General features: G+C 46.9%; 1 protein-coding gene across 1 annotated transcript; it reads left to right on the forward strand.

Moving 5' to 3' along the window:
- The first annotated feature begins 16,982 nt into the window (after positions 1-16,982).
- plppr4b (phospholipid phosphatase related 4b) lies at positions 16,983-52,459 on the forward strand. The gene is made up of 7 exons (XM_080515451.1): positions 16,983-17,103; positions 36,367-36,552; positions 43,335-43,464; positions 43,725-43,920; positions 45,616-45,673; positions 48,403-48,576; positions 50,683-52,459. The coding sequence occupies exons 1-7, from the start codon at positions 17,002-17,004 to the stop codon at positions 52,357-52,359; spliced, it is 2,523 nt and encodes an 840-aa protein (XP_080371577.1). The 5' UTR covers positions 16,983-17,001; the 3' UTR covers positions 52,360-52,459.
- The last annotated feature ends 19,630 nt before the right edge of the window (positions 52,460-72,089 follow it).

A 72,089-nucleotide genomic window follows, 5' to 3' on the forward strand; every position in this document is an offset into this window, starting at 1 on the left:
AATTCAAATTCCTGATGAACTGTTTAGTATATCTTATGAGACTGATAGAACTGAATTGTCTATCATTTCCTGTTCAGACAGGTGGAGCTCCGAGGTTCTGATACACATCAGATTACATTTCAACATTATTAATAACTATCTTTGATAATTATTAATCATTATCGACAGCCAACCAAAACATAAATAGTGATCCATATGACGTAGTAAATCCCTACATAATGGCCCCAACATCATGGTGCCACGTGTCCGGGCTACATAATGGTCCCAACAAGGTTATATTACCAGCGTGGAGAGAAAAGATAACAATTATTTAATCCATAAAACAATCAGCATGTGAATGAGGTAAGCTCAATCATTTTTAAGCTGTGTACAAACTTAATATATTTTTCAGATTTTCATTAAATAGACGTATTTTTCATGATTACACATTTTTAACATTTGATGGGTTAATTTTAATCTCCATTCATTAGTAGGCGCACAGAGGTTTTTTCTTTCTTGAATCTCTTGAATCTTACCCCCTGTCCACACCAGGGTTTGATTCCTTCCCCAATGTGTCATTCTGCCGTATCCTTTTCTCTGCTCTATCCTCTCACCCCAACCAGATCAACCGGAAGCCAGGACCTCTGAGTCCGGTTCTGCAAAGGTTTCTTCCTGTTAGAAACAGTTCTTCTACATTGGTCTGCTTGCTCATGTGGATTTGTTCGGTTTCTCTCTGTTAAAAGCATCTAGAAATGACTGTGTTGTATGTTATTCAATATGAATAAACTTGAACCGAATTAAATTAAACCTTTCTTGAATGAATTATATAAAAATATTACAATCCAAGCTGGTTTCAGCTCGGGCAGACAGGAGGGACTCCTACCTTGGACAGCTGAGATGCGTTCAGGGTCCTCCTCTGTTAGACTCTGAGGTGCGTTCAGGGTCCTCCTCTGTTAGACCCTCTGAGGTGTGTTCAGGGTCCTCCTCTGTTAGACCCTCTAAAGTGTGTTCAGGGTCCTCCTCTGTTAGACCCTCTGAGGTGCGTTCAGGGTCCTCCTCTGTTAGACTCTGAGGTGTGTTCAGGGTCCTCCTCTGTTAGACCCTCTCAGGTGTGTTCAGGGTCCTCCTCTGTTAGACCCTCTGAGGTGCGTTCAGGGTCCTCCTCTGTTAGACCCTCTGAGGTGCGTTCAGGGTCCTCCTCTGTTAGACCTCTGAGGTGCGTTCAGGGTCCTCCTCTGTTAGACCCTCTGAGGTGCGTTCAGGGTCCTCCTCTGTTAGACCCTCTGAGGTGCGTTCAGGGTCCTCCTCTGTTAGACCTCTGAGGTGTGTTCAGGGTCCTCTGTTAGACCCTCTGAGGTGCGTTCAGGGTCCTCCTCTGTTAGACCCTCTGAGGTGCGTTCAGGGTCCTCCTCTGTTAGACCTCTGAGGTGTGTTCAGGGTCCTCCTCTGTTAGACCCTCTGAGGTGCGTTCAGGGTCCTCCTCTGTTAGACCTCTGAGGTGCGTTCAGGATCCTCCTCTGTTAGACCTCTGAGGTGTGTTCAGGGTCCTCTGTTAGACCCTCTGAGGTGCGTTCAGGGTCCTCCTCTGTTAGACCCTCTGAGGTGTGTTCAGGGTCCTCCTCTGTTAGACCCTCTGAGGTGCGTTCAGGGTCCTCCTCTGTTAGACCCTCTGAGGTGCGTTCAGGGTCCTGCTCTGTTAGACCTCTGAGGTGTGTTCAGGGTCCTCTGTTAGACCCTCTGAGGTGCGTTCAGGGTCCTCCTCTGTTAGACCCTCTGAGGTGCGTTCAGGGTCCTCCTCTGTTAGACCTCTGAGGTGTGTTCAGGGTCCTCCTCTGTTAGACCCTCTGAGGTGCGTTCAGGGTCCTCCTCTGTTAGACCTCTGAGGTGCGTTCAGGATCCTCCTCTGTTAGACCTCTGAGGTGTGTTCAGGGTCCTCTGTTAGACCCTCTGAGGTGCGTTCAGGGTCCTCCTCTGTTAGACCCTCTGAGGTGTGTTCAGGGTCCTCCTCTGTTAGACCCTCTGAGGTGCGTTCAGGGTCCTCCTCTGTTAGACCCTCTGAGGTGCGTTCAGGGTCCTCCTCTGTTAGACCTCTGAGGTGTGTTCAGGGTCCTCTGTTAGACCCTCTGAGGTGCGTTCAGGGTCCTCCTCTGTTAGACCCTCTGAGGTGCGTTCAGGGTCCTCCTCTGTTAGACCTCTGAGGTGTGTTCAGGGTCCTCCTCTGTTAGACCCTCTGAGGTGTGTTCAGGGTCCTCCTCTGTTAGACCCTCTGAGGTGCGTTCAGGGTCCTCCTCTGTTAGACCTCTGAGGTGTGTTCAGGTCCTCCTCTGTTAGACCTCTGAGGTGCGTTCAGGGTCCTCCTCTGTTAGACCTCTGAGGTGCGTTCAGGGTCCTCCTCTGTTAGACCTCTGAGGTGTGTTCAGGGTCCTCTGTTAGACCTCTGAGGTGTGTTCAGGGTCCTCTGTTAGACCCTCTGAGGTGCGTTCAGGGTCCTCCTCTGTTAGACCTCTGAGGTGTGTTCATGCACTCCTTCTGTCTTTGCTGAGCAGTGAAGAGGAATGCTGCCTTCAAATGCCGTCAGAAATATCAAACTCCGAGGAGGTCCTACAGTAAGTGAACTAAACCACACTTTAATGAAACATGCAGGGCATTATTATCTCAGGCATATAACATTGTCCAAGTATAAAAAAAAAAAAAAAAGCTAAAACAGAAGAATGTCTTACTGAATAGATAGAATTCTGATTTTCTCTCAAACATCTGAAATACAAAAATCTGAAATAATATAAAAAGTATGTTTTGTGGTTTTTTAATTTAAAAAGAAACTGCTAAACTGTGTGTCATCGACGAGTCATCATTGTGTGTCAGTGAAGACATGGAACCAGAAACATTTTCATGCTCAACCAGAGAGAATTCAGCTGTCCCGATGGACCCTGAAGGCAGCATTTCCTCTGCCTACTCTATCACCAGTAACTAGAGTACCTGCACACACACACACACACACACACACAGTGTTTGTTTACCCGAGTGAGCAGATAAAGTGTCACTCTGTAAAATAAGACTGACACACTGGAATGTAGAGACCAAAACTCATAAATACATGAATGTATACCAGAATGGAAAGTTTCTTCTCAATGTGTATTTGTTATTTTTTTTATTGTGAAGCATTTTACCAGGAAAACGCATTTGTGTGTGTAGAAATTGAGTGTGTTATAAAGATTGACCATAAACAGGTATACATCTATTTGACATGAGCCTCGTGCCGTTTGCCCTCAGCGGTTTGCTTCTGCTTCATCTCTGGGTGTCTGAGTGAGAGATCTGGGAGAGAGTGGGCTAATGACCCCACTATTCCACAAGAGTGTGAGAAACCACATGTTTGATGCGGCTCACAAGGGAGTGACTGTAAAAAGCCAGCAGGACAGATATGAGAGCAGGGCTCTGCAACTTCTATAAGCCAAACAGCCTTTTCCTGTTTTGTCCTAAATACAATTTGTCTGGAGCCACAAAACATGTTAGTGAGCTACAATGAAGCGAAAGACTAATGTCTAAAAGCGTGAGATTAAAAGATGGCTGACACTGAGCTTTCAGGTGTTACTTGTGCAGCTCATCTGAGCTGTTTGAACTAAAATTTAACTAAAACTTGGAGATCAAGAATTTCCTTGTGAAGAGAGTTTGTCCAAAAAGGCAAAAGCGGAGATGGATGAATTAAAGCAATTACTGTGCACTATTCAACAAGAGCTCGGCTAAATTGCCACGCAGCAAGTACAGATAATCACTCTGGTCCAACAGGTGGAACGCCGGCAGAAGCAAGTGGACAGGCTGGACAACAGAACCAGAGAAGGATCCTTGACCTGCCTTACCGCCCGCAGGGTGTCTCACCGTTGAGGCTGAAGACTGTACAGTTTCTTGTCCACGTGGCCTTGATCGTATTTTCTTTCTTGAGTTTGCGAGCTTCTCTAGCGATATCAGCGTTCTTTTTAGTGAGGCACTCATTCAGGAAGACACTGCTTCCCTCCAGCTGTCGTCCGGGCTTCAGTGTGTTTCCTAGTTACAAAGCGCATTGTGATCGGTGGTGGCTGCTGCATGTTGGTTGGTTTTCGAGGTAGAACATGACAAGCCACAACGTTTTGGCCCTGGAAGGGCGAGTTCCTGCTACCGAGGAATTCTACGACCTGGTTCTTCAGTGTTTCCAACTCTTCCGGTGGGGAATCCCCATGCAGAGGGAGTCCTGTCACGTTTGCATAGGAGCAGTGATCTGGTGATTATCACTTCGTCCATTTGTGAGTTTCATTCCATTTGATCGATTCTTCCTTTCAAGTTGGATTGGGGGGATACCAGTTCAAAGATAAGGACAGTTCATAGGATATTTATGGGGCTGTGTATTTACCCTACATTTATTTTCTGCGTTTTGAAAAAGACACTGTGAATGGGGAAAAAGAGGAACAATTTTAAAAAGGTCTTTTTAAGAATTCTTCTCTCCGATGCTGTAATCGCCGAGATTATAAAGGTGTATTGGTCAACTGATTAACTGTAACTATTGTTCCGTATTTATATTTTAACTTCAACTTTTGATAACTTTAGAGTCAAGGAGTGGATGTGGATGTTGCTGGCTTGATGTTCACGGTGCGGGGTGCTGGAAGGAGCAGCTTCATCTCTTGGAAATGTTCACAACCAACAGAATGTTCAGTAGAAGAGACACTGATTATTGCATTAGTTTCCACCTCAGTGATGCCATGCAGTGGTAGTGTGTTGGCTTACAACTGTCATCAGAACAAGTATCGTGTGCTCATATTTATGGATGCAACAATTTATGCATCAATACATAACAGGTGTGGTTTTAACTAATAAATGGGTCGGATCTTTTTTCTTTAATGAAACTTTTCCAGGATTGAGTGGCTGTGGAGACCTGTGGACAGCTGTAACTTCCATCTTCCATGATGTCCTCCACTACCTTGAAGAGCAGGGCTTCCTGAGCGTCGCCAATGGTGCACCTCTTCTGCTGCCACTTCCTGTTCCTCCCACGCCTGCAGGATGACCTGGATACATCACCGCTGTTCACTTTCGTGAGCAATTCCATAATATCTGACAGAACTGGTCAGATCATTCGTTTTGAGTTTTGAGTTGTGTATATTTGAATGTCTTTGCACACTTTCATTCCCTTCCGTTTTATTAGTCAAAAAATTTAATCATTACAGTTGAGTTAACTTTAAACTCTGGCAGATTGTTTACATAGAACATGTTAACCCGCTGCTTGTACAAAAACCAGCATGTAACTTAAATTCAATAAAAACAGAGCTTGACAGATGTGTTGTAACAATGCAAAGTCTTTCAGATTTGTGATGTGAAAATAAAATCAGTGTCCACTTGAATATTTTGAACATGAGATGTGTCAAACGACAGTAAAGGAGTGCAAGTCATCTCCCAGTGGTGGTCAAGACAATCTGTAAGTTTCAATTCAACAAATGCAACAACCCAGCCAAGTGTTGGAAGTGGGACCCATGCAGTTGAATAAATTATACAATCAAAACATTTCCAGACATCTCGAGTGGTTTATCAGAAAACACCTCATTTTAGCTTGAAAACAAGAACGTTTTAACCATCCCCTAAATACAGTCTCAGATGTCACTCACACAACAACAAATTCTGTGCAGCGAGTGGAAATTCATGCCACGTTGTCGTGACGTGGAATCCTTGTAATGTCCAGGATGCACAAGGTCACAAAGCAGGTGGAGGCTGTGGGGTGTCGAACACTGATGCGTTCTATGGAGAGACTTGGAGTAGAACCTAAACAAGATTAATTGAAATGGATTATTATTAGTAATCAGAACAAATAGCCCAATATGACATCAACAGCCTACTTTCAATAGAAGATAGTCAAACCCTTGAACTAAGTGAAGAGAATCAGACCTATTTGATTTGACCAATGAGTTAAAAAGCGACATAACCAGTTTATTTTATTAAATATTATTGAATACTTTAACCTAATCCATTAAATTCATATTGAATATTTCCACAGCATTTTAACAAAAAGATCACCTGCTGCAGTGTCTTACTGCTGGTGTTCATGTTCATACAAAGAGTAATGTAACTTCATTAAGTGCTTCTTCTTAATTCAAACATAGAATCTGATCATAAACACAGGACCATCAGTTAATATTTGAACACTTTAAGGTGTCCCTGTAAACCTACCATTGGCTATGAACAGTGGTAGAAAGCTTGATATGCAGCATCTGGTTTCAACTGAAGTCATGATGGTCACTGTCATTGTGTTGAGGTCTTGTGATTCGCTGAAGAAGAACCTGCATTGAAAAAGTTGTGAGGATCCCCACCTGGCTCCAGCACCAGATCCTCCTCACTGACACTCCTGCAGGTAATCTACTAATCGATTGCTCCTCCTCTTCAGTAATCTACTAATCGATTGCTCCTCCTCTTCAGTAATCTACTAATCGATTGCTCCTCGTCTTCAGTAATCTACTAATCGATTGCTCCTCGTCTTCAGTAATCTACTAATCGATTGCTCCTCCTCTTCAGTAATCTACTAATCGATTGCTCCTCCTCTTCAGTAATCTACTAATCGATTGCTCCTCCTCTTCAGTAATCTACTAATCGATTGCTCCTCCTCTTCAGCCCTGCAGTGAGGAGGTCTGCTGCCAGAAGATTGTGTCTCTGTTCAGAGTCTCCAGCTCCTCTCATGAGCTCCACGACTCCCTGCTTCCAGTGTCCTCGGCCTCCCCGCCTCAGTTTCAGAAACTCCACGCACCGGCTCTCGGCCGTAACAAAAGTGACATAATAAAGACTTTGAACATTTCTAATTCTTGAACTCGTACTCTTTTCATATTTTGTGGTTGTTTGTTGGAAGACATAAAATACAAGAACAAGATTGAAAATTGAATTTAAAAATTTTGACTTCCACCACTTCCAGGGGTGCCATGTCTCGCAACAGCAGAATCAATCCCACAAATCTTAGGTCAAGACAGAATTCAGACAGACATGTGACCATTTTTTTAAAGCAGGGTGCCCAGATAAAAATACGTCTTTGTCCCGACTTTTTGCCGCTAGCTCGGGTGGCTAGTAGATGATCAAGTAATACCTGGACTCATCTTCAGTGATTCAGTCAGAAAAGCTCTTGGACGTGTTGGAACCACGAAGCCGGTCGTTCTGCCAAAAGTCAGGAGCCTCAAAGTCTCAAAGGTGAAAACTGGCGGCTGCTGAGGCGAGGAGACGAGGAGACGAGGACGAATGGAGGACGAAGCGTCTTCTGCTTCCTCAAACATGTTCCAGACGGGGTCACCGATGGCAGAACCACCTTCTGTGTCTTCTTCCTCAATCACTGGGTTTGAAATGATGATGATGATGAAATATGGTTAAATTCAGCCTCTTCGTCATCAAAACTCTGATCCTCCATAATGTAAACACAACTTGGGCGTGTGCACAACTCGTGATGTCACTCTATTATTGTCAGAAGCTCCGCCCAGCAGAGGAAATAGCGCCGTTTATCAGCTATTTTCTTGCAGATTGCATTTTTAACATTTTACCCTTGGACCAGTTGGCATAAAAAATGTCCATAGAAGTGACAGCCAGAGTGTTTTGGAGGACGAATTTTCATTTCACTAGGACTTTAAGGCCTCATACAGCGGATGCATGATGTGAGCTGCCTGGTGGATGAATCGGTGGTAGAATGTAACCATCCCGAGGAACTCCCGGAGCCCCTGAGCCAAGCATGGGTGGGGAAAAGCGGAACCAGCTTCCACCTTCGATAGGAGGGGGACGGCCCCATCACTGCTGATGAAATGTCCAAGCAACTGGATGGAGGGAGCTCCAAAGACACACTTCGCCGGGTTAATAATCAGGCCGTGCTGGTGGAGTCTTGTGAAGAGGGCCCGGAGGTGAGTCAGGTGCTCCTCCTCAGAACTGGTGACCAGGACATTGTCCAAGTAGACCAAGATGAAGGGCGTGTCCTTAAGTGTCCATCAGTCGCTTGAAAGACTGAGCTGCATTTTTCAGGCATCCTGAGGAATTCAAATAACCTGAAAGGAGTCACCACCGCCGTCTTCAGGATGTCTGCAGGGTGCACCCGGACCTGGTGGTAACCCCGCACCAGGTCGACTTTCGAAAACAGGCGCTTCCCCGTCAAATGCACAGAGAAGTTCTGAATGTGAGGGAGCAGGTCATGGTCCGGCGTGGTGGCATCATTAAGGCGGCGGTAGTCGCCACACGGATGCCAGTTGCCATCTGGCTTCGGAAACACACGGAGTGGCGAGGCCCATGGGCTGTCGGAACGACGAATGATGCCAAGGCGCTCCATGTTAGTGAATTCAGCCTGAGCAGTCGCCAGTCTCTCCGGGTTGAGCTGTCGGGCCCGAGCATGGATGGGGGGCCCGTGGTCTCGATGCGGTGCTCGACTCCATGCTTTGCTGTGAGAAGGTGGGCTGCATCAGGCAGGGAAACTCCCCGGGAAGCTGCTGGTACTTGTCACCCTCAGAGAGAGAGAGCTGGAGAGACCGTCGTATGTCCCCTCGTCGGTACTTGTCACCCTCAGAGAGACAGAGCTGGAGAGACCGTCGTATGTCCCCTCGTCGCGGACAAACGTGAATGAGGAGAAGGTCAGCGCGTCCACCAGTCGGCCATTCTTGACATCAACAAGCAGCCTGTGGGCGCACAAAAAAATCAGCGCTGAGGAGGGGAAAGGCGATGTTGGCTGTGACAAAGTCCCACTTAAACCGCTGACTTCTGAAACATAAGTCCACAGTCTTTGTGCTTTACGTCCGGACGGGAATGTCGTCAGCGGACATTAAGGGCAGGCCGTGCCACCCCCCAGCTAGTGGTGTGCGATACTCCAAGATTTGGTATCGATCCGATTGCAAGTAAATACAGAGCCAGTATCGTCGATACTGATCCGATACTTTTTAACATTCAAGGTTAATGCATCATCAAACTGATAAATCTGGATAGTTTAAATTTTTTTTAAAGATACTTCCTTTTCTTCATTGATTAGTTAAAACCTAGGACAGAGTTGGTGTTTATAGGTAAACAGAAAATACTTTATCATAATAAAAATATTTGTTCAAACAACAGTAAGAAATCAATTTTGTCCCATAAATTGTAATGTCGGGATTTTTTTATTCAATGAAGAAAGTGTAGAAAAAAAGCAGGTTCTCGCAATCATTTCTGCCACGCTATTTGTCATCACCTCTGCTCTTGGAGAATCAACACAGGAAAACAATAAAATAAACATTATAGTGAGTGTTTAGTAAATTGACTTGCATATTAAATATAGTAATCCTGCAGAATACTGTTTACAGTTTTGGGGATTTATGGTTGGTTATTAGCATTAAAATTACTGTAAATAATAGATTACTGAATGTAATAGATCACTGGAAGTCATTTATGAAAAATGTAATTTATTAATGGAAGTAAACTGTCATTCATTCATTAACAACTCCGAGAGTACTGTTTATTATCCAAAATAATTTATTAATGAAAAATTATTAATTTGAATAAATTGATTACTTATCAAATAATAAAGAAATTGGGGCACCACCAGCTAAACTGGAAATGCAAACGCAGATGTCATAAGTGGCAGAGGATAGTGGTTCTTAATAATTCTGGCATTGAGGGCTCGATAGTCGATACAAGGTCTGGAAGACCCATCCTTCCTCGAGACGAAGAAAAACCCGGCTCCTGTGGGTGAAGAAGATGGTCTGATAACACTGCTTCCAGGGAGGCCTTGATGTAGTCGTCCATCGCCTGCTGCTCTGGTTTGGACAGAGAGTAAAGACGGCCCCGAGGAATTGGGGCGCCAGGCTGTAGATCGATGGCACAGTCATAAGGCCTGTGTGGAGGCAGGGAGGTAGCCCGGCTCTTAGAAAACACCTCCAAGAGATCATGGTAGCAGGCCGGGATCTTCTCGAGGTCCGGGGAGGGCGTGACAGAGCTGGTTGCCGGGTAAACAGTGGTGAGCTGGGTGGAGTCCTTAGAGGACAGACAGTTATCTTTGCACTGGGGCCCCCAGCTCCTCACATGTCCCGTCACCCAATCGATACTGGGGTTGTGCTGCTGAAGCCAGGGGAGGCCCAGGACCACAGGGGGGACTTAAATAGGTGGAAGCTGGTGGACTCGGAATGACCATCGGGGAAGCTAACCTGTACTGGCTGAGAGGTCCGAGTAATCCGGGACAAGAGGCGTCCATCCAGGGCGTGAGCCTCAATGGGCGAGTCGAGGGGGAATGTCTTCAATTGGAGTCTCAGCCAGCTGTGAGTGCATGAGGTTAGCGTCGGCCCCGGAGTCCACCAGTACTTCCACCTGTAGGGAGACACCAAGAGTCCAGAGAGTGACAGAGAACACAGGACACTGGGAGTCTTTAACACCTGAGATTGAGTACAGTGACCGACGGACACCATCTGAAGACTTGCCTCGCATCGGACAGTTGGTGAGGCAGTGCCCAGGTTGCCCACAGTGAATGCAGAGCCGGAGTCTGAACCGTCTCTCGCGTTCCTCAGGTGTTTGACACGTCCGGCCCAGTTGCATTGGTTCCTCCATGCAGAAGGAGGATGCCGAGGCCGGAGGAACAGAAGGCGGCCGACGAGGTGCCAACGGTGGTTGTCCATGAACGGATGCTGGAGCTCATGGATCTTTCCTCCTTGAGTCCTGAGATGCACACCCCCAGCTGAACGCCGCTCTGTTCGGATCGCCAGTGCCACCAGCTCATCCAGACTGATGGGTGTCTCACGGGAGAGCAAAAGAGTCTTCAAACTAGGAGACAGTCCGAACAGGAAGGCATCATACAACGCCTCAGGGTTCCAGCTGCTGTCAGCAGCAACGGCGCAGAAGGAGATGGCATAATCAGCCACTGACGAGGATCCCTGTTGCATCGTCATGATGGTGTGAGCGGCCTCCCGGCCTGTGAGCCATCGCTGAAACAGGTCCGTGAGTGCCTTGAGGAAGGCGGCTGCGGTGGTGCATGTAGCTGCCCGGTTAGTCCACTCGGCCACCGCCCACGTCTCTGCTTGTCCACCCAGGTGGGGGAGGATGAAGGCCACCTTGGCTCGTTCTGTCGGGAAGGCAGCTGTCCGGAGCTCAAAATGCAGTTCACACTGGGTGATAAACTGCCGTAGCATCTCCGTCTCCCCTGAAAAACATGGTGGAGGAGCCAGTGGAACCAGTGACGGAGGTATGGCAGGAAGTACGGAGGTCTGGGTCTGTGGTAGGTTCCTCACCTGCGATGAGAGGTTGTTTAGCTGTACGCCGAGGGCGGAGAGGACATGATCACTTTGTGCAATGTGCCGCTGAAGAAGAGTCCTCAGGAAAAGGAGATCACGTGGATCCTCCGGTGGTTCGTCGCACTCTTGTCTTGTATGGCCAGTTCGTACTGTCAGGGTTCGTGAACTCAACTGCACGACAGACAAGAAGCTCAGTTCAAAAGTGTTTATTATAAAACCACAGCAGAAGTGAAGTCAGGCAGTCCAACATCAAAACCAGTACAGGTGATAGAGGAGGAAATCCAGGAGGAGAAGTCTGGCAGGAGGTCAGAACACAAAGGCAACACGAGGAAAAATGGCGGGTATGAATGGTGTGAGAACGCAGACGAACTGACAACCAGAGCTACAAGAGAGGGGAACTAAATACACACACTGATGATGATTACAAACAGCTGTGACCAGGAGGAGGAAGCAGGAGAGCACAGGGGGCGGAGCTAAGGGGAACACAGGAGGGAGGAGAGAAAACTCTCAGGAAGGGAGGAGTGAAGACTCTCAGGAAGGGAGGGGTGAAAACTCTCAGGAAGGGAGGGGTGAAGACTCTCAGGAAGGGAGGAGTGAAGACTGTCAGGAAGGGAGGAGTGAAGACTCTCAGGAAGGGAGGAGTGAAAACTCTCAGGAAGGGAGGGGTGAAAACTCTCAGGAAGGGAGGAGTGAAGACTATCAGGAAGGGAGGAGTGAAGACTATCAGGAAGGGAGGAGTGAAGACTCTCAGGAAGGGAGGAGTGAAAACTCTGAGGAAGGGAGGAGTGAAGACTCTCAGGAAGGGAGGAGTGAAAACTCTCAGGAAGGGAGGAGTGAAGACTCTCAGGAAGGGAGGAGTGAAAACTCTGAGGAAGGGAGGAGTGAAGACTCTCAGGAAGGGAGGAGTGAAGACTCTCAGGAAGGGAGGAGTGAAAGCTCTGAGGAAGGGAGGAGTGAAAACTCTGAGGAAGGGAGGAGTGAAGACTCTCAGGAAGGGAGGAGTGAAAACTCTCAGGAAGGGAGGAGTGAAGACTCTCAGGAAGGGAGGAGTGAAAACTCTGAGAAAGGGAGGAGTGAAGACTCTCAGGAAGGGAGGAGTGAAGACTCTCAGGAAGGGAGGAGTGAAAGCTCTGAGGAAGGGAGGAGTGAAGACTCTCAGGAAGGGAGGAGTGAAGACTCTCAGGAAGGGAGGAGTGAAGACTATCAGGAAGGGAGGAGTGAAGACTCAGGAAGGGAGGAGAGAACACTCAGGAAAAGAGGGGTGAAGACTCTCAGGAAGGGAGGAGTGAAAACTCTCAGGAAGGGAGGAGTGAAAACTCTGAGGAAGGGAGGGGTGAAGACTCTCAGGAAGGGAGGAGTGAAGACTCTCAGGAAGGGAGGAGTGAAAACTCTCAGGAAGGGAGGAGTGAAAACTCTCAGGAAGGGAGGAGTGAAAACTCTGAGGAAGGGAGGGGTGAAGACTCTCAGGAAGGGAGGAGTGAAGACTCTCAGGAAGGGAGGAGTGAAAACTCTGAGGAAGGGAGGAGTGAAGACTCTCAGGAAGGGAGGAGTGAAGACTCTCAGGAAGGGAGGAGTGAAAACTCTCAGGAATGGAGGAGTGAAAACTCTCAGGAAGGGAGGAGTGAAGACTCTCAGGAAGGGAGGAGTGAAAACTCTCAGGAAGGGAGGGGTGAAGACTCTCAGTAAGGGAGGAGTGAAGACACTCAGGAAGGGAGGAGTGAAGACTCAGGAAGGGAGGGGTGAAGACTCTCAGGAAGGGAGGGGTGAAGACTCTCAGGAAGGGAGGGGTGAAGACTCTCAGGAAGGTAGGAGTGAAGACTCTCAGGAAGGTAGGAGTGAGTGAGAGCAGGATGATGACAGTTAATATTTCTGTGTAAATATAACAATGTTAAATAACAAGGAAGGTGTGAGATTCGAGCACAGACTGTTACAAACCAGTGAATTGTCAACAATAAATACACAATAATTACCAGGAATCCATCAATTCAGCTAAAAGGCGTTTATTAACAAAAATGTATTAATTCATGAATAATTCATAAATTATTTCATAAACCAACACAATCAAGTAACAAACGTCATCTAACACGGAGATCTAATCTACTAAACAGCAACACTATGTACAAAGAAAGAGCGTGTGTGTGTGTGTGTGTGTGTGAGTGTGGGGGGGGGGGGGGGGGGGGGGGGGGTCTGAGTGGGGATGTAATGACCACGAGTGTCCACCAGGTGGTGGTGGACCTTGGAGGGTCAGTGTCAGTGGATGTAATGATCTCAAACGGCCACCAGAGGGAGGCACTTGCATGCAGAGTGCCTGCATAGAGACCCTGGCACTAAGTGTCGATCTCATTCTCCTGGTATTGTTGGTAACACTTTATAATAACTATCCGTTATAAGTAGTAAATAAAGAGTTATAGATTGCTTGTTGAATATTTGCTAACAGTTTATTAAGGATTCATAACTGCCTTATAGATTAGTAATAGATCATTTACAAGCCCTCTCCACAGACCTGTGACAACTCCTCCTCTCTGCCTGACCAGCTGAACCACTTCTTGGCTCGCTTTGAGGCAGACAACAACACCCCGGCACAGAAGACCCCCCCACCTCCTGGCGACCAGGTGCTGACGTTATCCCCGGCCAGCGTGAGGCGATCCCTCAGAGGGACCAACGCACGCCAAGCCCCGGGTCCCGACCACATTCCTGGTGGTGTCCTGAGAGACTGTGCCGAGGAGCTCACTGATGTCTTCACTGACGTCTTCAACACCTCACTGAGCCAGGCTGTTGTCCCCACGTGCCTCAAAGCCCCCACCATCATCCCGGTCCCCCACCTGCCACGATGACTACCGCCCGGTTGCACTCACCCCCATCATCATGAAGTGCTTCCAGCGGCTAGTCATGCAACATATCAAGTCTGCCCCCCCCACCCCCCACCCTGGACCCTTTCCAGTTTGCATATCGGTCCAACCGCTGTTCATTGACTTCAGCTCAGCATTCAACTCCATCATCCCTCAGCAGCTCAGTCAGCGGGGGCTCCACCCCTCCCTGTGGAACTGGCTGCTGGACTTCCTGACGGGGAGACCACAGGCAGTTCCAGTTGGCAGCAACACCTCCAGCACCATCATGCTCAACACAGGGCCCCCCCAGGGGTGTGTGCTGAGCCCCCTCCTCTTTACTCTGCTGACCCACGACTGCTCACCATCATCCAGCTCCAACCTCTTCATCACACAACTTTGGTGGGTCTCATCAACAACGATGAGGACGAGGTGAGGCACCTGGCCATGTGGTGCAAGGACAACAACCTCCGCATGAACGTGGAGAAGACGAAGGAGATTGTTGTGGACTTCAGACGACGACACTCCCAGCATGCTCCACTGACCATGGACGGTGCTGCAGTGGAGCAGGTCAGCAGCACCAAGTTCCTGGGAGTGCACATCTCTGAAGACCTGTCCTGGAGCAACAACACCGCATCACTGGCCAAGAAAGCCCCCCAGCGCCTGGACTGCCTCCGCAAGCCCCTCCCCCATCATGCTCTTCCTCAAGAGGCACCGTGGAGAGCCAGAGCCCCTCCCCCATCATGCTCTTCCTCCAGAGGCACCATGGAGAGCCAGAGCCCCTCCCCCATCATGCTCTTCCTCCAGAGGCACCGTGGAGAGCCAGAGCCCCTCCCCCATCATGCTCTTCCTCCAGAGGCACCGTGGAGAGCCAGAGCCCCTCCCCCATCATGCTCTTCCTCCAGAGGCACCGTGGAGAGCCAGAGCCCCTCCCCCATCATGCTCTTCCTCCAGAGGCACCATGGAGAGCATCCTCTCCAGCTGCATCACCGTGTGGTACGGCGCCTGCACCGTATCCTGCCCCAAGACTCTGCAGCGCATCGTGAGGATCATTGGAGTTTAGCATTAACAATCTTCCAGAGTTTCTGTAACTGGCTCCCGCCAGATTACATGCTTGAATTGTACCAGGGGGCGGGGCGACGGGGTGAAACAAACCAATCACAATTGGATTTAGGTGTTGGAGGAGGAGCGATCCGGCCTCGTCCATCATATTGGTTGGTTATCAACTTGTCAATCACCTCATATTGACTTAACTTTGACGAGTGACAACCTAGGCAGACACGCCCCCTTCTCTCAATAGTAAGTTCATTTTTGGATGACCAGATTCTAATCATTATCAAAGCTCACGTGAGCAGTTAGTTTCAGGAAATGAATACCTGGTCGTTTAAAAAGTCAGAAACCAGTGTTCCCAGCGGAAGTGGCGATGCGCAAAATGCCGAAATGAATCCAGGTACTTAGGGAGAAAGAGAAAAAAGTCACCAGCAGGTAGAAGTAAAAGGAAAACTACACCTGTGGACCACATGAACAACAACGGTAAGCTAGATTGTGTGTTATCTTTTCAATAGAAATGTATGACTAGGATTACACAGGTTGATAGTTCTACTGCATCATCCAACCAGTTTGGTTCATTTTCCAGTGATTAATTTACACGGGTGTGTGTGTGTGTGTGTGTGTGTGTGTGTGTGTGTGTGTGTGTGTGTGTGTGTGTGTGTGTGTGTGTGTGTGTGTGTGTGTGTGCGTGTGTGTGTGTTTACCTGAAAAGAGAAGATTTGAGTTGTAAGACCTGACCAACAACTAGTAGAACTGTTATTTTCTGAGGTGTGTGTGTGTGTGTGTGTGTGTGTGTGTGTGTGTGTGTGTGTGTGTGTGTGTGTGTGTGTGTGTGTGTGTGTGTGTGTGTGCGTGCGTGCGTGCGTGCGTGCGTGTGTGTGTGTGTACCTACCTTCACCTGGCTTATAATCACTTTTTTAATGCTCTGTCCTCTCATTTCAGATACTGAGGCAACTCTAGCTCCAACAGCTTTTTAAATGTTAAGAAGAGCATCTTCTTAAAAAGAATCACACTGCCACAGAAGAAACCAGTGACCTGACCCAGGAGAAATCCTCCTCCTCCAACAACCTGGTCAAAGTAAGTAGTCCCGGTGCACAAATCACCGGTGGTGTGCACCTGAGGGGGAGGTTCTCCCAAGCAGAATGTTGTGGGTGTGTCGGTCACGTGGTGTGGTGTTGATAGTGCGAGGTGTTTATAAGGGGAAGTGCGGTGACACCGGGGGTTGGTTCTTGACAGGTGAACTGTCAGACGGTTGGAGGAAAATAAAGGAAAAAGCGACTCGACTCCTGCGTCCGTCTCTCTTTCTCCACCTCCACACTACATTACTTTTTAAATGGGTAACTAGTAATCAGTAATAAGCTGGTAAGTGTGGCCACACTGCCCATACAGCATAACAATCCTCCATAAAGTGTTGAACTCTGATGTCTGGCTTGATTTAACGGTGTGAAATAAACCAATAATAGCATCAGAGCAATAATGTGTAAACTGGTCTTCCTGTCCGCTAAATGCATAATAATGACCGAATAGGGACGTGCTGGCCGGATGCAATGTGGAAATATTCCAGAAAGAAGAGAAAGCGGCTCATCTTCCCAGCAGACTGAGTCTGCGCCCGGTTAGAAATAGAAACGGCGGAGCGCTCAGTGCGCCTGCGCGCTCCCCGCTTCTCCAGTGTGACGCGCACCACTTGACGGCTGGAACGGAACAGAACCGAGCCCGGGGCCAGCAGGAGCAGCAGGAGGAGCACCAGGAGGAGCAGGAGGAGCAGCAGGAGGAGCAGGAGGAGCACAGAGGACCTGGCACGTCGAGCGGCCGTCGTCCTGAAGGTTTCCACTCGCAGCGTCATGACGCGCTCCTGATCCCGACAGCGGCTCAGCCATCCCTCCACGACACGTCCTCACATCCCGGTTCCGTCTGGACGCCTCGGAGGCCTCACCATGTCCGCCAGGGACAAGGGGGTCCTCACCATGTCCGCCAGGGACAAGGGGGTCCTCACCAAAGACAGCGTCAGCCTGCTGCCGTGCTTCTACTTCGTGGAGGTGAGCCGCGCTCAGCGGGGAGTCCGTGTCCAGGATCCTGGTGGAGGAGAGAGAGGAGAGCTGGTGGAGGAGCTCCTGGTGGAGGAGAGCTGCTCCTGATCGGGGAGACGGAGGAGAGCTGCTCCTGGTGGAGGAGAGCTGCTCCTGATGGAGGAGAGCTGCTCCTGATGGGGGTGAGCTGCTCCTGATGGAGGAGAGGGAGGAGAGCTGCTCCAGGTGGAGGAGAGGGAGGAGAGCTGCTCCTGGTGGAGGAGAGGGAGGACAGCTGCTCCAGGTGGAGGAGAGGGAGGAGAGCTGCTCCTGGTGGAGGAGAGGGAGGAGAGCTGCTCCAGGTGGAGGAGAGGGAGGAGAGCTGCTCCTGGTGGAGGAGAGGGAGGAGAGCTGCTCCTGGTGGAGGAGAGCTGCTCCTGGTGGAGGAGAGCTGCTCCTGGTGGAGGAGAGGGAGGAGAGCTGCTCCTGGTGGAGGAGAGCTGCTCCTGGTGGAGGAGAGGGAGGAGAGCTGCTCCTGGTGGAGGAGAGCTGCTCCTGGTGGAGGAGAGCTGCTCCTGGTGGAGGAGAGGGAGGAGAGCGGCTCCTGGTGGAGGAGAGCTGCTCCTGGTGGAGGAGAGGGAGGAGAGCTGCTCCTGGTGGAGGAGAGCTGCTCTCAGGTGGAGGAGAGAGAGGAGAGCTGCTCCTCGTGGAGGAGAGCTGCTCCTGGTGGAGGAGAGCTGCTCTCAGGTGGAGGAGAGAGAGGAGAGCTGCTCCTGGTGGAGGAGAGCTGCTCTCAGGTGGAGGAGAGGGAGGAGAGCTGCTCCTGGTGGAGGAGAGCTGCTCTCAGGTGGAGGAGAGAGAGGAGAGCTGCTCCTGGTGGAGGAGAGCTGCTCTCAGGTGGAGGAGAGAGAGGAGAGCTGCTCCTGGTGGAGGAGAGCTGCTCTCAGGTGGAGGAGAGAGAGGAGAGCTGCTCCTGATGGAGGAGAGCTGCTCCTGGTGGAAGAGAGAGAGGAGAGCTGCTCCTGATGGAGGAGAGCTCTTACAGCAGGGTGCCACAGAACCTGACATGACATAAATTAAAGTAATAGTATGAATAAATGTGCTGAAACATTTCTTCATGTGATGGAGTGAAATGAGAAATAATGTTCAAAGTGGAACAAGTGGCTTCTGGGTTTATTGTGAAGGGATTCCTCTTGTTTTGAAAAGGTTCTTTGTGAAAGCAGTCCTAGTTCCTGCTCCTTCCTGTCCCAGCAGCCATGATGGTTGTGGAGTCAGAGGAAGCACGTGAAAAGCTTCACACCACATTTACCTTTGCTGAAACCTTGAATCCAGTTTGCTGCTTGTGGAAAGTCTTCCTCCTCCTCTTCATCCTCGCTCCTCTTCCTCTTCCTCCTCCTCTTCACCCTCGCTCCTCTTCAGCATTGCTTCTCTTCACCCCCACCACCCTGTGGCTCCACCCTCAACCCCATGTTTTATACATCTGCCTCCACTGCTGTGGTGCCTGCAGCATCCTCCTCTTCCCCTTCCTCTTCCTCTTCCTCTTCCCCTTCCCCTTCCCCTTCCCCTTCCTCTTCCTCTTCCTCTTCCTCTTCCTCTTCCTCTTCCTCTTCCCCTTCCCCTTCCTCTTCCTCTTCCTCTTCCCCTCCCTCTTCCTCTTCCCCTTCCCCTTCCCCTTCCCCTTCCCCTTCCACTTCCTCTTCCTCTTCCCCTTCCACTTCCACTTCCTCTTCCCCTTCCACTTCCTCTTCCCCTTCCACTTCCTCTTCCCCTTCCCCTTCCCCTTCCCCTTCCCCTTCCCCTTCCACTTCCTCTTCCTCTTCCCCTTCCACTTCCACTTCCTCTTCCCCTTCCACTTCCTCTTCCCCTTCCCCTTCCCCTTCCCCTTCCTCTTCCCCTTCCCCTTCCTCTTCCTCTCCCTCTTCCCCTCCCTCTTCCTCTTCCTCTTCCCCTTCCTCTTCCTCTCCCTCTCCCTCTTCCCCTTCCACTTCCTCTTCCCCTTCCACTTCCTCTTCCCCTTCCCCTTCCCCTTCCTCTTCCGGCAACGGTAGAAATACTGAAAACAATGTTGTTTATATGCCAGGCCATGAGTTGGTATTGTTGTTTGTTTTTGTAATGAAATCACACACACACACACACACACACACACACACACACACACACACACACACACACACACACACACACACACACACACACACACACACACACACTGCAGAGAACAATGAGTTCTAAACATTAACAACAGCAGAACACAGACATTCTAGTGGACAGACCACCAAGTTGAATTGTTATTATGGTGACTGTCAAAATAAAACCACCAAGTTGAATTGTTATTATGGTGACTGTCAAAATAAAACCACCAAGTTGAATTGTTATTATGGTGACTGTCCAAATAAAACCACCAAGTTGAATTGTTTTTATGGTGACTGTCAAAATAAAACCACCAAGTTGAATTGTTATTATGGTGACTGCCAAAATAAAAGTAGGAAGTCCAGGAGAGTCTGGACTGGGAGTCATGACACCAGGGAAGTTTGTTCCTGTCTACTGGGCGTGTGCAGAACTCCTGGTTACCATGACGATGGTCTCTGGAGCAGAGCTTCCCCCGTGGAGATGGAGGCCAGGCGTTTTCATAAAGTTGTGCCTCAGCTCTTGAGCAGGGCCTGACGGCTCGGGCTGCTAACTGTGTTCTCTCCCACGCTCCTCACACACGTTGGGCAGGTCAACTGTTGTTTTACAACCATGTCCATGTGTTTGTCCACCACGGGGATGTGCACAGTAACGGACGTGTTCAGGATGGGAACGAGGAAGATTGGTTAGAAGTTTAGTCCATAAACCAAACCAAACACAACGAGCCGCTTCTCACATCATTCTTTGTTGTTTTGAGTCTATAGATGTTAATGCGAGGACGATGTGACTGGAGCGTGTTGAATGTCACAATGAGCATTTTCCTTTGGTCCTCTCCTGTTATAAAGTCAATAATCTGTGTTTGTGGACAGTTCGTATCAATAAAGCAGCAAACGTCCATGGATTATAGAAGTGAAGTCCATTTACCTCTTCTAACTTGTCCGACTGAAGCAGCATGTTGGAAATCAGACCTATGAAAGGCTTTGCATCTAATCCCAGAAGGCTTCCTGCTCTCCTTTTCACAGTGTTGAAGCTCCTTTTCCTTCCAAATCAAATGACTTCAATTTACCAAAAATCAAGGACAAATGACTGAAGACAACCAAGTCAACAAACTGCTTCTTTTCTGAAACTCGATCACTGCTGCTGTAAATTGGGGGCAAGAGAAAGAGCACTGTTATTGTGGCCTGTTGCATGTGTGTGTAAGATTCTAAATCACAACTTGTAGTTCTTCACACTCTGTGGTTTGGTTTCATCTGAATCGTCACCAGTCTGCCTCTTCAGCCTGTGTGAAAGTGCTGACGGTGCGTATTTCGTGAAGTAAATGATCTCACTTTTTGAAGCAGGCAGCTGTGGCCGGGGTCAGGATTCCCCCTAATGGAGCCCTACTTCAAAATCACTTTAGTTTAAGTGAAAAAATATATTCCAACTGGTTTCATGTTTTATTCATGCGCTCACAAAGTCCTCAGTCTCTTCTCAAGGCCGGCAGAGTCCATTGATGACAGCAGGTTTTTAACTCTCACATCATGAGAGTCCACTGCTGCTGCTTCCACTGCCTGCTTTGTGTTCTTCAGGGCAAAAAGAAAGACAGAGGACTTGGTTCCACTTTCCAGTTTGTAAGACCCACAACTCCTCCAGACAGTTCCGTTGGTATCAGGAACATTTTAACCAAAGACCAGAGTGAAAAGCAGAAAGGAGATTAGGAGATTTACGACAAACCAGTCAGACTGAGTTCTGGAGAGTTGCTCCTCTCACAGTGCAAAAGAAATAGAACACACAAAAATAGTCCGATGTGGTAAAGAACAGTTCGATATGGCAGTTGCTTGATGTGCAGGATGCTTGTGAGTCAGTGGCAGTTCTGGCTCCGAGACAGAAACTGTCACTGGGCCCCGTTTACACGAGGAAAACCAGTGAAAATGCTAAACTTCCATAGTGTCTTGGGCTTCTGTTTACACAACGGTGGGTGTTGCTACTGAAGCCTGTTTGAAAATGACTCCTAAAGTGTGACTTTCTGCAAACCTTTGGGCTCCGCCCCGAGTAAACAGTCCATGTGCATCACCACAGTGGAGAGTTCTGCTCATGCTCAGGAAGTAACAAAGACGCATGGCAGCCTCCAGAGTCAGGCCTTCAAGTCCATGGTCTCCTGTGACCTGAGAGTTTCCTGGTGGAGTCGCCAGTAATATCATCCAGCTCGTTGTCTGTAGGGGGAATCTCTATTGAAATGTTTATAGGGCATTGTTTTCTGCAAACAAAACGACCAGTAGCACCAACGAGGCCTGGGCAATAAACCCAAACCTCCCGAGGTCATGGTCCCCATGTTGGTATATTGGGAGTTTAAAAAAAGAAAAAGAAAGGTTGGTTTTGAGGGTGTAGGTCGCCTGTCCCTTTAAGACACTGTACTGTGTGAGAGACGTGACTCCACCCATCCAGTGTGTCACAGCGGTGGAGAGAGGAGGTGATGGAGGAGTTCAGAAGTCGTAGCGGCTGTGTGGAGGAATCCTGTGTTCAGGAGCCATACAGACAAAGTCAGCGTCTCATCCTCAGTCCTTCTCCTTTCAAGTCCTCTGACCATCAGCTCTTCAATACATCTTAACTAAAAGCTCTTACTTTGTGTTTTCTTCTTTTATGTCCACACAGTGTCGTTTGACGGCCCTATGGAGGTGAACTGATCAAATCCCCTAATGTTGATTTGACCACATGTCGCCCAGCGCTAGCACCACCTTGTGGGCCCACATGCTAATTATACTGCTTTAAATGTTTTTGCTGTATAAATGAACATCATTTTCACAACTTTGCCGTCTAAATGCAAAACATTTTTAAAACAGAAACGCACAAATGTTGCGTTTTCACTTGAAACGTTGTCATGTCAAGGTTGCCTGAGTATTTTTGATTTTGCTTTGCTGCACCTGCAGCACCTTCCAGGAGGGGGGAGGCCGGGGGTTGTGTATTAAACAGGACCGCTTTAGTTCATTACCTTTGTGTTTACGTTTCTATAAATGGACCTTCAGACACGCCGTACCTCTGTTGTTACGTGTGATGTCATCAGCTCGGTGTGTGAGCAAGTGAAAGAGTGAAACTGAAGACAAGTGATCAGTACAATTTACAGAAGCACCGATCCAGGTTTTTAACTTCCGATCCGAATATCTGGCCATACCGATACTATTCTGATACCAGAGCTGTGTTTGATTTAATGTTATTATTATCATTATTGTTGATTTTATATGAGACAGTAATAAACTGGTCTCTACAGTAAAGTAATAAATGTAGGAATGTTTACATGTATTCTCTCTACTGACGACTTGAAGTCAGTAGAAGGTGAGAAAAGAAGCAGGACAAAGTCTTTTAGTTAAATTTAGACAATGTGAGGGTCTGAGTGACGTCATGGTCTCTAATAAACTAGTTCTATAAACCATGTGGACAATGTGGGTCTCTAATAAACTAGTTCTATAAACCATGTGGACAATGTGAGGGTCTGAGTGACGTCATGGTCTCTAATAAACTAGTTCTATAAACCATGTGGACAATGTGAGGTCTGAGTGACGTCATGGTCTCTAATAAACTAGTTCTATAAACCATGTGGACAATGTGAGGGTCTGAGTGACGTCATGGTCTCTAATAAACTAGTTCTATAAACCATGTGGACAATGTGAGGGTCTGAGTGATGTCATGGTCTCTAATAAACTAGTTCTATAAACCATGTGGACAATGTGAGGGTCTGAGTGACGTCATGGTCTCTAATAAACTAGTTCTATAAACCATGTGGACAATGTGAGGGTCTGAGTGATGTCATGGTCTCTAATAAACTAGTTCTATAAACCATGTGGACAATGTGGGGGTCTGAGTGATGTCATGGTCTCTAATAAACTAGTTCTATAAACCATGTGGACAATGTGAGGGTCTGAGTGACGTCATGGTCTCTAATAAACTAGTTCTATAAACCATGTGGACAATGTGGGGGTCTGAGTGACGTCATGGTCTCTAATAAACTAGTTCTATAAACCATGTGGACAATGTGGGTCTCTAATAAACTAGTTCTATAAACCATGTGGACAATGTGAGGTCTGAGTGACGTCATGGTCTCTAATAAACTAGTTCTATAAACCATGTGGACAATGTGAGGGTCTGAGTGACGTCATGGTCTCTAATAAACTAGTTCTATAAACCATGTGGACAATGTGAGGGTCTGAGTGACGTCATGGTCTCTAATAAACTAGTTCTATAAACCATGTGGACAATGTGAGGGTCTGAGTGACGTCATGGTCTCTAATAAACTAGTTCTATAAACCATGTGGACAATGTGAGGGTCTGAGTGACGTCATGGTCTCTAATAAACTAGTTCTATAAACCATGTGGACAATGTGAGGGTCTGAGTGACCAAATGGTCTCTAATAAACTAGTTCTATAAACCATGTGGACAATGTGAGGGTCTGAGTGACGTCATGGTCTCTAATAAACTAGTTCTATAAACCATGTGGACAATGTGAGGGTCTGAGTGACGTCATGGTCTCTAATAAACTAGTTCTATAAACCATGTGGACAATGTGAGGGTCTGAGTGACGTCATGGTCTCTAATAAACTAGTTCTATAAACCATGTGGACAATGTGAGGGTCTGAGTGACCAAATGGTCTCTAATAAACTAGTTCTATAAACCATGTGGACAATGTGAGGGTCTGAGTGACGTCATGGTCTCTAATAAACTAGCTCTATAAACCATGTGGACAATGTGAGGGTCTGAGTGACCAAATGGTCTCTAATAAACTAGTTCTATAAACCATGTGGACAATGTGAGGGTCTGAGTGACCAAATGGTCTCTAATAAACTAGTTCTATAAACCATGTGGACAATGTGGGTCTCTAATAAACTAGTTCTATAAACCATGTGGACAATGTGGGTCTCTAATAAACTAGTTCTATAAACCATGTGGACAATGTGGGTCTCTAATAAACTAGTTCTATAAACCATGTGGACAATGTGAGGGTCTGAGTGACGTCATGGTCTCTAATAAACTAGTTCTATAAACCATGTGGACAATGTGAGGGTCTGAGTGACGTCATGGTCTCTAATAAACTAGTTCTATAAACCACGTGGACAGAGTGACGTCATGGTCTCTAATAAACTAGTTCTATAAACCATGTGGACAATGTGGGTCTCTAATAAACTAGTTCTATAAACCATGTGGACAATGTGGGTCTCTAATAAACTAGTTCTATAAACCATGTGGACAATGTGAGGGTCTGAGTGACGTCATGGTCTCTAATAAACTAGTTCTATAAACCACGTGGACAGAGTGACGTCATGGTCTCTAATAAACTAGTTCTATAAACCATGTGGACAATGTGGGTCTCTAATAAACTAGTTCTATAAACCATGTGGACAATGTGGGTCTCTAATAAACTAGTTCTATAAACCATGTGGACAATGTGAGGGTCTGAGTGACGTCGTGGTCTCTAATAAACTAGTTCTATAAACCATGTGGACAATGTGAGGGTCTGAGTGACGTCGTGGTCTCTAATAAACTAGTTCTATAAACCACGTGGACAGAGTGACGTCATGGTCTCTAATAAACTAGATCTATGTTTCAAACCCAACCCAACACAACCACTGGGACTATTTCCAGGGACTTTAGCGTGGAGGAGGACGCAGCTTCACCGAGGTGTGAACCGGCTGCTCCAGCGGAGGAACTGCGGTTTTGATGCTGCGATCGGCGCCGTTCTCCTCGGCGAGCTGACGGTGACGTCTGGCGGCAGAGCGCCACCTGCTGGACAACGGCTTTGCAAACATCAACATTGATGTTTGCTTAGCGGTGTTTTGAGCGTAAAATACGTTAGAACAGCGGACGGGTCATGAAGGTGGTGAGCTGCGACGCTCACTTCCCTCGCAGAGCAGCAGGGAACAGTGAAGAGACGAGGCTTCAAGATCTGAAATCTCCGCTACTTGGATTGGAAATGTCTAATTTTACACAAGTCCCACGGACTGGCCGTCTGTAGGACTACGTGCTGGTCTGGGGCCGGCGTGCAGATCCACCCCTGGCAGCCATCTTGTGACTAGTTTGTAATGCTAATGCAACAATGCTATTGAAGCAGTGAGCATATATCACATTGTGATAATGCATAATAAGCCAAAAAACTAATAAAATCTCAAAATATTTAAAATTGTAGCTTCTGAATTTCACAAGAGCAACATAAATGTTAGTTTTGGCAAATACTGCAATTTCTCAATACTCTATGAGTTTATAACCTCAGTGTTATCTTAAATGATAATTACCCAGTTGTGTGGCTCTAAGCAGACTTCATTGGTTGGAAATATTTCCGTCAGGTCTTTGGTGGCTCCATCAGCCGGGGCTTTTCAGGATCAGCTCCACCTGAAAACCACCAACTCCTCATCCTGCGAGAAGATGAAGATCACAGGGAGGTTTCCTCTTCCCAGCGCTCTGTGCCTGCATTCATCACCACATCATCACAATTTGATTTGATTTGAAGTTTATTTTGAACATGTAACAAAACAAAACAAACAAAACAAACAAAAGCACAGAACAGAACAGCCACATACATAAACAATATAAAAGGGTCGACACCATGTGTGTTTCACATGCATGAAGAGGAGTGGAGCCGTGCTCATCTCGTCCTACACCTTCACATCGTTGCATCACATCAGCAGTGATGTCATCATTGCTAGTTTACTACAGTGTATCTTCACAACTTCCATTAGATCCTACAGTATAATTATACTATCAACAGTTAAGACACACCTTCTGTATAAATAAACACTCCTCATGTCATCATCCAAGCAGTGTGCCTCGCCACCATCAACTCTCTGTACCTCTTTTTGAATTGGCACACATTTGCTCATGTTTTCGTCTCCACACACATTTCCTGCAGAAACCTGAGCCACAGCTGGTGACAGGACAACCTTGACGAGTCTGAAGCTGCAGTCCTGCTCTCAACTCAACCATTGTCTCTGCCACACAACAACTTTTGAATATTACCTGGTAATGGATTATTCTTTGCTTTATGAATTACTTGAATAGTTTTAAACTCCACAAGAACCATGAATTTAACAATTTCGGATTGTGAAACTCGGTACGCTCCAGACTGCCAACATTATGTGCAATTGTGATTGCTCTTTTTTCTAACATGACGAGTGTTTTCAGGGAACTTACATCAGTATTTCCTCATACGTCCACACAGTAAATTAGATAAGGTAGTATCAGTGAGTTGTATAGAATATAAAGAGACTTCTGGTCTAACAAGTACCAGGACTGAGCTGCTTCTGGAGATTTTGTTTTGAACTTGTTTTATTTGAGGTCTTCAGCCAATCGTACCTGGTGATTCATGTAAACATCCAGTGGAGACAAACAGGAAATAACATGTCAGCCTTGTTCACTGTGTTCTTCTCAAAAGCACCACGTTCAGTACGATTAAGTTTTCAACTGAGTTTACACCAGCAGCCAAACCAAGAACAATCAGATGGTAAAAAAATAATAAAAAAAGACGGGAGTGGAGGCAGTGAGCGACGGGACGCGATTATCTTGTATACATGTGTATATATAGATATATTGTAGTCATCTTGTATTGGTTCAGTTATCTTCTTTATAATAACTATAACATATTTGGTGTTTGGTTTGTTAAATATCAACTGGTCCTACATTTTGAGATTTTTTTGTGTGTTTTTTTTAACTGATTCATCGATTAATTGAAAAAAACAATCAACCGATTAATCGATTATTAAAATAATCGTTAGTTGCAGCCCTAAGTCGGAGCACGGCCTGCTACAGTGTGGATTATGACAGTAGAGACGCACCGATACCACTTTCTTTAAGGCCGAGTACAACAGCGAGTACTAACCTATAGCTACTTGCTGATATCGAGTACCAATGCAAGTGCTTATTAAATACCATAAAGCCTAATTTACTCCAGACACAGATGACATGCAAAGGCTATGCTTCACCGCCAACCACCTCTGCACAGGCTGTCGACAGTCATGTGCTTCAACTTGAGTCCAAGAAGTGAAGAGGTGCTGTTATTTGACAGTCCAGGTACTAAACCTCATCGTACACTTCAAGCATGCACTGCATGTGTAGCTGCACGCTGCCTGCTCGCTGTGAACCTGCGTGGTTGTGTCTGTCGGCGCTGACTCTGGGATTAGGGTGAAGTTGGAAGGTTGGATGCACGCTTGTATTTTCCTGCAGGCTGCAGATGAAACAGGTTAGTGTGAAAATGTGCTTGAGACGATCGGCTGCTGTTTTAATGACGGACACATCGAACCCTGATCCACAGGTCAGCAGAAACTGGAGCAGGATCATCATCCATATCATTACCGTACGGACACATGAAAGGAATCATGAGTCGACGGAGCGTTTCAAATACGATTAGCTGCTTTTGGCCCAAGCAAATTATCCAGCACTTTCAAAATAACTGAATGTGACATAAAGTATCCTGCAGAAATCTGCTTTGAAGTGCAGAGAGTACAGTATCGCTCCAAGAGCAGCTTCATCCGCAGAATGCGCTGATGCTGACCTACATTTCGCTTTTGCTCAAACCGACAGCGGAGCGAGGCCGACACAGACCTGGGAGGGGGGGGGGGGGGGCTGCTGCTTTCATGTTCCATCATTTATTCAAGATTCAACATACAACACATCACATTCCATTGAGAGGAATCATGGCTTCATGAACATTATTATCTAGGGGTACCACTTTTTTCAAGAACCAGTATGAGTACTAATCTTTAGCTAGTTGACGATATCGAGTACCGATATGAGCACTCATTAAATGGCACATTGCCAAATTCGTAACCAAACGGTAGGTGGAGGCCTCAAGCCAATGGACGTAGTTGCCACATTCAGAAAGTCTGTCTCTCCACTGGGAGCAATTTGAGGATCAGTGCCTTGCTCAAGGACACCTTGACACATGAACAATGGTTACGACTTGCTAACCTACCAACCAAGCTACAGCTGCCGTACGAGTACTCCGTGCAGTATTGGAGCCCATACCCAATACTGGTATCGGTATCACTGCATCCCAATTATTATCTGCGTTCCTGCAGAATCTGTGACTGTCTTCACGCTGGTGTGTAAGAAACATCCTCTTAACGAAGTGAAAGGAAGGAAGTTGAGTTGTATATGTACTACGTACTTATAAAGTTACTCATTTTATCTGTTGACTAATTAAAGTTAGAATTAGGACTAGTGGACCAGTCCACAAAGAGTACAACTCTGATTTAGACTGATATTCTTTTATTAAGTCAATGGCGTGTGATGTCAGTGAAACACAGTTCACTTCGTTTTTGTATTTACAGTAGAACCCGTGATGTAGGGACGTCCTAAAATCCAAGGTCAAGTGTCCCCTGAAGACAGGTGTCACATTTATCATTGAGTCAGATTGAGAAAAACCATGCGACTGTCACAAACTACGCCTTTACGTTACGTTACGCTGTGGAACCTTATGGAGCGTTACGTTATGTTATGGAAAGTTATGGAGCGTTACACTATGGAACGTTATGGAACGTTACGTTACGCTATGGAAAGTTATTGAGCGTTACGTTATGGAACATTATAATCATGACATTACGTTATGGAACATTATAATCATGACATTACGTTATGGAACATTATAATTGTTACATTACGTTATGGAACATTATAATCATGACATTACGTTATGGAACATTATAATTGTTACATTACGTTATGGAACATTATAAATATTATATTACGTTATGGAACATTATAATCATTACATTACGGTATGGAACATTATAATCGTTACATTACGTTATGGAACATTATAATGGTTATATTACGTTATGGAACATTATAATCGTTACATTACGTTATGGAACATTATAATCGTTATATTACGTTATGGAACATTATAATCATTATATTACGTTATGGAACATTATAATCGTTCCATTACGTTATGGAACATTATAATCGTTACATTACGTTATGGAACATTATAATCATGACATTACGTTATGGAACATTATAATCGTTATATTACGTTATGGAACATTATAATCATTATATTACATTATGGAACATTATAATCGTTATATTACGTTATGGAACATTATAATTGTTACATTACGTTATGGAACATTATAATCGTTATATTACGTTTTGGAACGTTATAATCATGACATTACGTTATGGAACATTATAATCGTTATATTACGTTATGGAACATTATTATCGTTCCATTACGTTATGGAACATTATAATCGTTATATTACGTTATGGAACATTTTAATCGTTCCATTACGTTATGGAACATTATAATCGTTACATTACGTTATGGAACATTATAATTGTTACATTACGTTATGGAACATTATAATCATGACATTACGTTATGGAACATTATAATCGTTACATTACGTTATGGAACATTATAATCGTTATATTACGTTTTGGAACATTATAATCATGACATTACGTTATGGAACATTATAATCGTTACATTACGTTATGGAACATTATAATCATGACATTACGTTATGGAACATTGTAATCGTTATATTACGTTATGGAACATTATAATCATGACATTACGTTATGGAACATTATAATCGTTATATTACGTTATGGAACATTATAATCGTTATATTACGTTTTGGAACATTATAATCGTTCCATTACGTTATGGAACATTATAATCATGACATTACGTTATGGAACATTATAATCATGACATTACATTATGGAACATTATAATCGTTACATTACGTTATGGAACATTATAATCGTTCCATTACGTTATGGAACATTATAATCGTTACATTACGTTATGGAACATTATAATCGTTACATTACGTTATGGAACATTATAATCATGACATTACGTTATGGAACATTGTAATCGTTATATTACGTTATGGAACATTATAATCATGACATTACGTTATGGAACATTATAATCGTTATATTACGTTATGGAACATTATAATCGTTATATTACGTTTTGGAACATTATAATCGTTCCATTACGTTATGGAACATTATAATCATGACATTACGTTATGGAACATTATAATCATGACATTACGTTATGGAAGGTTCAGGAAGTGGACCAGGAGTGCAGTATGGATGCAGTCATGTAGATCAGTCTGTGGACACGCAGTGATGACGTCATGGCCGGCTGATGGGGAGGAGCTTCACAGAGCAGCGTCGTGGTGCCGGGAAGTGGCAGTTTTTCAGATCTCAAACTAATCTCCCGACACCACAACGTCTGAATAGTCCAATAATCGGTCCCGCCCAAGTGTTTTGGCCGTTTCAGTGTCGCTCAACTGAAATGTTCCAGGAAAACCTGTCCGTTGTCCTCGTGAGGCAGGTTGTCCTCATGAAGGTGTGTTAACAGTTCAATATGTGTGGGTGCTCAGTGACGTGTTGCTCTGACCAGGTCGCTGCTCACAGGTTCTACTCTATTTGGGTTTCGCCAAGCTTTCATTTGTCTTTAAATATATGATATAATAATCAGTTTTGCGGCAGAAACGGCAGAACCACTGAAATGATGTTTTCATGTTGGGCCACTAGGTGGAGCAGCCGCTTGGTTCCGTAATGAAACCACACACACATGCAGCAGAGAACAAGAGAACAGAGAACTCTAAATATTAAAATCGGGAGTACACCAACATTCATAGAACATTCATATAGATGCTATTACATGTGACTGTCCACTATAAAACTACCAATATGGACTGTCCAACGATAATACCAATTGGTAGTTTCCATTGGCTCTGAGCCCCGTTCAGAATTAATGGACCCCGATGCAACGAAGGTTTAGCGTTTCACTTGAAAGCATTGCCTAAACATGGCCGAAATCTTTGTTCACGAAGATGAACATGACATTTTTAGTTACTTTTTTTAAGAGGTGTCATAAGCTGTTTGTTTTTTCAGTGTAGGTTTAAATGTCTGCGCTTCTAAAAAATGTTTCTATGATAAATTAAAATCCATCTGCGGTAATATTAGAGAGACTGTCTCCAGGCACCTCTCATCCTGCAGCCTGGATTCATTATTCAAACTCTTGAAAGTTCTGGAAATACGGTGTTCTCAGTCAGTTCTTCAGAAATGTTTAATTTAGACCTCTCTGATAAGTAAAAATGTCACTTTAGTTTGATTTCTAAGCCACTTAACATCTGATTTGAATCATCAGAACTGGAGAAGACGTCAATTTACAGATGAAATAGTCACAGAACCACAGCAACGCAAAAGATTTTGTACAGAGAAACTATGCACTGACCTAGTCATTGGGCCCTCCTTAAATATCTTCAAAGTAGGGCTGGGAGACATGTGGTCAAATCAACATTAGGGGATTTGATCAGTTCACCTCCATCACCATAAATGGACCATAACGACTCCACTGCACAAAAACAATGTTTGTTCACCAGAGGTAGCAGTTCTATTGATAGTGTGACTCCCTGGACCTGTTTATTGCCACTTTAAAGGACGGTCAAACGACACTGTGTGGACATAAAAGAAGAAAACACAAAGTAAGAGCTTTTAGTTAAGATGTATTGAAGAGCTGATGGTCAGAGGACTTGAAACGAGAAGGACTGAGGATGAGACGCTGACTTTGTCTGTATGGCTCCTGAACACAGGATTCCTCCACACAGCCGTGAACAAACACCTTCTAACCTGCTTCTCCTGAAAGAACCCACATATTGTGAGTGTAAAGGGACTTTTTACGTCCAGCCTGAAGGACGGCGCTCTGCCACACGGCATGTCGCCACACGGTGCTCTGCCACACGGCGTGTCGCCACACGGTGCTCTGCCACACGGCGTGTCGCCACACGGTGCTCTGCCACACGGCGTGTCGCCACACGGCGCTCTGCCACACGGCGCTCTGCCACACGGCGTGTCGCTACACGGCGCTCTGCCACACGGCGTTCTGCCACACGGCGCTCTGCCACACAGTGCTCTGCCACACGGCATGTTGCCACACGGCGTTCTGCCACACGGCGTTCTGCCACACGGCGCTCTGCCACACGGCGCTCTGCCACACGGTGTATCGCCACACGGCGCTCTGCCACACGGCGTGTCGCCACACGGCGCTCTGCCACACGGCGCTCTGCCACACGGCGCTCTGCCACACGGTGTATCGCCACACGGCGCTCTGCCACACGGCGTTCTGCTTCACGGGGCTCTGCCACACGGTGCTCTGCCACGCGGTGCTCTGCCACACGGCGTGTCGCCACACGGTGCTCTGCCACACGGCGTTCTGCTACACGGCGTTCTGCTACACGGTGCTCTGCCACACGGCGTTCTGCTACACAGCGCTCTGCCACAGGGCGTATCGCCACACGGCGCTCTGCCACACGGCGTATCGCCACACGGCGCTCTGCCACACGGCGTTCTGCTACACGGCGCTCTGCCACACGGCGTGTCGCCACACGGCGCTCTGCCACACGGCGTTCTGCTACACGGCGCTCTGCCACACGGCGCTCTGCCACACGGCGCTCTGCCACACGGCGTGTCGCCACACGGCGTTCTGCCACACGGCGTGTCGCCACACGGCGCTCTGCCACACGGCGCTCTGCCACACGGCGTTCTGCCACACGGCGTTCTGCCACACGGCGTTCTGCTACACGGCGCTCTGCCACACAGTGCTCTGCCACACGGCATGTCGCCACACGGCGTTCTGCTACACGGCGCTCTGCCACACGGTGCTCTGCCACACGGCGCGTCGCCACACGGCGTTCTGCCACACGGCGCTCTGCCACACGGCGTGTCGCCACACGGCGTTCTGCCACACGGCGCTCTGCCACACGGCGCTCTGCCACACGGCGTGTCGCCACACGGCGTGTCGCCACACGGCGCTCTGCCACAGGGCGCTCTGCCACCCGGCGCTCTGCCACACGGCGCTCTGCCACGCGGCGCTCTGCCACACGGCGTGTCGCCACACGGCGCTCTGCCACACGGCGCTCTGCCGCACGGCGTGTCGCCACACGGCGCTCTGCCACACGGCGTGTCGCCACACGGCGCTCTGCCACATGGCGGAACGACTGTGAGAGTGACAGCTGCTGGCGGCTGGAGGATCATTCTCTGTTGAAACATTAAATCAACGCCCACTGCAGCCTGCAACTCTCCTTCTAACTCTAAACCCTCGACTCTAAACCTCTGACTGTCACTGAAGCCTTTGGCTTTGGAAGTAAATAACAGAGATGAGCTCTGACTCGGGGCCAACCAATACTAAAACTGCAAACTGGAGGAATGTTTGTACCTGGATAAAGCTGCCGGTTATAACCCAGCAAATATTACACTAGAGAGCATCAGCGATTGAGAGGATCTTTAATATTAATGAGAACAATAAAAGTAAGGCCGACCGTAAATGATGTACTATACTCTTCCTTTAAAAGGTACTATCATTGCATCCCGAGTCAGAGCCTGTGTTTGGGTTAGCCGGTGACTGTACGTGTCTTTCTGACTTTGTCTGAACACATCAAATATGTGTTGAGTTTTAAATTTTTCACTCGTTGATCAGTAACTCTCAACAGACACCAGGGTGGTGTGGTTGTATACGTGTGTTTAATAGTGTGTTTGCAGCTCAGCCCACAGTCGGAGTGTACTGATGTGAAGAACTCCCACTCCCTCCCTCTGGCGGTCTCCCAGCAGGGTGCTCCGCCATCATGCCGCTCTACTTAGCATTAGCTGAGCGAGCAGCTCTCCTTACCAGCTCTGGAGCATTAAGCTGCATGATGAAGCCCTGCCATGCTCCAGGCCACATTGTGCTCCACTGCAGTCCTCTGTGAACACGTTTCTGCCTTCAACTCCATGTGAGCTCCCTGTGCACGGGGCCATCATGAGAGAATACAGGAACCATTAGTGACCATAAAAGCTGTAGTGGGACAACGAGCCCTGGAGAAGCCAGGAGAACTACGGGACGTCAGCAACGTCGTCCACAGGACCGGCAGAGCTCCGGCAATGTCCACGGTTTGGAGAGTCTTTAAAAGCAATGAGGATGACAAAGTAAGACTGTAAATGATGTTCTGAGAAAATATGAAGAGGAGGAGAAAAATAGTTGGTGCAACACCAGCAACTTCATCACCAGCATCTTCATTACCAGCAACTTCATCACCAGCAACTTCATCACCAGCAACTTCATCACCAGCATCTTCATCACCAGCATCTTCATTACCAGCAACTTCATCACCAGCAACTTCATCACCAGCATCTTCATCACCAGCATCTTCATTGCCAGCAACTTCATCACCAGCAACTTCATCACCAGCATCTTCATTACCAGCAACTTCATCACCAGCAACTTCATCACCAGCATCTTCATTACCAGCAACTTCATCACCAGCAACTTCATCACCAGCATCTTCATCACCAGCATCTTCATTACCAGCAACTTCATCATCAGCAACTTCATTACCAGCAACTTCATCACCAGCAACTTCATCACCAGCATCTTCATCACCAGCATCTTCATTACCAGCAACTTCATCACCAGCAACTTCATCACCAGCATCTTCATCACCAGCAACTTCATCACCAGCATCATCATCACCAGCATCTTCATCACCAGCATCTTCATTACCAGCAACTTCATCACCAGCAACTTCATCACCAGCAACTTCATCACCAGCATCTTCATCACCAGCATCTTCATTACCAGCAACTTCATCACCAGCAACTTCATCACCAGAGACATTTGGACCAGCAGAGTCAGAACGATGTCGTTCACTAGTTTAAATGCTCAGTACGGAATTCCAAGCCGTGCTACATGCTACATGCTACATGCTACATGCTACATGCTACATGCTACATGCTACATGCCACATGCTACATGCTACATGCTAGAGAGTTTCGGGCTCACACAGCAGCGATGCTACATGCTAAACATGATTATAGTGACTGATACTCACTAACTGTTGGCTCGGTCTACAGTCTACGGTGTGTATATGGATGCTACGTCTGCACAGAGGCTGTTGGAAAAGGGTTGCAGCAAGGCATAGCCTTCACATAGCATTTGTGTACGGAGTATAAATTAGGCTTTTTGGTCTTTGATAAGTACTTGTATCAGTGCTTGATATGGGCAAGTAGCTAAAGGTTAGTGCCTATACTTGTACATTTGTCATTAAAGAATCTCAAACCACTGACGTCTCTCGTGCTCTCTTATGTAGCAATGCTGCTGACATACTGTATGATGTCAGGTTGTATTGGGGATCTTTGACAAGTACAAGTACTCCATGCAGTATCAGACCTGATACCCAATACTGGTGTCGGTATCGGTGCTTCCCCAGAATCTTCAACTGTTGCATTGTGAAATGAAAGTCACTGACACTGGTATCATGGTTGCAGGCAGATACAAATAAAGTAAAAGAGTGAAATGTAGTCATCATGGTGAGAATCTAATGTAGATGCACGCTTGAATGGGGGCTGGCTTCAAGGTAATATTTGAAATGAGGTCAGTGTGAAGCCGTTGAAATGAGCTCCGGTCAGCAGGGAGAGATCAGAAGAGCCGACACAGAGGTTAGAAATGGAAGTGTAGCTGTCCTGTGCTGCAGTGGAAAACCTTTGTGCACGTAGAAAACAGGAAAAGAAAGTGAGGTGTTTATCTGGGGTGTGTCTCCACAGCTCAGCTCTGTGATATCCTCATGAAGCGCCACCAGCTCGGTGCAGGGACTCTGTGACAGGTCAGCGGTGAAATCGGTGAAATCGCTGCATCCATGCAGCATGTTCAAAGCTGAAATGTATAATTGAGCTCCTCCACAGATGTGTGCTGGTCTCTGCATCACACCAGTACAGCACAGCCATTTCCTCAGCCCGACTTTACAGCTGGATGTTTATTTTATGATTGAGACTCTACAGTCACGTTCTGATTATTTTTACGAGTATGAGACCTCCAGCCGACCATAACTACGAACTGGCTGGTTCTCATTTTGTTTGTTGGGATCAGGAGATCTGAGATTACTCGGAGCCATTAATTGCACATGCCTCCTTGCATCACCTTCAGCACCACTCTCACCACCGCAGGTCATGAAAACTGTTTTCCATGCCTCCATCCTGATTATCAAATCAAATTAGCATGGTCATTGAAGCAGAGGGTTATGAGGACATTTGCAGCCTTCACTGCCTGTTTATCTATTTATGTATTCATTGGCAATCTGGTCCACATCCCGCTGTTTACCACACTGAGCTCTTTCATTTGGTTTCTGTGTCTGTACAGCTGCCCATCCTGGTGTCGTCTGTGGTCAGTCTATACTTCCTGGAGTGGACGGACGTGTTCAAACCCGTTAAGTCGGGCTTCAACTGCCATGACCGCAGTCTCAGCCTGCCCTACGTCGACCCCAACCACGAGGTCATCCCCTTGCTGATGCTGCTCAGCCTGGCCTTCGCCGGCCCGTCCATCACGGTAATATTTTCACCTCACTTCAGGTTAACAAGTATTGATCCTGCAGCTCCTGGACCTGCTCTGCTTTGAACCTCAGTCTGTGGGTCAACTGTCTTTGAAGTTCTATTAGAAATATCAAAGGCAACTCATCATGGATGGATGCAGCACAGAGCATGGCGTCTACACTAAGCATGTGGAGATTAATGGATATGAATTGTATCTAGATGCAAACATGCGCAATGTGAGTGTATCGGTTCCTTCACTGTGCGTCGGTGCAACTTCCAGGTGAAATGGAGATCCATTGGTCACCGCGTGCCTGCATCAGTAAAATCCACGGTTGCATTGATTTTTTCATGTTACAGTTTTTCCAAAAATACATCATGAAAGTTTGTTTTGCACGTTGTATTTTTTCACATTGTATTTAATACTATGCTGTGTTTCCGAGGCGCATTGAATGCAGCACGGAGTTCCTCCAGAGCAGCATAAAGCAGGTGGAGGAGATCTTTGATACACTAAAACACTTCAAATGAGGTGTTTAGAAGTGCTTTAGCTTTTACAAGAAAGATGGTCAACTTGAGAAAAAGAAGACGGATAGTTCCAGTAGATTATAAGTAAATTGTCAACTTTTGTTAAATGTGCTGCTTGTGAGGATCAGAATAAAGAATAAATCCTCTGTCTGTAGTACCCCACGGAATTGCAGCTTCTTATTTTCCTTTTCCATTTTTGGTATAATTTCTTTACACCATGTTGAATCGCACCGTATCAAACTAAATCGCATTGTATCGCATTGTGTAGAATTGAATCGCCATTATATCAATATTAAATCGCATCGAATCGGGAACAGGGGTGTATCGGATCGCCAGGGGATTCAATGAATGGCTCAAGTATCGTATCGCTGGTCGAGTATCGAGATGCGTATCGAATCGTTGTCAGTGATAGAGTCATATGCCTCGTCGACACACTGCACTATGCTCCTGTAGACTGAGGGGCGGAGCTGCAAATGAATGTATCAGTCAGATTGTAATCATGTTAAGCATGGAGCATCTCCGGTGTGTGACCATGAAAGTCTTAAGCATGTGGCATTGCTGGCGTGTGAGCCTGGAACTCTTTAGCATGTAGCATGTAGCATCACTGGTGTGTGAGCTTGGAACTCTTTAGCATGTAGCTTGGCCGTGTTCCACAGATAAACGACTAAGCGACATCGTTCTAACTCTGCTGGTCCAAAATATCTTTGGTGATGAAGTTGCTAGTGTTGCACCAACTATTTTTCTCCTCTTCATATTTTGTCAGAACAAAAATTAAAGTTGCTAGTACTGGTGCAAAATACTATAAGTACTCTCCTGCGTACCTGCAGGGGATGTTGCTGACACATGTCGTAATGTCACAGTCGCCGAGTTGTATTAGGATTGTTTTTCTGAGTAGAAGTTCAAGTACTCTGTGCAGTTTCAGACCTGATAATGATATCGGTGCATCTTTAGAGAATTTCCTCAACTTTGACTTCACAATAACATCCTCATGTAAGACCAGCCGACTCTCTGTGCTGTGGCCAAGGTGAGTCCACAGGCTTACAACTCACTGTGTCTTCTCACTGACATGTTGTCCAGCTCCTGCCGCCATCTTTAATATGTATGTGAGGAAAACAGAATCTCTGACTCGTGGGGAAGAACTTGGTCAAGAACATTGATACCGATGCACAAACATGTTTTCCAGCAAATTTACTGCAACAATTGTAGGAAAAATATGAACGTGTCGGTTTTGCAATCTGTGACTTGTAAAACGAGATTTGTGCTCCTCTTGATAAGAATTTGCGAAACTGTAAGTAGGGTGTTGTATTTGTGGAGAGCAAAGAATTCTACAGGTTTACAACTGACCAGTGTGTCTGCCACACAATCAGGCCCAGACGTGTGACAGGGCTTTGAATAGACTCGTCACAGCATTTAGCTGTGGTAGCAAGACCCACCATGACTCAATGCACCGCGATGGTGGATGTTATTTGTTATATGCTCTCCTCAGTGCAGACGGACATCCACGTTTGTTTGCCTGCAATATGAACATTTGATGTGTTTCATCTTAGGCTGAAACTTCAATGTATTAATTTTGGTTGTGCATCAAGGAAAAGGAAACATTGAGGGAAGTCAGCAGAGCACCTGAGTTCCATCCTGTTATGAAGAGACGAGAGTAGCGGTGGTGCCTCCTGGTCCGGGATCCTCCTCACTTCAACACACCTCATAGTCGTGACCGGCTCGTGATCGTGACACGGTCACTAAATTCAGGTGTGTTGAAGCAGGAGAACATTGAAAACATGCAGGACTGGGGCACCTCAGGACCAGGGAGGGCCTCCCCTGATCTAGTCCACACTCTTCATGGCACCGTGTGTGTTTGGCAAGATTCCAGTGCTGCTTCCATTCGCTCAGGCTGCTCGGGTAGACCCTACAACTTGAAGAAATCTGAATTTCACCTGCTCTGCACCTCTTGAATCAGTTCACGAGGAGGTCTCTCAAGTGCTTCTAGAACAGGGGCGTCCTCGAGGTAACGCCTCCCCACCTCAATCTAATGATGATGTCATCATCCAGCTTGTAAAAACAGTCCAATAAGGATTCCCTTACTGCAAACAGGTGTGTTTCAACATGGAGGAACCTAAAAACTGGGCCGAGGCTCAAGGAGCCACAGCAGAGGGACCAAAGAGCTGCATCTAGACCCCTGGTCTACAGGGTCTAGAGCAGGGGTCCTCATTTCAGGGCCTGGAGGTCTGGTGTCCTGCATGTTTTAGATTTCTCCCAGTTCCAACACACCTGAATGCAACAAGGAACTCGTTACGTAGCTTGTTTACAAGCTTGACGATGATGTCATCATCAGATTGAGGTGTGCTGAAGCTGGGAGGAATAAAACCTGCAGGACACCGGACCTCCAGGCCTGGAGTTGGGGAACCCTGGTCTAGAGCAGAGGTTCTCAAAGTGTGAATTACAGTTGTTAATCCAGCTGTGCATTGCTTTGGAAGGATAGCTCGCTAGGCTAGGTCTGTGGATAACATGGTAATTACAGGTGTGGACTTTAGGGGCGCTGTGACTCCCCAAATACACCGAAAACACAGAAGAAGACACATAGATCATAGAAATAGAGAAGTTGGCTTCTGCTCATAGACTTCTACATATGTAACTCCTATTTTGTATAGGTCTATGCTCCTACTCCTCCTGAAAGTGGAGAAATCCAACATATCCCCTCATTAAACCTGCTGGTATCAATTTGCTCTGCAGCGCCACCTGGAGAATGCAGTCTGCCATTGTTGTGGTTATTGGGTGACGTGGTGGACCATGGCGGGGCGACTGACATCGTTTCCCACAGATGCCCATCCACACCTCAAAGCAGAGCCAGCATTTTAGATTTTCCTCACAATGGTACCTGTGTTAAAAAAAAACAAAAAATTGGGGCTCCCAAAATGCTGCGCCATGTGATGACGCGACTATTTGTTCTAAATTAGTTTAACATATATTCTGAAATGGACAGCAGGCGGGACTGTTTTATCTCAAATTTGACTGGAGAGGGCATAAAACCCCATTTTGGATTTTGTGTGAATTACAATGTTTCTCAAGGTTTTCTCAAGTTGTGCAGGTTTAGCCTCATTTATCAATTAAAATGAATTGCAGATTACTGAATGCAGACCAATAAATGTAAATCGTAGAGAGGCAACCAGGTCATTAAAATGATTAGAAATGAGATTTTTTTTTGTCTTTTGTTTCCCTTCGGCGGCCCACCGTCCCAACGTTGGCTTCCTGAACTGGCCCTCAGCTATGAAGCTTTGAGAACAGGGGGAGGAGCCTCCGGGCCTTGAGGGCCACCATCCTGCATGTTTTGAAAATCTCCCAGCTGCAGCGTGCCTCAATCTGATGGTGGTGTCATCACCAAACCCCCCATTGAAATCAGGGGTATTGCAGTCACTCTGAGCAGGTACACGATCTGTTCTTCCACCCAGACACAGGAGTCTGGCATCATGGGGTTTATGGAGGCTCTGCTACAGTCCACAAATTGTTATCTTGCACTTTATTTTTTCAAGTTTCAGTCAGAATTTCTAGAGACTGCAGCCCAGCCCACAGCCGCCTCCTCCACCCCCTGGGTGACGTAGCCAGCAGCTCACGCTGGTAGTTGTAGTAATGTACTGACACATCTCGGCCCTCCTTAGTCTTTATTGTGGGAATAGCAGCAGGTTTCAAGAGGAGCTTCTGAGGAAGTCCAGTTTCAAAGTACCGTAGTTCTGGAAGCTTCTTTGGTGAAGAGTCGCTCACAAACAAACATTGTTTGTGGAAAAGAACAACAAGTCCAGCCACATTGGCCGCTGTGCTTCTTCTTCCACAAGACAAATAGTGAGGAACCATACTGGTACCTGAAGACACATTTTCTCCAGTGGACATGAAGGTGAAAACACATTTTCTCCAGTGGACATGAAGGTGAAAACACATTTCCTCCAGTGGACATGAAGGTGAAAACACATTTTCTCCAGTGGACATGAAGGTGAAAACACATTTTCTCCAGTGGACATGGAGGTGAAAACACATTTTCTCCAGTGGACATGGAGGTGAAAACACATTTTCTCCAGTGGACATGGAGGTGAAAACACATTTTCTCCAGTGGACATGGAGGTGAAAACACATTTTCTCCAGTGGACATTTTCTCCAGTGGACATGAAGGTGAAAATACATTTTCTCCAGTGGACATGAAGGTGAAAACAGATGTGGAACAACAAAAACAGCAGTTCAATGTGAACCCTGTCGGTTCCTTCATCCAGGTCTCCCCCTGTCGGTTCCTTCATCCAGGAAGTAGTTTAACAGGAAGCAGTTCAACAGGAAGTAGTTCAACAGGAAATAGTTCAACTGGAAGCAGTTCAACAGGAAGTAGTTCAACAGGAAGCAGTTCAACAGGAAGTAGTTCAACAGGAAGCAGTTCAACTGGAAATAGTTCAACTGGAAGCAGTTCAACAGGAAGTAGTTCAACAGGAAGCAGTTCAACAGGAAGTAGTTCAACTGGAAGCAGTTCAACAGGAAGTAGTTCAACAGGAAGCAGTTCAACAGGAAGTAGTTTAACAGGAAGCAGTTCAACAGGAAGCAGTTCAACAGGAAGTAGTTCAACAGGAAATAGTTCAACTGGAAGCGGTTCAACAGGAAGTGGTTCAACAGGAAGCGGTTCAACAGGAAGCGGTTCAACAGGAAGTGGTTCAACAGGAAGCGGTTCAACAGGAAGCGGTTCAACAGGAAGTGGTTAAACAGGAAGCAGTTTAACAGGAAGCAGTTCAACAGGAAGTAGTTCAACAGGAAATAGTTCAACAGGAAGCAGTTCAACAGGAAGCAGTTCAACTGGAAGTAGTTCAACAGGAAGTGGTTCAACAGGAAGCGGTTCAACAGGAAGCGGTTCAACAGGAAGTGGTTCAACAGGAAGCGGTTCAACAGGAAGCCGTTCAACAGGAAGCGGTTCAACAGGATGCGGTTCAACAGGAAGCGGTTCAACAGGAAGCGGTTTGCAGAGCACCAGCCTGAAGTGTTGCAGTGAAGGTCGATGTGAGCTGGGTCATGATGCTGCTGCTCTCACTTCAGTAGTTTCACTGTGTTCGCTGAAACGAGCTCCGTCGTGCTGATGTTGTGCTTCTGGTGACCTGCTCTCAAGCTGCCCCTGACTCAGGCATATGAAATGTCTTTATTATGAGTGAGATGAAGAAACTGTCTTTTGTTTGGCATCATGGTGAACTGAAGGCCTGCAGCCTCCTGCTCCTGTGAGAGTCAGCACACACTGTAGAGTTCTTTCAGACGCTGCCTGGATGATGTTCATGATGTTCCCTCTCAGCTGTGTTGTACAGAAATCACAGGTTTATCCACATTTCATTTTGCTGACAGACTTTACTAGATTTTACTCTCTGTGTTCACACAGTGCAGGCTGTTACATCAGCAGTGACTCCGCTCAACAATTCTTCTTCACCCTCATCATCATTTCAGTTTCCTGGTGGACATCTGAAATGAAGCGATGATGGAAAGAGACGGTTTATTATGGAAATGCCCAAGACCACATTAGTAGCATGTGGCATCACCGGTGTGTGAGCCTGAAGCTCTTTAGCATGTAGCATGTAGCATGTAGCATGGCTCAGAGTTCGGAGCTGAGCAGTTAAAGTACGGCGTGACATTGTTCTAACTCTGCTGGTCCAAATGTCTCTGGTGATGAAGTTGCTGGTGTTGCACCAACTATCTTCCTCTTCCTCTTCATGTTTTATCAGAACATCATTTACAGTCTTACTTTTGTCATTGTCACTTTAACTGTTATTCAGTGACAATGTCTTGTTTTTTTTGACTGAAAGTGGAAAGTCTGATTGAATGTGGTTGTGAAGAAAGTGTCCTCCTGAGAGTCTGGTTCTTCAGGTTTCTTCCTGTTAAAACAGCTTTTTCTTTCCACCGTCCCCTCCTCTACTTGCTCATGTGGAATTGTTTTTTCACTGTGAAGAGGCCTCGGGATGATTGTGTTGTATTTGCTGATATAGAAATAAAATTTAATTGAATTGAATGCTTCTTCATTTGTACCGCTTTGCATCATTACTGACAATTTTTTTTCTTTCCTCGAGGACAAAATGTTGACCTGCAGTCTAAAGAGATAATCAGTGTGATTCTCTTCACTCAGTGCTCACACTGGTTTCACTCATCCATGTGAATAAGAGTCCAGGAGCTTTGCTCTCCTCATTCTGGGAGTAGAATATGTTTTATTCTCTGTCCTCTGCCATGTCACACGCTCCTGGATGTATACACGTGTAACAGTGGAGTTCTCTGCACCAGATAATGATTGGCGAGGCCATCCTGTTCTGCTGCCTGTCCCGGAGGAAGAGTGGTGGTGGGACCGAGGCCAACATCAACGCTGCCGGCTGCAACTTCAACTCCTTCATCCGCAGAGCCGTCCGCTTCGTCGGTACGCCCGCTCTTCACATCATTCACACCCGTTTCTGATTGTTGACCAACATCCAGTCCTGACCTTTAGCTATTTACTGCTACTAAGTAGCTGAAGGTCAGGACTCGCACTCGTATGTGACCTTTGGTTAAAATGCTATCAGTGCTTCCCTGCTTTCATTCACTTCTCATCATCTTCTGTATCACATGAATGGAGCTAGGAAAGGAATGTTGAAGACTGAAAGAAAAGTCGTGTGTGCTCCTCCATGTCTCCGGCTGCAGGCGTCCATGCATTTGGTCTCTGTGCCACGGCGCTCATTACCGACGTCCTCCAGCTGATGACAGGCTACCCAACGCCATACTTCCTCACCGTGTGCAAACCCAACTACACCACACTGAACGTGAGCTGTGAGCAGAACCCGTACGTCATGGAGGACATCTGCTCCGGAGCCGACCCTGCAGCCATCACCCGGGGCAGGTGAGGAGGAGCAGTTAGCTCGTTCTGTGCACTGACTGGGACAGTCATCATCTCCAGCTCTTGCTAGAAATAACAGCTTTATTTGTGAAAAAGGTTAGACCTTTTTTGATTTTGATCAATCTGAACTATGCACGAAAACGTCTTGGGAAATTATTAGGAATGCACCCATACCAGAATTGGGTCTGATACTGCACAGAGTAGTTGTACTTGGAAAAAGCTCCTGAAACAACCTGGCCAGTACCGTGTGACTTCATCACGGGCGATGTCCATGGTTTGGAGATTTTATTAATATTAATGAGCATAGCAGAAGTAACAGTTTAAATTATGTCCTGAAAAACTATCAAGAGCACAGGTGGCCCCATGTTGCTCAGCAGTTTAACTGCTCTGCACGGAACTCTGAACCCTGCTGCATGCTGCATGCTACATGCTACATGCTACATGCTACATGCTAAAGAGTTGCAGGGCTCACACACCAGCGATGCTACATGCTAAACATGATATAACTCTGACTGATACACTCATTTACAGTGAGGGAGCATAGCGCAGTGTGTAGATAGATGCTACACTCTGTGCTATGCTACTGCAGACAGAGTGGAGGAGACGTAGTGTCGATGTGGAGGCTGTTGGAGGAGATGTAGCGTCCACACAGACGTTATGTATGTTTAATGGAATTTGTCAAGCATGTTACCTATAAGCCCCTCCTTTTGAGGTATCAGAGGATTATTATGATTAGTTCAATGAAGGCTCAGAGCACAGTGCACAGGGGTTACAGTTCCATACCTAAAACTCCTTACCGATTCCGTTTTCAGTTGGTGATTTAGGTATAACAGTTCATTTTTTAGCATAGCCTGAAAAAACTATGTACTCTACTTCTTACTAAGAGTGGTATTTTATCGAAATACATTTGTAATGATAATATAACGGAGAGAAATAAAGGTTGTTTGAAGATCATTGTGTTTCGACAGTCTACACCACTAAGTTGGACAGTCCTGGTTTCAAATAGGAATTTAGTTTGAAATCCTTTTTAAAATCAATGATCAATTCAGAAGTTGCTTTCACAACAAAATAAACAGACGTAATAATCACAGCAGAGCTTTTTTTTTCTGTTTCTTCAAACAGACTTGGAAGGTTCATTCAGAAGCACTGCACTGGCTTTTCATCTGAAATCCAATTTTTATGACCACACACACACACACACACACACACACACACACACACACACACACACACACACACACACACACACACACACACACACACACACACACACACACACACACTGCAGGAGTGAAGCCGGGGCTGGGTGGAGGAGTGTTCCTGAGCACGCTCCAGAAGTAGGTCATTGAAACGAGGTCACAGCTTCTCTTCTCTGCAGCTCCAGTCCAGCTCCTGCCGCCTCCTCGCCTTGTTTTACTTGGAAGCCTCTGAAGAGGCTCAGCTATTGTGCTGCTGTGTGAGATATCTCATTATGCTGGTGTCTCTTGCTCCTGCTGACTCACACACACACACACACACACACACACACACACACACACACACACACACACACACACACACACACACACACACACACACACACACACACACACACACACACACACACACACACACACACACACACACACACACACACACACACACACAGACAGAAGCAAATGTTGGCTGAATCTATTCCTGCTCTTTCATCTCCTGCAGAAAATCCTTCCCTTCTCAGCATGCGACGCTGGCATCCTTTGCTGCTGTCTATGTTTCAGTGAGTAACACTTTGAGGCCACACAAACACACAGATGTAACCACACAGTTTCCTCGTAACACAGCAGAACTTAGGAATGTCACTTTGTACAAACAAACATCAAAGAGCATGTGGTTGCACATAGGCCTGCCATGATAACAAATTCTGCTGGACGATAAATTCAAGAAATTATTCCAAGTCCAAGAAATTATTGCGATAAACTATAATATACTATATAATACAATTTTTCCACTCATATAATAATAATGGTATAATAATGCAAGTACACCCTTTTAAAAATAAATCAACTTTTATTTCTTAAGAATATTTAAAATTGGAATTATATTCTGAAATAAGACATTGTAAATATCCAAAATAAATAATCAAAACAACCAAAAAGCTATAAATAAAATGGACTGTCAGTCTCTGTTAACAAAAAATGTGCTTGAATAAAAATCACACACAACTGAATAAATAAAGTATAAAGTCTCAGTAAACAAAATTGCACTTCAATATATATTAAACATTAGGATCAGACATTAAGATATTTAACAGGTAAAACTGCCAATCCAGTTCAGACCTTTGTAAACAAAAAGTGTGCTTGAATAAAAACCACATAACCAAAACCAATATATAAAATAGACCCTGTTGCTGATAAGAAAAAAATATGCTGTTATATATTTAAAACCACAGAATCACTTAATTAATTCCTGGAGAAATTATTTATCAACGCAACACAAACAATTTTTCCAGCTCTGGGGAGTTTAGCGTGGAGGAGGAAGTGAATCTCCTGCTACAGCGGAGGAGCTGCTCTTCATTGTTTTGACGTCAGAGCCGTTTTAAAACGCTGACGTCTGGTAGCACAGCGCCGCCTGCTGGACAACGGCTTTGCAAACATCCACGTGGATGATCAGAGGAGTTCTGAGTGTAAAATACGTCCAAACAGCGACATGTAGTCATGAAAATTACATAGCCGCAGTGCTAACTTCCCTAGCCTCCTCGCTGGCTGCAAACTGTGGAACGGATTTCCTGACTCATTACTCCACGAAATAAATGAAAAATTGGGACATGAGAGCGGTTTTAAGAGGATATTAACCGGACCAAGGACATTTTTATCGGTAATGACCGACTGTCCAAGGCATTTGGTGATCACTGCTCTCCTCCTCACGGGGCCCCCATGCTGCACTCCAGGTGCACCAGGTCAGGCCCCGCCCCCATGCTGCACTCCAGGTGCACCAGGTCAGGCTCCACCCTCATGCTGCACTCCAGGTGCACCAGGTCAGGCCCCGCCCCCATGCTGCACTCCAGGTGCACCAGGTCAGGCTCCACCCTCATGCTGCACTCCAGGTGCACCAGGTCAGGCTCCGCCCTCATGCTGCACTCCAGGTGCACCAGGTCAGGCCCCGCCCCCATGCTGCACTCCAGGTGCACCAGGTCAGGCCCCGCCCCCATGCTGCACTCCAGGTGCACCAGGTCAGGCTCCACCCTCATGCTGCACTCCAGGTGCACCAGGTCAGGCTCCGCCCCCCCACACAAGAGTGACTGACAGAGTGTTCACTGGTCATTACACTCAGGTACTGAGAGGAGTCAGTCGAGACGGATGCAGCCAAGTTAACTCATAATCCAATGTCTTTGGGAAATTAAAAATTATTGACCTGGCAAATTTATGGAGCTCATTTTTAATTATCGTGCAATTAATTGATTTATTGATTATCGCGACAGGCCTCGTTGCACAGCTCTTCAAATCATAGAGTCCAGGTGTTCCAATCGCTTCCATGGCCACAGGTGTAAAGACCAGAGTTCTCTTCAGGAAATCTCTGGAAAGTCCACATCGTTTGGGCATCTTTGAACATTCACCTGAGCTCTGATCCGGATCTATCAAGGGAACTCTGGTTCCCTGGATAACATTAGTCTCAGTTCTCATGCAAGCAGAGTTTCCAGCAGGCGGGGCAAGAGGACGTGGCGTAGAGCGCAATGCATTTTGGGTACTAAACAATCAAAGCTAATTGCTCGATTCAGAAGAAGCAGATGCAGAAAAAAAAGATGGCAAACATCTTGCGGGCAGGCGTGAACTAGTGAGGAAGACTCATTTATATCTGGTCTACAGACTATATATTGCAGTTGTTTGTGGCCACCTGTTAGCCACGAGCTAATTAGGTTCGACACCACCGGTGGCATTTCTGCTTTCGGTCCAGACCAATCAGTGAGCCAGGTTTCTTCTTTTCTTCCTCCCTGGTCAGTGTTTGTTTTGGGGACAGCGCCCCCAAACCAGCAGAGGTTGTAATTGCAAGACATCTTCCCGGCAGTTGCCACTGCTCTCAAAATGCAGCGTGAAAAACCGCACCAAATGAAGGTGTGAACCTGGCCTCAGACTATCCGAATGTGAAAGACCCCAATTGGTACCCTATCTCTCCGATGGTACAGTGATAGGAGGCCACCTGTGCAATAAGTCCAGCTGGGAAATGTACTCACACTCAATGTTAGTAGAACTATAACCAAGTGGAAGCGATTGGAAGCAACAGCAACTCACCACAAAGTGGCCGGCCGCAAAAAAATCACACAGCCAATACTCCTGGCCATAGAGTGTATAACACATTGAACAGACCCTTGAATAACATGAACGCTGACCACACACCTGCTGTCACCAACCATCATTTGCTCAAAAGAGTGTGTAACATACTGTAACTGTTATGTATTCAAATGTATGGTGTGCACCGTATCCAAATGCAATGCTGTTTTTATGTGGACAGATGTACTTCAACAGCACTCTGACGGACTCGTCCAAATTGCTCAAGCCCCTGCTGGTCTTCTCCTTCATTATCAGTGCTATCATCTGTGGCCTGACCAGGATCATTCAGTACAAGAACCATGCCATCGACGTCTACCTGGGCTTCCTGCTTGGAGGAGCGATTGCTGTCTACTTGGTAAGGCCTGGTCTTCACTTACTGCAAGCCACAGTATGGATTGTATTGCTTTAGACTGACATGTGGTTGACATGTGCTTCATTCATGCTGCCAGATTTCACTTCCACCTGTACTCTGCTGTTTTGAGCGCCTCCGCTTCTCCAGAATGTGTCCTTAAAGTGATCATTCTGTCTTCCTGACCTCGTCATGTGGTGTGGTCTAACTCCTGCAGCTGACAGCCTTGAGTGATGCATTCAGGTGCATCGCGTAAACCAACCTGCTGCGCTTTATGGCTGTGCTCTGGTTAACCAGTCGTCGTCCTCAGAATCACGATCGGCAAATAACCGATAAAATACTTTATCAACACAGACAAAACCCTCAGTGTTTGTGAATTTATGCTGTAAGTCACTTGCCTCTCTCTCTCTCTCTCTCTCTCTCTCTCTCTCTCTCTCTCTCTCTCTCTCTCTCTCTCTCTTTCCTCTCTCTCTCTCTCTCTCTTTCTCTCTCTCTCTCCCTCTCTCTCTCTCTCTCTCTCTCTCTCTCTCTCCCTCTCTCTCTCTCTATCTTTCCTCTCTCTCTCGCTCTCTCTCTCTCTCTCTCTCCCTCTCTCTCTCTCTCTATCTCTCTCTCTCTCTTTCCTCTCTCTCTCTCTCTCTTTCTCTCTCTCTCTCTCTCTCTCTCTCTCTCCCTCTCTCTCTCTCTATCTCTCTCTTTCCTCTCTCTCTCGCTCTCTCTCTCTCTCTCTCTATCTCTCTCTTTCCTCTCTCTCTCGCTCTCTCTCTCCCTCTCTCTCTCTCTCTCTCTCCCTCTCAGCAGGCACACACACACACACACACACACTATGAAAGACAGATTTGTGGGAATGAATGAAAATATGATTAATTCCTATGATTGTGCAGGGAAATTCATGCTGTTACAGCATAGACGCCTGCAGCTTCTAGTCAAGTGTGTCCTATATATGTAAAAAAATATTTCTATTAAATATTGTGGATGTGGCTTATATTCAGGTGGGCTCAATAGTCTGGGAATTATGGTAACTAACCTTGGATCAGATAAAATTACCTGGTGTGTCAGATTAACTTAATACTTTTTAAAGGATGAGTACAAGTACTAACCTTTGGCTACGTACAGATACTGAATACTTATTAAATGCTATAAAGCCTAATTTGCAGCCATAGGCAAATGATGTGTGGAGACTATAAATGACCATGAACCACCTCAACACACTTCCAACAGCCTCATGTGGACAGCAGGAATCGTGACATTCAACACTCCGAGAGCCATTTAGAACCTTTTCCCGCTGAACAGAACACAAAGCTCTCTGTTGGTCCTGTTACGTAATGACAAATCTGGGTCGTTCACAACCTGCCTACATTTTGCTGTACTCTCTGGTGGGACACAGTTGTGTCTGGGAGCATTTTGCCTTACCATACCATACCATCCCTTACCGCCCTGCTCTGGGACGTACTACAGTGGGACCCAGGCTCAAGGAGCCGCAGCAGAGGGATGAAAGCCGCATGCAGCTCCGCAGTCGTGGGTTGCCGACCCTTTGTTTACAAGTATATGCATGGTGCAGAGCGTAGCGTCTATCTCCACACCACGCTATGCTACTGGACACTGTCGACTGAGGGACTGAGCGGTTAATGAGTATCAGTCACTTTAATCATGTTTAGCTTGTGGCATCGCTGCTGTGTGAAACCCTTTAGCGTCTAGCATCTAGCATGTAGCATGTAGCACGGCTTGGAATTCCGTGCTGAGCAGTTAAACGACTGAGTGACATTGTTTTGACTCTGCTGGTCCAAATATCTCTGGTAATGAAGTTAGTGGTGCTCAAGTAGCTGGTGTTGCACCATCTTTCTCCTCCTCTTCATATGTGGTCAGAACATTATTTACAGTCGGTCTTACTTTTTGCCATTCTCAACAATTAAAGAATTATACACCGCTCGTGCTCTCTAGTGTACCACTGCTGACACTCACTGGGTTGTTACAGGTGTTCTTTCACGAGTGGAAGTATTCCGTGCAGTATCAGACCCCATACTAGTATCGGTATCGGTACATCTGCTCAAATGATTCCATCAGGAATCTATCTAAATGTTGATGTTTTTCTCCGGTTTGCTGTCTTTCCAGGGTTTGTATGCTGTTGGAAATTTCCAGTCTAGTGAGGAGGCCCCCAGCTCTCCTCCTCCAGCTGTTCACCGCCCTCCCTGCTCCTTGCCACACATCAGCCAGGAGGCCGTCCTCCACCACCTCCAAATGAAAGCTCTGGCCAGAGAACCCGGCATTCCCACCTCGCACTCGGAGGGGCTGCTGCACCGGGGGCTTCAGCAGCAGAGGCCCGACGACAGCCTGAAGCGGTCCAGTGCGGATGTGGAAGGGATTTCCCCGAATAGCCCCCAAAACAAAGATGCCATGATGACGTTCAGCCACACCCTTCCTCGGGTCCACACTCCTCAGGCGATGGCGGCGTACGAGGAAGCAGCCAGGCGTCACGCCGCCACCCTTCACCACGCCTCTATGGACTCCAGCCGCTCCAAGCAGCTTCTGTCTCAATGGAAGAGTAAGAACAACAATCACAAGTGCTCCCTTCAAGTTCCAGACTCCTTCTCCTCCTCTGTAGACTCCTCGTCGGGCCATTCCTCCCTGCATCCACACCACCATGGCAGCATGGAGCTCCGGACTAGTTCCGAACCGGCAGCCGTGGGCCTCAACGGAGGCTTCGACGCTCACGCGTACATGTCCAAACTGGCGGCAGGGGCAAGTACTACCCTGCCCACCAACTGCAGCGGAATCACTGGAGGGGCGAGGATCTCCATGCAGTCAAGACCTGGGTCGTCACAGCTCGTCCACATACCCGAGGAAGCCCATGAGAATTATAACCACAACTCCCAGAGGGCAGTGGGAGGAGGCGGTGATGGGATGTCAACAGTCAATAGCACAATCCAGGCCAACTGGCAGAGGGCAGCGGAGAATGCGGCCACCTGCCGGACTAGTGAAAATGGACATAATGTTCAACCGCGTATCATGCAAGTGATCGCCATGTCCAAGCAGCAAGGACTACTACAGACCCATTCCAAGAGCTTAGATGAGAGCAGCATGGGCTGCAACACCACCGGGAGCTGTCAGGCCTCGGCTCGATACAGGGCCCTCACCGACCACGATCCCACCAGCACCACTGCTCCCAGCTCACTGGGCAGCACCACTGGCAGCATTTCAGGAAGCACTGGAGCAATCGTCCGAGTAGAGGCCCACCCTGAGAACAGACCCGTGATCCAACCGCCGTCAACAGATGGAAGCGGCTCGTGGAGGTGGCGTTCTCTGGATCATGGAACTGGACCTGGAGCAGGAGTCAGTGGAACAGGAGGCGGATCAGGAGGAGCCGGGAGTTTAAAGCAGTCTTTTGAGATCAATGACCTGTGTAGGGACTCGGAAAGCTCTGATTCAGTGCCGGAGGGGTCCATTGACAGGAAACGTGCCAATCACATTGTTACCACCACTGCCAGCATTAGCACACCCCCTGTGATTACTGTGCACACCCAGAACACCAGCCAGTCAGAGCAGAGAGTCCACCCGCAGGGCTTGTCGACTATCAGGGTGACTCCTGGGGATTGTGGCGTTCCTGGATCTGGAGGAGGCGGGGGTGGGGAGACGGCCTCAGAGACCCCCTCTGTCACCTCCAGCCGCGAGTCCACGCTGCGCAGAAAAGGCAATAATATTATTCTGATTCCAGAGAGAGCCAACAGTCCTGATAACACTCGGAACATTTTCTACAAGGGAACATCCATTACTCCTGTTTTCAAGGAATAGAAAAAGAGGCAGTGGAATACTGACAAGATGTAGCTGATAAGGAAAAGAGCTGGATATCCAGAGAAGCCCTGATCCACGAAAACAGTCAGTGTTGTCTGTCATTGTACGTATCATCACACTCCAAAAGAAAAAAATAGCATGACTTTTGTACGTGTTTACACTAAAGCACAACATTTTAAGTGTTGAGGAAATAATCACTGTGTACTTTTAGGGTTGCTCTGAGGAAAAGTTCTTGTGATGGTGATGCTGTGCCAATGATTTGGGTTGAGAATCATTTTTTAAAGCCCTTGTTTGTTTTGAATAAAAAGATCCAGAGAAAAGAAGTAGCACAGTAACACCCCAAACTGTAGCAAAGTTCTGCAAACTAACTGTAGGATAGCTGTGAGACCAATGTGTATTTCTCTGCACTGTAAATACTGTGTATGTTTGAAAAGGTGCTACACCAGAAAATACTATTTACATACTATACAGCTTAATGTATGATCCAAATGGAATGACTTATTTTACAAGTATGACATTATTACGTGACAGAGGTTTTCTATTTTGTCTTTTTCTGTACAAATAACACATATTCAACAGAACACTGTTTTGAACCATAAGTGTGCTTAGCATTCCTTCTGTAGCTATGAAGTCAAATATGCTGTGACTTGCACTGAAACGAGCGTTTACCTTACCTTGTGTACTGTAAACCCAACCTTATCTTGTAACTTGTACTAATATTTGGAAGCTCCTGTAGCCCTGTATCTGCAATGCAACAGCACAAACAAAGCAGCGGACTATTACTACATTCTTCTTCTTTCTAACCCACAATAACTTCTGCATTTCTCAAAGTCAGTACAATTCTTGACTTCAACCTCCTTTCCAGTTTTCAAACAGTCTTTGTATTTTCAAAAAACAAAACACTTCACTATCATTTGTGCCATTTCCTTTTTAATCTTAAACAAGATTCCCATTTAAAGGTCCCATATTATGCAAACGAGCTTTTTGATGGTTTTCTCCCAGTAGTGTGTGTCCAGACTGTGTCTGAAGCCCCAGAAGTGAAGAAAGTCTGTCGTTTCCATCGCTTCTTAGTGAGCGTGTGCTCGTACATGAGATTCAGCATTTTTCCCTTCATGACATCATGCAGGGAAGTAGCCCGTTACCCTGGTAGTGACACTCACTTGGCCCTCCCACAGATAGATAAATGCCTACAAAGCTTAGCATTTAGCATGAGCTAGCTTTAGCTACTTGGTAGTAACGGTGACGACACATACGACCAAACCAAGTAACATAATCAGACAAGTAATTTTTTTTAACTCACCATCTTCAAGAGCCTTCTTCTCCTACTGTGTCACGTTCTGGTTCAAACTGGTTGAAAAACAGCGTTTCTACAAATCATAGCTATAAATCCATCGTAAACAGCAGTGAAAGACATGTCTTCTCCAGGGTTGACAGATCTCGCTTACTGTTTCCAGCCCAAACAAAAAACCTGCCCACCTCAATAAGAGCCAGCACAAATGTCAACCTCTGTAGAGGTTGTTGTTTAAAAGCTGTATAATATTGGACCTTTGAAAACTTTTCAAATCTTAGACTAAAAAGGAAATGCAGCTGTCAAAATGTGTGTCATCAACACACGTGAAACTCAGTGAGCTCACTGGAGGGCCTGTAATCAGACTGAATATTTCATTGGCTGTTTCTGTTCAAATTCATGGCTGACAAATAGACAACGTGTTTCCAATTTGCCTAAATGAATCTACTTCCAATTTTAAGTCAGGTTTAGTTAGGTTTAGAATTTGTAGTACTTTATCTCGCCCATTTCATATAGATTAGATGTTTTATGTAGTCTATTGATATACTTTCCCTATTTTTATCCAATGTCTTCTTGTCATATACACAAATACATATATCTATGAATTTTACTCATTAGATTAATGATTTTTACGCTCAATGTTAAAAGCCTTTACAATGGAGGTTAGAAGAAAACTGCTACCAGAATGGCTTTTTTGAGCTTTGGTCAGACCAGGCGTGTTGGCACATTTTCCCTTGATGCCACCTAAGATTAGACAATGGGCACTTGCACAACTCTTATACAATCCCTGAATTTTTGATTCACTCGAACCGTACTGGTCACAGTATGAGCATCAGGAACCATTTCAATCCTCCACACAGGACGGAGCAAGTTGGATGTGCACTCGTGGCCCAACCTGCAGGGAGTTTCTGCCTGCAGAGCAGCAACTTGCTCTTTCTTTAACCAGCTTGTGGACTTCACATGAACCTTGGTCTTGTCACAATGCAATCAATCATTTCAACTCATTACCGATCCATGTGTCATGTGACTGAAGCAAGACCGACGGCACCAACACGTGGAAAATATTGTTCCTCTGCTTCGATGCTTTCAATTCCACATGTTCACTTTGGATTCAGAGATTGACGTCACACTCAAGAAACCAACTGCCAAGATAAAGGAACTTCGTCATGGATTTGACGTTCCCTCTTGCAACAGGGACAGAATCTGGGTGACCAAAGTCCTGGATCCTGTTTTATACAGGAGACAAATCTGTTCTCTGTTGTCTGGACCAAGACAATATTGTTGGCAAACAGTGTTAAAAGTTGTCACTCCCTCCCATGCAACACTTCTTGGTCAGACCTCCCACCACATCTACTCTGTTTTACTTTTTTATCTCACTGCAGTGTGAAGTGTCAAAAGGTCTGATTGTGCCAGGGCACTTTGTTCCTGAGGACTGAATTTACACTGACAATTCTGCTTCTTAAAAGCTGTTCTTGTGGTTTTCCCTCAAAATGAGTTCTGCACTTTCAAGAAGTTGATGTAGGCTTCCAGCAGGCTTGTATCAATAACTTAAAAGGTAGGATGGTGCCATTAGTGGACTGGTTTTAAGTTAACTTAAACTCAGACAGTCAGGCAGCTGCCAGCAGTCAGTTGAGACTCACTGTGGCACAGAGCAGATCAGACTCTGTTAATGTTGGAAGTGCTGCTTGACTTCAGCCTCTCTATTCCCACTGCTTGAGTCCTTGAATCCTTCATGCTGTCAGGGCTATTTCAGATTTGCGCCAGGGTTTATTAAATGCATCAGTCATTGGGGTGTCATTGTCATAACTGTGTAAAGCAGCAGGCCAAGCAGGTCTTCAAAGTAACAGAGTGGTACGATCCACTGTCCAGACTCCACACTCTGGATTTCTCTTCGATAACCACGGTGCTTGTCACCTGCATTCAGGAGGCTCTCAGCAGTCTACCATAGGCCTGGAATCTTGGAAACATATCTTCCATCTTGTTGCAGAATCCACCCTGATGGCAAACACGTGGGTGAAGGTAGGTATCGCCACCTGGTGTCTCTAAGCCTCACTGTAGCCTTAGTAGTCTGTGGTCTACACCGGAGAACAGTATACTCTTTTACATCTTTTGTGGATGCCTGTTTGAGAACCAAGGATCTCTACCCTTGTGGCACCAGTATCGGAGTTCCACTTCTGGCATTGCATAACTGATCTTTTAAACCAAGACAACCAAGCTGTGTTAAAGGTTTTCAGTCACATTAAGCTGCATTGAGTGAGGTGTCCTTAATTCACTCAGGACATACATTATGACCAGTTAAATCACTGCCAGTTGGTGGGCAAGTCTCAGTTAGTATTTGTTTTGGTGCTGTTGCAACCTTCACCAACTAAACCATCCCGACCGTCACCATCAGCATCATGAAAAGAAGGTGTGGATCAGAAACAGCTTCAACAAGACAGTGTGGTGTTCTGCTCCATGTGCCCTCCCTGATTGGCCACTTCAGCTTTGACCAAGTGGACAAGGTTCTGGTAGATGAACACCACCAATCTGAAGTCCAGTTCCAAACTGAGCTTCTTTGAGGTTCCCCCTTAATCAGACAACACCTTTCCTAAGAGGTTTGACCCATGGTCTTTGTACAGCGCACAAGTCTGGTGTCTGGGGTAGTTCCTCAGAGAGGTTAAGTTCTACATTGACAGTGGTGGTAGTCAACCACCTCTGAGATTCCAAATGCAAGATATATTCTGGAAGTTTGGTCCTGAGTAGGGATGCACCGATACCATTTTTTAAAAGAAAGATTACCAGTACTAACTTCTAGCTACTCACCAATACCAAGTACCAATGTGGGCGCTGAAACTCTTTAGCATGTAGCACGGCTGTGTTGCACAGTTGAACTACTGAGCAACATCGTTCTAACTCTGGCAGTCCCAATATCTCCGGTGACAAAGTTGCTGGTGTTGCGCCAACTATCTTCCGCCTCCTATTAATATTTTGTCAGAACATCATTTACAGTGTGTCCTACATTTGTCGTCCTCGATAATATTAAAGAATCCACAAAAGCGGACATTGCTCGTGCTCCCATGTCTACCTGCTGGCGGCGTTGCTGATGCATGACATCATAAACAATAGTTCTCACCAGGTTGTATCAGGGATCTTTTTCCAGGGTACTCCGTGCAGTATGGGATCTGATGCCTGATGCTTATCGGTATTGGAGCATCCCTACTTCTGAGTAATATTGAAAAAGTTTGAAGTCTGAAGTTTCATAAAACAAATCTTTAGATACTTTAGTGCCATATATCACTTGAAACTGCCTGACAAAGATTTATATATATTGATATATCTGAAGAGTGACTAGACTACGTCCATGATGCATGAAGAAAGATTTATCAATGTCTGAGGACATTCAAACTCCAGCAACAACTTTTTTATACATTAGACAACTTGAATACAATGAGACAAGTATAGTTATTAATATGCATACACAAACATATCAGCCAACGAGGCTCTTACAAAAATGAGTTCATCAAACGTGTATCGAAAGACAAGGATGTGGCTTTCTAGTGAAGGAAAAAGATTACTTTTAATTTTCACATACTGTATAAACATAGAAATCTAGAAAAACTCCAAATAGGAAGATTATTATTGGGGGTTTTTTTGTTTCGGGGGACATTTGCTTGACAGCTGAGTGGAACTGATGGCCACAAAATAGATTTTTTTTTCTCTTTTTGAATCTTTGGAACAAAAATGCTGTAAAGCTCTCAATGTAGCCGACCTTCACAGCTAATACTAGGAGCAAGGATATTCAGTATTGCGCTCAAATTGTGATACCTCAGTATAATGAGCGTGATGAAAATGTCTCTGTGGTTTGAGCAGAATGAGCATGTTTTATTTTTCACACTCTGGAAGGAAAAGCACCTTCCTCTAGTTTTGTGCTGTGATTTCCTTTAGTGCCATGAATCAACCAGCAGATTTTCTACTGAACCCTGACACTATGTAGACGCCTGTAATGGCTGCCAGTCTGATCTGCTTATGGTGATCTGTGTTTCCAGATGTTTTCAGCAAAAGTGTGTCTTTACTTGACTGTGAGACAGTTTGATAAATTACTAAGCCTGTTGTTTACATGATGGTGCATATCATTCATTTGTAACTCAGTGGTTAAACACCTAGTAATGGCAGTTCTTGTACTATGAAAACAGTGATGTGATTATATGATCATTTTTGCCAAAGCTAGAGACATATAATGGAGATGATCTGATGTGATTTTCTTTGTTTGTACAGCGAGCCTGCGTTGTGTCTTCGACGATTTATACCAGTTACATGAGCATGGTCACTTTTTATAGTGTTTATCAAAAGATTTTATCACAGTGGTTTAAGTTTGGATGGTTAAAAAGGCATTCTTTATTTCATGTTTCATAGACCTCTAGGACAATCTTTCTTTATTCAAGGTAAATCACAACAGCCTGGTTTCCTTTTTTCACTTTGGTGATGCTGCCCTTCATTCTGCATTGTATTCATGTCCAAGTGTGTACATTGTTGAAGAAAGTTGTTGTTTTCTTATTTTAAATTCAAACTTAATCACTCGAAAAATGCAGTTTTATAAAATATTCTAGTTGACTACTTTTTGAAATGCACTTCTTCCTGATTTACACTTAGCAAATCTTATTAGTATAGCATGTCATAAGTTTTTATTTTTCATTGTCATAACAGTATAAATGTTTCTATAGAGAAAAAAAATATTTTACTTATTAAATGAAATGAAAGTTATTGTAATCAGGCAAATAAAAACGACCCAGAACTGAGTTGGAGTTTAATTTGAGTGTGCAGATGAATGTGTGTGGACACAGTGTGGACAGCCTGTCCTCCAGACCCTCGGCCATCTCTGGAGCGTTCCGGGGGAGACTCCCCCTGCTTTCATCTTGCTGCTTCCTTCCACCCTGTTGACTACATACTGGCATTGCAACATTAAATATGTTATGTTTGAAATGCTGCAAAAACAGTTTGTGATAAGTTACGCAAAGGACTATGGAGTCACAATCATAATTCTTCAGTGCAAAGTTCTGCACTGCGACTCAGGAGCTTCATGTGCCTCCTCAGCTCCTCTGTCAGGACTTTTCCCCCGGAAACAACCAGGAGCAGTTCAGCGCCGGTTCTTAAAGGAGCACCGTTGTTTTCCATTGTCACGGAGCCGCGTAAGTGTTCCCCTCAAAACATGGTACGTCACTGATCTCCCGATGCAGCGCCCATAGAATCAGAATCACAATTCCTTTTATTGTCATTGTAGCACGGAAGCACAACGGAATTTCAAAATAGCATCTCGCATAGGTAAACAGTGCAAAACAACAGAAGGTGCAAGATAATTAAAAACTGCAAAAAATAAATGGGTGCAGACAAGAACAAAAAACTCATTCTTAAAAAGAAAAAAACTACAGTCCCCAGGGGGTATTTATAGGACGGGGGATAAAACAGCATTTCAGGGTTTGTTGGTGTTTGGTGTTGGCTTTCAGGGCAACAACAGCTCTTGGATAGAAAATATTATTCAGCTTGTTTTTGTCTTTATTGGCCTGAAACGCCTCCCTGATGGCAGAAGTTGGAAGAGGTGATGAGCGGGGTGTGAGGAGTCCCTGGGGATGATGTCAGGGGGGCTCTCCTCAGGCCAAGGCTGGTGTAAATGTCTTCCAGGGATGGGAGGTTCTGGGTGGTGCTAATCCCCCTCTGGAGCCTCTTCCTGTCTGCTGTGGTGCAGCTGCTGAACCATAGCGAGATGTCCTAGCTCAGTACTGACTCCACCCAGCAGCGGTAGAAGCACGAGAGCTCCAGTTTTAGGTTGTTCCTCCTGAGGATCCTCAGGAAGTAGAGTCTTGTCTCTGCAAGTTGTGATAACTCCGCCCCCAGCTGATGGGTCCAGCAACGATGTGGGGCCAGCGTAGCACCCGTTTAGCCCCTGATAGGCCCAGGCTTCGGTGGTTGAAATACGAAGAACTGGTGCTAAATCTGGCCATGGAACAGAACTAGAACCTGGTCCTTTCTGGTGGGAAAGCCCCCTGTCATGGTGATGGAGCGTCACGTGGCTCCTCAACTCCTCCCTGAAGTTTTGTCTGGAAAAAGTTGTCTCCTCAGCTAAAATGGCTAAAAGGGCCATGAAGTGTCAAATGGCTCAAAACAGCTGGATCAACAAGAGCAGCTAAAAATGCTTAAACTGCTAGAGACAACGCAATGCAGGAAATCAGAAAAAACAACAACAGACAAAAGTCACACTAAAGTTGGGGTAAATATACCAAAGCTATGTATGCATGTATTCTAACAGGAAGTGTCTGATCCCTCGAGGCCTCGCTTCTCAGCTTTGGGGACTTCAATGAGCTTCTGCCATCATCCTCATGCTGGCTCCCACATCATATTTTGCAACTGATTTACTAAGATCCCGCATTGAACATAGTGATTGCTCATGCAAATAAATTAAAACAAACGCCACACACAAAGAGTATTTTTCTTGTATTACTGTTTGAGTCCTCCATAAATTGATTGCATAGATCGCCGCTGTGGCTGCCGAGGTGCAGGTTACATGAATTCAGGTAATTCATTCATTGTAGCTCATTAATTTCTTAATTAATGAATGAATTCCATCAGAAGTCTACACATTGCTGATTCACAAAAAAAACACTGAGTATAGGGATTTCTTTATGCAACAAACATTCTACATGTTAATGTTTTCTCCAGCAAAAGTCAGAAGCCCCACCTTCTAGTCCAGGGCTCAGCAACCCGCAGCCCTTTGGTCCCTCTGCTGAGGCTCCTGGAGCCTCGGTCCTCCTGCAGTTCATCCCAGAGCGGGGAGGTACATTGAGGCGGTATGGTAAGGTGGTATGGTAAGGCGAAACACACCCAGACCAATTGTGTTGCACGGTCCCACTCCGGAGAGTGCGGTTCAAGCTGCACAGTCGTCCGAAGCCGTGAGCTTCCTGCATCTGTGACACAACGGAAAACTTTCTCCATCCGAACTGCAGCATCCATCTCCCACTGATTCTGCTCTCCTGGTACCGAGAGGAGCGGCGGAACCTGGTGCCAAGAGCGCCGACGCTTCGAGAAACACAGTCAACTAAACAACCAGTGAGTGCAAAGCAACGTATGTGAACAATAATGGTAGTGTTTGTGGCAGGAGAGATGTTTTCATATTGCAGACTTGTTGAGAGTGACGATTGTGGCTCCCAGTCAGCAACTGTGTGGCGCAATGATGCTTCATGCTCACTGCCACAGAGAGCGCAAATAATTCACTTACTGCTAAAAAATAGTGAGTTACACAACAACTAAATGACATTCAAAGGTTGCCGACCCCCGCTCTAGTTGGACCACTTGTAGCTTTGAAACGCAGCTGTTTTCATACATACTTTCATACATTTTCTTTCAATATCAGTCCCCATATTCACGAAGCATCCTCGGGCTAAAAGTAGCTCTTAGTGACGTCACTCTCAAGAAAACCCTTAGAATTCCTTGAAATTTAAGATTTTTCTTAGAATTTGTCCTCACTAAGATAAGGAAGCATCTTCTGCCCTAAGAGGCCTCCTCAGGTGAAAAGCACTAGAAGTAGTGAGGAGGACTTTAAGAAGTCTATGTAAGTTTCTTAAACAGACAAGATGGCGGAAAGAAGGAAAGACGTTCTCCGTTTGGTTAACGACCATGATTTAATTACACCCTACCAGCTCGATGGTGCTGGAATGATGTTTGTCGTCGACCTCGTCAGGGAGGATCTGACTTCACCGACGCAGTGACGCCTGAGATGAAGGTGATCACCACATTGTGATACCTGGCGACAGGGAAAAGCAGCAGTGGAGCTCTGGTGACTTGTTCTGTCTCAACCCTCCGTCAGCAGATCAGTCAGACCAGAGCGGCGCTTTCACAGCTGATTCATTCACTTCCCACTGGATGCTCACTGGTTAATTCACTTCCCACTGGATGCTCACTGGTTAATTCACTTCCCACTGGATGCTCACTGGTTAATTCACTTCCCACTGGATGCTCACTGGTTAATTCACTTCCCACTGGATGCTCACTGGTTAATTCACTTCCCACTGGATGCTCACTGGTTAATTCACTTCCCACTGGATGCTCACTGATTAATTCACTTCCCACTGGATGCTCACTGGTTAATTCACTTCCCACTGGACGCTCACTGGTTAATTCACTTCCCACTGGATGCTCACTGGTTAATTCACTTCCCACTGGACGCTCACTGGTTAATTCACTTCCCACTGGACGCTCACTGGTTAATTCACTTCCCACTGGACGCTCACTGGTTAATTAACTTCCCACTGGATGCTCACTGGTTAATTCACTTCCCACTGGACGCTCACTGGTTAATTCACTTCCCACTGGATGCTCACTGGTTAATTCACTTCCCACTGGATGGTCACTGGTTAATTCACTTCCCACTGGATGGTCACTGGTTAATTCACTTCCCACTGGATGCTCACTGGTTAATTCACTTCCCACTGGATGCTCACTGGTTGCAGGCTAACAAAGGGTCATTCATGGACATAGCAGGTTTGCCAGGTGTTGATGGTGTCATTGATGGTGCCACATCCACATAACGGCACCGTCACAAGATGAGCTGTTTATGTAAACAGAAAACGCTGCCACAGCATCAACACACTGATTGTTTTTAATGCAAGCTGTATGATTGTGGACGTCGTGGCTCAACGTACGACTCCAGTCTGAGAGCTGAGACGCTCTTTGAAGAACGGTACGGTCCAACTGGCTGCCACCTGTTAGGAGACAGTGGTTACCGTACAAACCTTGGCTTCTCACTCCATACCTTCGTCCAGAAGCAGGACCACAACTGAGTTACAACAGGTAACGTCAATAATGAGAAATTAGAGCCTATAATGCACTGACATTAAGGAGCAGTTGGATTGTCTTACTTTAAATGTCTCCCTAAAACAATTTTCAGTCATCTATGATTAGTAGCCATTTCTAGCTTTTGTGTGCAACTGTTTTATTTTTTGTTTTGTTTGTTTGTTTGTGTCCAGACATTCTACTTTCAATTCAATTCAACTTTATTTATCTAGCACCAAATACAACATTGTCATTCCTCGGTGCTTTTAACAGAGAAAATAGAAAAGCCCAACATTTCCACATGAGCAGCAGGTTTATTTATGACTGTGGAAAGAAAAAGTCTCTTTAACAGGAAGAACCTTTGTAGAAACCAGAGTCAGAGGTGGAGGAGAGGAGAGGAGAGGAGAGGAGAGGAGAGGAGAGGAGAGGAGAGGAGAGGAGAGGAGAGGAGAGGAGAGGAGAGGAGAGGAAAGGAGGGGAGAGGAGAGGAGAGGAGAGGAGAGGAGAGGAGAGGAGAGGAGAGGAGAGGAGAGGAGGGGAGGGGTGAGGAGAGGAGAGGAGAGGAGAGGAGGGGAGAGGAGAGGAGGGGAGGGGAGGGGTGAGGAGAGGAGAGGAGAGGATAGTGGTGGTGGATGAAGATGAGGAGCAGCTGGTGGATGAAGATGAGGAGAAGGAGGTGGATGAAGATGAGAAGGTGGTGGATGAAGATGAGGAGAAGGAGGTGGATGAAGATGAGGAGAAGGTGGTGGATGAAGATGAGGAGCAGCTGGTGGATGAAGATGAGGAGAAGGAGGTGGATGAAGATGAGGAGAAGGTGGTGGATGAAGATGAGGAGAAGGTGGAGGAAGATGAGGAGCAGCTGGTGGATGAAGATGAGGAGAAGGAGGTGGATGAAGATGAGGAGAAGGTGGTGGATGAAGATGAGGAGAAGGAGGTGGATGAAGATGAGGAGAAGGTGGTGGATGAAGATGAGGAGAAGGTGGTGGATGAAGATGAGGAGAAGGTGGTGGATGAAGATGAGGAGCAGCTGGTGGATGAAGATGAGGAGAAGGAGGTGGATGAAGATGAGGAGAAGGTGGTGGATGAAGATGAGGAGCAGCTGGTGGATGAAGATGAGGAGAAGGTGGTGGATGAAGATGAGGAGAAGGTGGTGGATGAAGATGAGGAGCAGCTGGTGGATGAAGATGAGGAGAAGGAGGTGGATGAAGATGAGGAGAAGGTGGTGGATGAAGATGAGGAGCAGCTGGTGGATGAAGATGAGGAGAAGGAGGTGGATGAAGATGAGAAGGTGGTGGATGAAGATGAGGAGCAGCTGGTGGATGACGATGAGGAGCAGGTGGTGGATGAAGATGAGGAGCAGGTGGTGGATGAAGATGAGGAGAAGGTGGTGGATGAAGATGAGGAGAAGGTGGGGGATGAAGATGAGGAGAAGGTGGTCGATGAAGATGAGGAGCAGGTGGTGGATGAAGATGAGGAGAAGGTGGAGGAAGATGAGGAGAAGGTGGTGGATGAAGATGAGGAGAAGGTGGTGGATGAAGATGAGAAGCAGCTGGTGGATGAAGATGAGGAGAAGGTGGTGGATGAAGATGAGGAGCAGGTGGTGGATGAAGATGAGGAGAAGGTGGTGGATGAAGATGAGGAGAAGGTGGTGGATGAAGATGAGAAGCAGCTGGTGGATGAAGATGAGGAGCAGATGGTGGAGGAAGATGAGGAGCAGGTGGTGGATGAAGATGAGGAGAAGGTGGTGGATGAAGATGAGAAGCAGCTGGTGGATGAAGATGAGGAGAAGGTGGTGGACGAAGATGAGGAGCAGGTGGTGGATGAAGATGAGGAGAAGGTGGTGGATGAAGATGAGGAGCAGGTAGTGGATGAAGATGAGGAGCAGGTGGTGGATGAAGATGAGGAGCAGGTGGTGGATGAAGATGAGGAGCAGCTGTGAGATGAAGATGAGGAGAAGGTGGTGGATGAAGATGAGGAGAAGGTGGTGGATGAAGATGAGGAGAAGGTGGTGGATGAAGATGAGGAGCAGGTGGTGGATGAAGATGAGGAGAAGGTGGTGGATGAAGATGAGAAGCAGCTGGTGGATGAAGATGAGGAGAAGGTGGTGGATGAAGATGAGGAGCAGGTGGTGGATGAAGATGAGGAGAAGGTGGTGGATGAAGATGAGGAGCAGGTAGTGGATGAAGATGAGGAGCAGGTGGTGGATGAAGATGAGGAGCAGGTGGTGGATGAAGATGAGGAGCAGCTGTGAGATGAAGATGAGGAGAAGGTGGTGGATGAAGATGAGGAGCAGGTGGTGGATGAAGATGAGGAGAAGGTGGGGGATGAAGATGAGGAGAAGGTGGGGGATGAAGATGAGGAGAAGGTGGTGGATGAAGATGAGGAGCAGGTGGTGGATGAAGATGAGGGGCAGCTGGTGGATGAAGATGAGGAGAAGGTGGTGGATGAAGATGAGGAGCAGGTGGTGGATGAAGATGAGGAGAAGGTGGGGGATGAAGATGAGGAGAAGGTGGTGGATGAAGATGAGGAGCAGCTGGTGGATGAAGATGAGAACAAGGTGGTGGAGGAAGATGAGGAGAAGGTGGTGGATGAAGATGAGGAGCAGGTGGATGAAGATGAGGAGCAGCTGGTGGATGAAGATAAGAAGCAGCTGGTGGATGAAGATGAGGAGAAGGTGGTGGATGAAGATGAGGAGCAAGTAGTGGATGGAGATGAGAAGGTGGTGGATGAAGATGAAGAGAAGGTGGAGGATGAAGATGAGGAGAAGGTGGTGGATGAAGATGAGGAGCAGGTGGTGGAGGAAGATGAGGAGAAGGTGGTGGATGAAGATGAGGAGAAGGTGGTGGATGAAGACGAGGAGCAGGTGGTGGATGAAGACGAGGAGCAGGTGGTGGAGGAAGATGAGGAGAAGGTGGTGGATGAAGATGAGGAGAAGGTGGTGGATGAAGATGAGGAGAAGGTGGTGGATGAAGATGAGGAGCAGGTGGTGGATGAAGATGAGGAGCAGCTGGTGGATGAAGATGAGGAGAAGGAGGGCCGGTGACAGAAGTGGAGCGGTGTCTCATCACGGCTTCCTTCAGGAGTCTACGATGAGAAGTGGAGGTGTTCTGAGGAGAAGAGGGTCGCTGGTCTGGATGTCCAGGGGAAACGGAAGCTGCTCCAGCGCTGTTACTCTCTGATGATGAAGAAGATGAAGCTGCAGGAGGAGGGAGGTCCAGTAGGAAGCTGCAGGAGGGGGGAGGTCCAGTAGGAAGCTGCAGGAGGAGGGAGGTCCAGTAGGAAGCTGCAGGAGGAGGGAGGTCCAGTAGGAAGCTGCAGGAGGGGGGAGGTCCAGTAGGAAGCTGCAGGAGGGGGGAGATCCAGTAGGAAGCTGCAGGAGGAGGGAGGTCCAGTAGGAAGCTGCAGGAGGGGGGAGGTCCAGTAGGAAGCTGCAGGAGGGGGGAGATCCAGTAGGAAGCTGCAGGAGGAGGGAGGTCCAGTAGGAAGCTGCAGGAGGAGGGAGGTCCAGTAGGAAGCTGCAGGAGGAGGGAGGTCCAGTAGGAAGCTACAGGAGGAGGGAGGTCCAGTAGGAAGCTGCAGGAGGAGGGAGGTCCAGTAGGAAGCTGCAGGAGGAGGGAGGTCCAGTAGGAAGCTGCAGGAGGGGGAAGGTCCAGTAGGAAGCTACAGGAGGAGGGAGGTCCAGTAGGAAGCTGCAGGAGGAGGAAGGTCCAGTAGGAAGCTGCAGGAGGAGGAAGGTCCAGTAGGAAGCTGCAGGAGGAGGAAGGTCCAGTAGGAAGCTGCAGGAGGAGGAAGGTCCAGTAGGAAGCTGCAGGAGGAGGGAGGTCCAGTAGGAAGCTGCAGGAGGAGGGAGGTCCAGTAGGAAGCTACAGGAGGAGGGAGGTCCAGTAGGAAGCTGCAGGAGGAGGGAGGTCCAGTAGGAAGCTGCAGGAGGAGGAAGGTCCAGTAGGAAGCTGCAGGAGGAGGAAGGTCCAGTAGGAAGCTGCAGGAGGAGGAAGGTCCAGTAGGAAGCTGCAGGAGGAGGGAGGTCCAGTAGGAAGCTGCAGGAGGAGGGAGGTCCAGTAGGAAGCTACAGGAGGAGGGAGGTCCAGTAGGAAGCTGCAGGAGGAGGGAGGTCCAGTAGGAAGCTGCAGGAGGAGGAAGGTCCAGTAGGAAGCTGCAGGAGGAGGGAGGTCCAGTAGGAAGCTGCAGGAGGAGGGAGGTCCAGGGAGGAAAATGGGGGTGCAGCAGCAGCAGCAGGAGAGCAGCAGCAGCAGCTGCTGCTCTCCTGCTGCTGCTCTGCTGCTCTCCTGCTGCTCTGCTGCTCTGCTACTGCTGCTCTGCTGCTGCTCTGCTCTGTTGCTCTTCTGCTCCTCTGCTACTCTGCTGCTGCGCTGCTGCTGCTCTGCTCTGCTGCTCTGCTCTTCTGCTCTGCTCTGCTGCTCTGCTACTGCTGCTCTACTGCTGCTGCTCTGCTGCGCTGCTGCTGCTCTACTGCTGCTCTGCTGCTCTGCTTCTGCTCTGCTGCTCTGCTGCTGCTGCTCTACTGCTGCTCTGCTGCTCTGCTGCTGCTGCTCTGCTTCTGCTCTGCTGCTGCTCTGCTGCCCGTAAACCCGTTTCACATGCTCATTGTATTTGTCTTTGTTTGAACTTCTCAATAAACTCGTCTTCTTTTGGGTTCTCCACAGATCTGTGATGTTTGTCTGGAGACTGGCAGGAACTGCTGGAAACACTCCTACCTTCTGTGTTTCTGCTTGTTAATCAAACAGTTGCTTCAACTGTTGTCACATGACCACATTTCCATTAGTTGTGTGACACAAATCCCTCTCTCAAACTCAAACTTCTGTTCGAAGCTTCACTGAGGGCTTTCAAATCATGCAGGCATGTCAAGTTATTCAAGTCTGAATAATTGAAATGGCTTTAATAAATAATTTACAAAAACTTGCTGGAAAAGCAGAAAGTTGTCTCATTCAGGAGGATGAAGAGGCTGACAAATAATTTAAAGGTGCATTACGCTGTGTCCTACATGAGGCCTTTAGAGGCTTCGTCCTGCTGTGATTGTGTGTCTCCTCTGTTCTGGGAGCTGATTCTGCTTGTCATCAGGAGAATTATCAATCAGTAAATCAATCAATCAATCAACAAGTCAATCAATCAATCAATCAATCAATCAATAAATCAATCAATCAATCAATCAGTCAACCAATCAATCCATCCATCAATCAATCAATCAGTCAACCAATCAATCCATCCATCAATCAATCAATCAATCAATCAATCAATCAACCAATCAATCAATAACTCAATCAATCAATCAATCAATCAACCAATCAGCCAACCAATCAATCCATCAATCAATCAATCAATCAATCAACCAATCAATCAATCAATCAATCAGTCAACCAATCAAGCCATCAATCAATCAATCAATCAATCAATCAATCAACCAATCAATCAATCTGCATTCTGGGCTTGTTTTTTTTTTTATTCATCCACCTTAAATATGTCCAATTCACCCAGAGCATGGAGGACATAGCAGGAGACATGGAGGAGACATGGAGGACATAGCAGGACACAGGCCAGGACACCAGAAGATATGGAGGACATACCAGGACACAGGCCAGGACACCAGGAGACATGGAGGACATAGCAGGACACAGGCCAGGACACCAGAAGACATGGAGGACATACCAGGAGACAGGCCAGGACACCATGAGACATGGAGGAGACATGGAGGACATACCAGAAGACAGGCCAAGACACCAGGAGACATGGAGGACATAGCAGGAGACAGGCCAGGACACCAGGAGACATGCAGGAGACATGGAGGACATAGCAGGAGACAGGCCAGGACACCAGGAGACATGGAGGACATAGCAGGAGACAGGCCAGGACACCAGGAGACATGGAGGAGACATGGAGGACATAGCAGGAGACAGGCCAGGACAGCAGCAACGTCCTCCAGCATTGTGGAGAACGTTCTGCTAAAGGAACATCCTCCAGCATGAGCCGTGGAGAACGTTCTGCTGCAGGAACATCCTCCAGCATGAGTCATGGAGAACGTTCTGCTGCAGGAACGTCCTCCAGCATGAGCCGTGGAGAATGTTCTGCTGCAGGAACATCCTCCAGCATGAGTCATGGAGAACGTTCTGCTGCAGGAACGTCCTCCAGCATGAGCCGTGGAGAACGTTCTGCTGCAGGAACATCCTCCAGCATGAGTTGTGGAGAACGTTCTGCTGCAGGAACATCCTCCAGCATGAGTCGTGGAGAACGTTCTGCTGCAGGAACATCCTCCAGCATGAGCCGTGGAGAACGTTCTGCTGCAGGAACGTCCTCCAGCATGATCCGTGGAGAACATTCGGCTGCAAGAACATCCTCCAGCATTGTGGAGAACGTTCTGCTAAAGGACCATCCTCCAGCATGAGCCGTGGAGAACATTCTGCTGCAGGAACATCCTCCAGCATGAGCCATGGAGAACGTTCTGCTGCAGGAACATCCTCCACCATGAGTCGTGGAGAACGTTCTGCTGCAGGAACGTCCTCCAGCACGAGCCGTGGAGAACGTTCTGCTGCAGGAACGTCCTCCAACATGAGCCGTGGAGAACGTTCTGCTGCAGGAACATCCTCCACCATGAGTCGTGGAGAACATTCTGCTGCAGGAACATCCTCCAGCATGAGCCATGGAGAACGTTCTGCTGCAGGAACATCCTCCACCATGAGTCGTGGAGAACGTTCTGCTGCAGGAACGTCCTCCAGCACGAGCCGTGGAGAACGTTCTGCTGCAGGAACATCCTCCAGAATGAGCCGTGGAGAACGTTCTGCTGCAGGAACATCCTCCAGCATCGTGGAGAATGTTCTGCTGCAGGAACATCCTCCAGCATCGTGGAGAATGTTCTGCTGCAGGAACATCCTCCAGAATGAGCCGTGGAGAACGTTCTGCTGCAGGAACATCCTCCAGCACCATGGAGAACGTTCTGCTGCAGGAACGTCCTCCAACATGAGCTGTGGAGAACGTTCTGCTGCAGGAACGTCCTCCAGCATCGTGGAGAACGTTCTGCTGCAGGACCATCCTCCAGCATGAGCCGTGGAGAACGTTCTGCTGCAGGAACATCCTCCAGCACCGTGGAGAACGTTCTGCTGCAGCAACGTCCTCCAGCATGAGCCGTGGAGAACGTTCTGCTGCAGGACCATCCTCCAGCATGAGCCGTGGAGAACGTTCTGCTGCAGGAACATCCTCCAGCACCGTGGAGAACGTTCTGCTGCAGCAACGTCCTCCAGCATGAGTGGTTTGGCGCTGGATCAGTAATGGTGGAAGGGGATATTTCTTTAGACGGCCCACAGCCTCCATGTTCTCGCCAGAGGAACCCTGACTGCCATGAGGTACCAGATGAGATCCTCAGATCCAGTGTGAGACCAGATGCTGGTACAGTGGAACCTGGGTTCCTTCTGACGCAGGACAATGCCAGGCCTCATGTGTTCTTCATGATGGTGTTGATGCTCTGGACTGGCCGGCCCGTCCCCCAGACCTCAGTCCAATGGACATGTGGACATCTTGTCTGGTTCCATCCACCAACCACACGTTCTCCACAGACTGTGCAGGAGTTCCTGATGCTTTGATCCCAGTCTGGGAGGCCGTCCCTCAGGAGAACCTCCCCCTTCATCAGGAGAACCTCCCCCCTCATCAGGAGAACCTCCCCCTCATGAGAACCTCCCCCTTTATCATGAGAACCTCCCCCTTCATCAGGAGAACCTCCCCCCACATTGGGAGAACCGCTCCCTCATCAGGAGAACCTCCCCCCACATCGGGAGAACCGCTCCCTCATCAGGAGAACCTCCCCCTCATGAGAACCTCCCCCTTCATCAGGAGAACCTCCCCCTCAGGAGAACCTCCCCCTTTCATCAGGAGAACCTCCCCCCTCATCAGGAGAACCTCCCCCTCATGAGAACCACCCCCCTCATTAGGAGAACCTCCCCCTCATGAGAACCTCCCCCTTCATCAGGAGAACCTCCCCCTCATGAGAACCTCCCCCTCATGAGAACCTCCCCCTCATGAGAACCTCCCCCTCATGAGAACCTCCCCCTTCATCAGGAGAACCTCCCCCTCATGAGAACCTCCCCCTCATGAGAACCTCCCCTCATCAGGAGAACCTCCCCCTCATGAGAACCTCCCCCTCATCAGAAGCATGCCCAGGCATTGTAGGGAGGTCATCCAGGCAGGTGGAGGCCACGCCCACTACTGAGCCTCGTTCTGATTGGTCTGGAGGAATTTTACCTGACGTTGGATCAGCCTGCAATGTGATTCTACACTTTTATTTTGATAGTATTTCAAATCCAGACCTCCAGAAGAGAATCATTTAGATTTACATGAATCATTTTTATGTTTTTTTGTTCTCAACACTACTATATATTGGCTAAAGACTTTCAATTGCAATATTTCATTAATTGTGATGCAAAATGTGTTATTTTAGTGTTCCCTTTATTTTTTGAGCAGGATATATTGCACCTTTGTTTACTTTATTATTTACATTTGTGTGTAACAATGACATTGATCTTGATTAATCACAGACAATTATGTGATTGATCAGTAAAGAGAGTTGGAGAATTCCCTGCACTTGTTTTTGATTGATTCAGACGTTCACACATGTGTTCATACAGACCAACGACTGTACAATCACTTCCATCCCCTTTCTTCATCACTCTCATGTTCACTTTGACCTGCAGCAGCTCCTTTTCACCATGTAGGATCATGCTGAGCTGAGCTGAGCTGAGCTGGGCTGAGCTGAGCTGAGCTGAGCTGGGCTGAGCTGGGCTGAGCTGAGCTGAGCTGAGCTGGGCTGAGCTGAGCTGGGCTGGGCTGGGCTGAGCTGGGCTGAGCTGAGCTGAGCTGAGCTGGGCTGAGCTGAGCTGAGCTGAGCTGAGCTGGGCTGAGCTGAGCTGAGCTGGGCTGGGCTGGGCTGAGCTGAGCTGAGCTGGGCTGAGCTGGGCTGAGCTGAGCTGAGCTGGGCTGAGCTGAGCTGAGCTGGGCTGGGCTGAGCTGGGCTGGGCTGAGCTGAGCTGAGCTGGGCTGAGCTGGGCTGGGCTGAGCTGAGTTGGGCTGCTGGCAGCGGTTGATGTAATCAGCAGTGGAAGAGATGGAGCTAATACGTGATGACCTTCTGGTGTGACGTGACTCTTTGGTCCTCTGAGTGACGAGGCTCTGCAGGACTCATCGGTCACAGCAGGAACATTGTTTCAGCTCTACTGCAGCGCCATGCTAAAGGTTACCACTCTCAAACAAGTGCAAAGTGTTTGTGCTCAATGGCCTCAGTAGACATGGAGACACACTTCAGTGAGCACTGGCTGTGCTCCACCCTGTCTAACAGAGGCTCTGCAGCTGGGGGGCAAACTCATTTCCCCCGAGGGTCACATCAGCACCATGGTTTCCCCAATGGGCCAAACGGAACAGTAAGACAGTATGAATGTAACTACTCCTCAATTTTGAATCACTCTGACTTTATTACATATGCATTTGGATTGATATAGAAATAAGATATTAGCTAGTTGCTCTGTTAAGTCTACCTTTGTCATACTTTGCTCTGCTTGGTGTCAAAATGCGTCTCTTTGACAACCGCCACCCTCACAACACTGAAGCACAAACATGTGTTCTCCTTCCCATCGTTCATGAAACAGCT

Source organism: Blennius ocellaris (assembly GCF_963422515.1).
Source record: "Blennius ocellaris genome assembly, chromosome: 19".
NCBI lineage: Eukaryota > Metazoa > Chordata > Actinopteri > Blenniiformes > Blenniidae > Blennius > Blennius ocellaris.

Coding starts and splice junctions, on each gene's coding strand:
- plppr4b (XM_080515451.1), top strand. CDS start 17,002: ATGTCCGCCAGGGACAAGGGGGTCCTCACCATGTCCGCCAGGGACAAG. Junction 43,465..43,724: donor CAGAGCCGTCCGCTTCGTCG/GTACGCCCGCTC, acceptor CTCCGGCTGCAG/GCGTCCATGCATTTGGTCTC. Junction 48,577..50,682: donor GAGCGATTGCTGTCTACTTG/GTAAGGCCTGGT, acceptor CTGTCTTTCCAG/GGTTTGTATGCTGTTGGAAA.